Source organism: Crassostrea angulata, chromosome 8 (genome assembly GCF_025612915.1).
Source record: "Crassostrea angulata isolate pt1a10 chromosome 8, ASM2561291v2, whole genome shotgun sequence".
NCBI classification, from domain to species: Eukaryota; Metazoa; Mollusca; class Bivalvia; order Ostreida; family Ostreidae; genus Magallana; species Magallana angulata.
The window spans coordinates 23988463-24048028 of NC_069118.1; the positions used below are offsets into that span (position 1 = coordinate 23988463).

Below are 59566 nucleotides of genomic sequence, written 5' to 3' on the forward strand. Positions count from 1 at the left end.
TTATTCAAACTTGCATGGCTTATTTAACTATGTCAATGAACCAAAGAGCTTTAGATAACTCGACTCTGCTTTTAATATCCAGATGCTAAGACATAATTTAGAGTTTTTTACATTTTAAATTGTGTAAGGGTCTTAGAGCTTGTTACAAACATGTAATAAAATTAAAAAAAAAAATTTACACTTATTTACCAAAATTTTCAGGTTTATTCAGATTTTATTATGATTTGGTGTCAGTATTACAACTTAAGGTGGTATGGGACATAAGTCAATATTAATGTCAATTAAAGTACATTATAATTAAAATTCTTTTTGCGGTTTAGAATTTTCAAATATTACGATTTTTTCCCCAAAAAATAGCTTTTAAAAATATTTGGAGAGTTAAAAATTGTAAAACCTCCAGCGGGATTCAAACTCATGACTTACATATTCGTAGTAAAACCTCTAACTCACTGCGCTACGCTGTTAGATGACAATAAGGGAAAAGAAACTACTTATATACATGTAATTACACTTGGTTTTGTTGTTTATTTCGCTAAACAATACGTCACAACATTGAAGTGTCCCATACCACCTAAAGCTATTTGGAGAATAATTGCTGACCAAAGAGCTTGAAAGAAAGTTGCACTTTACTAGATCGGAAATTAAGTCCATCGAATTTATTTTGTATAGCTTTGTAATGATGATTCCCTCATATTTACCTCATGGCGTCACTTCCGCTGAAGCCTCGTTATCGCCTAATTCTATTTTCTCTTGATTGGATTTCTCAAAGCAGGTAAGAAAGACCACTTTGAAGCGGCGTAACTCCGTTATTTTTGCATCGATTTCAATGCAGGTTTTTGGGCATTAAATTCTGGTAAATAAAATCTATGACAGAGGTTTTACATCGGCTTGGCTGCAGCTAGGTTTTCCTTTTGTTTAGATATTAAATCTTAAAAATATTCTTTGTTCAAAGCTTACAATGAATACATATATAAATCAAAACCTTTGTCCTTACAAACTTGTTCTTTTATTATAACTAATACACTGTACATAAAACTCAGCTGAGCATTGCCATAACTTTAAAATACCATTATCATCTTAAGAACTGAGATTCTGATTTGAAAAAAATTAAAAAAAAACATGGTGTTTAAATCTTGTTTATTTACTACTCATAGATAGAACTACCATTCACAAATTAACAAATTAACTACAATACAAGCAATAATTAATATGGTTACCGTTCAGACGCTCTATGATACAGACATGAGGTGTATATATATATATATATATATATATATATATATATATATATATATATATATATATATATATATATATATATCTATATATATATATCTATCTATATATATATATCTATATATATATATCTATATATATTCAAATGTGATTTATTGGTACACAAAAACAGAATTATACAGTGTCAGCTATCTTTTGAAACGTTATACACAACGTATAATCGATAACATAACGTGTCATTACACAGCATTCTAAAAGTTCCGAAAGCAAGACACGTAAGTAAAGATTGATAAAAATAATATAATATGTACAATCTGGTAATCTTCGAGATTGATAAGCGTTAACAGTTGCGATTGGACACAATGACGAGTTTTAAAATGCAAATCCTTGTAATGGAATTTCCTGACATCGAAATTGAACTTCCCAATATGTTAAAGAGAGGGCATTATAGTAGCAACTAGTTAGGCGAAACTGTTTACAGGAAAGACAATACGTCAAACAGCATAACAATATAAAGCTTATAAAGCTTACTAAACCACCAGCAATAACTCCGATTCCTTCTCAACTTCTGTAATTAAAAGCATTGGTCATTAAATGTAATTATAATCATAGCATTTTAGCTATTTATTATTCCCTTTCAACGTACAAATCACATTTGCCATATTGGCACAGTTATTAAGAATTATTACAAATCTTGTAAAAACATTGTCATAAAAATTATAACCTATTTGAACTAATAAATTAAGAAAATCACAACAGCAATAATACGGATTCCGAACAATCCGGACAACTCGTAATTCTAAACTTGAAACAATTTAAAAAACCATAACATTTCTTTTTAGGTCACCTGAGTCACTCAAGTGACCTATTGCAATTGGTCTTCGTCCGTCGTCGTGCGTTAACAATTTTACATTTTTAACTTCATCTTGAAAACTACCGGGCCATTCGTTACCATTTTTGGTGTGAAGCATTTCTATGTAAGAAGAATCTAAATTGTGAAATGCATGGCTCTACCCCCCTGGGGTGCCACGGGCGGGTCCAAATATGCAGAATAAAGCCAAATTTTCAAAAATCTTCTTCTCTACTCCCACACATGCGAGGAAAAAACAGGTTGCATAGTTATGATGCTCATGAAGCCCTCTACCAAAATTGTGAAATTAATGGCCCCTGGGTCAGGGGTTCTAGCTCAAGGGTGGGGCCAATATGGCCATATAGTCAAAATCTATTAAATCTTAGAAAATCTTCTTCTCTACTCCCATATACATTTGTTAAAAACTAAATGCATGATTATGATGTCAATGAAGCCCTCTACCAAAATTGTGAAATTCATGACACCTGGGTCAGGAGTTCAGGCTCTAGTGTGGGGCCAATATGGCCATATATAGTTAAAATGTATTAAATCTTAGAAAATCATCTTCTCTACTCCCATGTATATTAATATTTTATTAAAAACTAAATGCATAATTACGATGTCTATGAAGTTCTCTACCAAAATTGTGAAATTCATGACCCCTGTGTCAGGGGTTCGGGCCTTAGGGTGGGGCCAATATGGTCATATAGTAAACATGTATTGAATCTTAAAAAATCTTCTTCTTTACTCCAACACATGTGGGCAAAAACTGAATACATGGTTATGATGTCCACTAACTCCTCTACCAAAATTGTGAAATTCATGGCCCCTGGGTCAGGGGTTCAGGACTTAGGGGGGGGGGGGGGCAATATAGTGTTAATGCATATGTTTAAAAATCTTCTCTATTCTCACACATCTGTATGAAAAACTGACTTTATAATTATGTTTACCAGGAAGTCCTCTACTAAAAATTTAAATTTCATGTCCCCTGGAGTATGGGTTTTGACTCTAGGGCAGGGCCAAAATTGATGTATAGGTGTTAATGCATATAATGTTTAAAAATTATCTTCTTTACTCCCACACACCTAAAAGGAAAACTGAATTCATGATTTTGTAGACCAGATCTTTAAGTTTTTCACCAAAATTATAAGTTTCATAGTTCTTTTTGATAGATTTCAGGCAGAGAGGTGGTCGTTATTACAGATTTATAATTTTTCTACTCCAGAATAAAAACTAATTAAATACATATATGAGACTCCTCGACAATTTGACGAGATTAACAAAAGCCTTTTGGCTTGTTTCTCAATCTTCTGTGTATGTACTGTTATTATAATTTGTATGATGAAATTCACTAAATAAATATTGTTTAAACTAAGTTTGTGTATGGGTTATATGCTACTCAGGTGACCGTTAAGGCCAATTAGACTCTTGTTAAAGACCACAACTAATAATTAGAACTACATGTATAAACACTAAAAAGACGGGTCTACATGCATGGTTGCTATACTATACAGATAATGTCCGGAAGACGAAGTCTCATGAACAATTAGCATCATCTACAACCAGGTTCATCATGCTTGTCTACCTTATCTGGGGTTCTCTGAGAAGTGATCAACCCAACGGGATGTTGCTGCTGAAACTGGTTTATATTTAAAAACTTCTCCAACCATTGGGTATTTGTCCTACTAGTATTTCGTACGGACATATACAACCAATCGAAAATATGTTTGGAAATTCCGTACAGCCATCCTAATTTCCGAAATAAAAAAACACATTTAAATCATGAATAACATTTTATTCATATACAATAATTAAATAGCACGGACACATATTTATAAGTCAAAATATGCCAATAGCATAAATACACTTATAGTGATATTTTACACTAAATGGGTTTTCGAATTAAGCGCCCCTTGAAGTAGTGCACGTAATAATTAAAAACGGAATTTTGCTACGAAGACATAGTTAATCAATGGAAGTGACAAATAAAGTGACAAATAAAGGCAGTCACCAATTATGGTGAGGCAAAACTACGGAAAAAATAGTTGTCAGCATCGAAATACAATTATAAAACATGGTATTTTTTCTGGAACTGGAGTAAAACTGGTATTGCTGCACATTCCAATTTTGGGAAATTAAAGCAAAATCATTGTCAAAGATGTATCTCTTCAACCGGTTATGAACAAAATCGCCAGACTTGTAGATGGAAATCTTAAGTGATGTTTAACCTAAATAAAGGAGCATGGTCACGAATTTTTTTTTTAAAAATTGACAATTTTTTTTTCTTCGATTTTTAAGTTTTCAATGCTTCAGATAGGCATCTCTAATATTTAACCAGAATTTTAGTGTATGTCGTCTAGTCATAAGCAAGATACTGCGCTCCCAATTTTTGTTTATACATAAACAAAGTTCAGGTCATGGTTTTGTCAACATAACAAAGTATTTTAAAATTAGTTTAAGTACAAGGTCGTCTGAATGACCAACATAAAAAAAATAAATAAATAAAAATCTTTACAAAAATATATCATTTTAGATAAATTTAAACAAATATTTGAATCAATCATTGTTTAAAAAGGAAGATACAAATAAAGTTTAATTGAGTTTACAAATTAAAGTTCGTTGAATACAAGTAAAATTATTTATTTCAAAGAAGGAATTGCTATAAAAAATGCTATATTTTAAAAAGATATTTAAATGCCTACCTTCATGCATCAACAAGTTTGCAGTTAAGTATGTAAAAACCTACAGCATTTGATGAAGAACTGATGAACCATAACCATTACGTAGGATTAGATTGAAATGAAATTTGAAATGCAAATATTAAAGGCAAACTACAATCAGGAAGTAGATCAAATCTTTTTCGAAGAAACGTTTTAAATAATACCTCCACCGTTAGGCACATCTCGCACATTACTTTCTTTTTATCTTTGTATATAAAATGATCCGAAATGGTCATATGAATAAAAAGTTAATAGGCAAGTTTCATTGAAGCAAACAATCAATCCCCTACATCTTGCAAATTGACACTCAGCTGCACATATTTTAAAATTATAAACAGAGTACTCTCATGTACGTCAACCATGGATGTCTTGTAGTGTGTACTGATACAATGTAACCACTAAATAAGTGCAAATCATCTTAAGTTTATACGTCAATATCGAGGAAACACACCTTATTCAAATCTAACACCCGATCCCTCTTTAAAAAAAAAAATTCAATGTGTATGATTAGTAACTACCCAATGGCATAAAGAGAATTCGGAAAGAGGTAACAATTGGAAACGATCCAAGAGGCCTCGAACTCATGCTTTCCATATCAGTAGATTAAAAATCAAATGTCTTCTTTTATTTAAGAATCAGTTTTAAAAAAAATCAAATTATGAAGTTTAAACTTAAATACGATTATGTAATAAAGTAATTAACGAACACATAAATTGTGTATAAGCATAAGCATAATTTGATTTTTGCTTCATGCTAACTTAATTTTAGTTAATGTTGGCATCAATTGTCGTGGATTTAGGAAAAATCACAGTTCGAATGGTACTTAAGAAGGCTATATCTACCTCCTTAAGATAAGAAGTTATATCTATATACCCAGATTTAAAATATAAAATATAAAAGTTTAAGGCAGATCTAATTTTGTTGTTGTTGACCATTCAGTCTTCTGAAATCAGTAGCCAATGATTCGTTAAATACAATGTGGTTTTACTTAAGTTAACTTGAATTTCTATGAACATTTGATTTCGTTGATCAACACGACAACAAGGTCCTCGAAATTTGGTATTCAATTTGGTATTCAACGAAAATCGAAAAAAAACAGAGACATATATACTTCCCTGGTAAAACCAGAGAAATGTACCAGATGAATGGTTATTCGACATAGTAAAGCCTAAAATCATGTTTATTCATGATTTGACCAATTGTATCAAGCAATGTCCAAATTCTGGAGAGAAAAAAACCCCACCCAGCATTGGTTTTTAAGTGCGTATGTATATTTATTTATTAGAAGTTGAAAATTTCTTTTGAATGAGTTTGATTGTTAGCTCTGTTAAAAGCCGTTGGTTGGCAGATTTTTTTTTTACTGCCAATGAACTTAAAATCACATACCTGAAACAAAATGGGGTGTAAATTATACGATGCCATATTGGTGTGATGTATGGAATGATTCTTCGAAAAAGAGTTTCACTTTTACTTCTTGTCCGAGAATTTATTTCATTTATTTTTTTTTTCTATATTCTTTATTCATTTTCTATTGAACTTAATGAATTGTTAAATAAATGGGTACACTGTTGGATATTTTAAAACTCATATTTGCCCCTTCATATATAAAACTGTTTTATCGTCACACAAACGCATATTTGAATATGGATGAACCTGTAAAGTTTTAAACTGTTGAATATCTTGTCTCCAGTGTATAAATCTTGAACATTATGATTTGTTATATTTTCTAAAAGCATAACTAATTCTCATTATTAATGTTTTTTAAATCATATTTTGTTAACAATTATCATGCATGTACCAGCACTCTTAAACCTACAGGAAAAATTATATATAAATTTTGCTCAGCTTTCGCGTATTACTGATAGAAATGAATACATCCATTTGAACTTGCTTGGTCTAACCATTCAGTATAGAATTTCAACGACTAATATTGGGTAAATCGCCAGTGATGGAATGTTGCGATTATTTAAATTGTTTTTCTTGATGAGAATGTTTTCAACGCAGCCCTTGAAAATAAGCAATTTGATACAACTTTCTGCATTGAACAAGGATAAAAATTATGTACACACTGCTTTTAAGTTGTCTGATTAAATTAGAAGTGCGGAGATGATGGTTATGATGTCCACTAACTCCTCTACCAAAATTGTGAAATTCATGGCCCCTGGGTCAGGGGTTCAGGACTTAGGGGGGGGGGCAATATAGTGTTAATGCATATGTTTAAAAATCTTCTCTATTCTCACACATCTGTATGAAAAACTGACTTTATAATTATGTTTACCAGGAAGTCCTCTACTAAAAATTTAAATTTCATGTCCCCTGGAGTATGGGTTTTGACTCTAGGGCAGGGCCAAAATTGATGTATAGGTGTTAATGCATATAATGTTTAAAAATTATCTTCTTTACTCCCACACACCTAAAAGGAAAACTGAATTCATGATTTTGTAGACCAGATCTTTAAGTTTTTCACCAAAATTATAAGTTTCATAGTTCTTTTTGATAGATTTCAGGCAGAGAGGTGGTCGTTATTACAGATTTATAATTTTTCTACTCCAGAATAAAAACTAATTAAATACATATATGAGACTCCTCGACAATTTGACGAGATTAACAAAAGCCTTTTGGCTTGTTTCTCAATCTTCTGTGTATGTACTGTTATTATAATTTGTATGATGAAATTCACTAAATAAATATTGTTTAAACTAAGTTTGTGTATGGGTTATATGCTACTCAGGTGACCGTTAAGGCCAATTAGACTCTTGTTAAAGACCACAACTAATAATTAGAACTACATGTATAAACACTAAAAAGACGGGTCTACATGCATGGTTGCTATACTATACAGATAATGTCCGGAAGACGAAGTCTCATGAACAATTAGCATCATCTACAACCAGGTTCATCATGCTTGTCTACCTTATCTGGGGTTCTCTGAGAAGTGATCAACCCAACGGGATGTTGCTGCTGAAACTGGTTTATATTTAAAAACTTCTCCAACCATTGGGTATTTGTCCTACTAGTATTTCGTACGGACATATACAACCAATCGAAAATATGTTTGGAAATTCCGTACAGCCATCCTAATTTCCGAAATAAAAAAACACATTTAAATCATGAATAACATTTTATTCATATACAATAATTAAATAGCACGGACACATATTTATAAGTCAAAATATGCCAATAGCATAAATACACTTATAGTGATATTTTACACTAAATGGGTTTTCGAATTAAGCGCCCTTTGAAGTAGTGCACGTAATAATTAAAAACGGAATTTTGCTACGAAGACATAGTTAATCAATGGAAGTGACAAATAAAGTGACAAATAAAGGCAGTCACCAATTATGGTGAGGCAAAACTACGGAAAAAATAGTTGTCAGCATCGAAATACAATTATAAAACATGGTATTTTTTCTGGAACTGGAGTAAAACTGGTATTGCTGCACATTCCAATTTTGGGAAATTAAAGCAAAATCATTGTCAAAGATGTATCTCTTCAACCGGTTATGAACAAAATCGCCAGACTTGTAGATGGAAATCTTAAGTGATGTTTAACCTAAATAAAGGAGCATGGTCACGAATTTTTTTTTTAAAAATTGACAATTTTTTTTTCTTCGATTTTTAAGTTTTCAATGCTTCAGATAGGCATCTCTAATATTTAACCAGAATTTTAGTGTATGTCGTCTAGTCATAAGCAAGATACTGCGCTCCCAATTTTTGTTTATACATAAACAAAGTTCAGGTCATGGTTTTGTCAACATAACAAAGTATTTTAAAATTAGTTTAAGTACAAGGTCGTCTGAATGACCAACATAAAAAAAATAAATAAATAAAAATCTTTACAAAAATATATCATTTTAGATAAATTTAAACAAATATTTGAATCAATCATTGTTTAAAAAGGAAGATACAAATAAAGTTTAATTGAGTTTACAAATTAAAGTTCGTTGAATACAAGTAAAATTATTTATTTCAAAGAAGGAATTGCTATAAAAAATGCTATATTTTAAAAAGATATTTAAATGCCTACCTTCATGCATCAACAAGTTTGCAGTTAAGTATGTAAAAACCTACAGCATTTGATGAAGAACTGATGAACCATAACCATTACGTAGGATTAGATTGAAATGAAATTTGAAATGCAAATATTAAAGGCAAACTACAATCAGGAAGTAGATCAAATCTTTTTCGAAGAAACGTTTTAAATAATACCTCCACCGTTAGGCACATCTCGCACATTACTTTCTTTTTATCTTTGTATATAAAATGATCCGAAATGGTCATATGAATAAAAAGTTAATAGGCAAGTTTCATTGAAGCAAACAATCAATCCCCTACATCTTGCAAATTGACACTCAGCTGCACATATTTTAAAATTATAAACAGAGTACTCTCATGTACGTCAACCATGGATGTCTTGTAGTGTGTACTGATACAATGTAACCACTAAATAAGTGCAAATCATCTTAAGTTTATACGTCAATATCGAGGAAACACACCTTATTCAAATCTAACACCCGATCCCTCTTTAAAAAAAAAAATTCAATGTGTATGATTAGTAACTACCCAATGGCATAAAGAGAATTCGGAAAGAGGTAACAATTGGAAACGATCCAAGAGGCCTCGAACTCATGCTTTCCATATCAGTAAATTAAAAATCAAATGTCTTCTTTTATCTAAGAATCAGTTTTAAAAAAAATCAAATTATGAAGTTTTAACTTAAATACGATTATGTAATAAAGTAATTAACGAACACATAAATTGTGTATAAGCATAAGCATAATTTGATTTTTGCTTCATGCTAACTTTTAGTTAATGTTGGCATCAATTGTCGTGGATTTAGGAAAAATCACAGTTCGAATGGTACTTAAGAAGGCTATATCTACCTCCTTAAGATAAGAAGTTATATCTATATACCCAGATTTAAAATATAAAATATAAAAGTTTAAGGCAGATCTAATTTTGTTGTTGTTGACCATTCAGTCTTCTGAAATCAGTAGCCAATGATTCGTTAAATACAATGTGGTTTTACTTAAGTTAACTTGAATTTCTATGAACATTTGATTTCGTTGATCAACACGACAACAAGGTCCTCGAAATTTGGTATTCAATTTGGTATTCAACGAAAATCGAAAAAAAACAGAGACATATATACTTCCCTGGTAAAACCAGAGAAATGTACCAGATGAATGGTTATTCGACATAGTAAAGCCTAAAATCATGTTTATTCATGATTTGACCAATTGTATCAAGCAATGTCCAAATTCTGGAGAGAAAAAAACCCCACCCAGCATTGGTTTTTAAGTGCGTATGTATATTTATTTATTAGAAGTTGAAAATTTCTTTTGAATGAGTTTGATTGTTAGCTCTGTTAAAAGCCGTTGGTTGGCAGATTTTTTTTTTACTGCCAATGAACTTAAAATCACATACCTGAAACAAAATGGGGTGTAAATTATACGATGCCATATTGGTGTGATGTATGGAATGATTCTTCGAAAAAGAGTTTCACTTTTACTTCTTGTCCGAGAATTTATTTCATTTATTTTTTTTTTTCTATATTCTTTATTCATTTTCTATTGAACTTAATGAATTGTTAAATAAATGGGTACACTGTTGGATATTTTAAAACTCATATTTGCCCCTTCATATATAAAACTGTTTTATCGTCACACAAACGCATATTTGAATATGGATGAACCTGTAAAGTTTTAAACTGTTGAATATCTTGTCTCCAGTGTATAAATCTTGAACATTATGATTTGTTATATTTTCTAAAAGCATAACTAATTCTCATTATTAATGTTTTTTAAATCATATTTTGTTAACAATTATCATGCATGTACCAGCACTCTTAAACCTACAGGAAAAATTATATATAAATTTTGCTCAGCTTTCGCGTATTACTGATAGAAATGAATACATCCATTTGAACTTGCTTGGTCTAACCATTCAGTATAGAATTTCAACGACTAATATTGGGTAAATCGCCAGTGATGGAATGTTGCGATTATTTAAATTGTTTTTCTTGATGAGAATGTTTTCAACGCAGCCCTTGAAAATAAGCAATTTGATACAACTTTCTGCATTGAACAAGGATAAAAATTATGTACACACTGCTTTTAAGTTGTCTGATTAAATTAGAAGTGCGGAGATTCAATTGTCACAATTTGTACCCATCTTTAAAGAGAAATCGGTGTGAAAAAGAAATACATGTATATATGTATAAGAGAGTGTCGCTTCTCATTAAAAAATAAATCTAATGAAAATCGGTTCTGCTACGTCATCAATATAATTACATTTCGTTATACGAATTGCATAGAATAGAAGCAATGACAAATCTGGGAACAAAATCAGTTATATGTACCTGTTTTGAAAAATATTGTTGAACTCAATTTTAGAAAATCTACTTCCTATATCTTAGTGTGCTCATGCTGTTTTCTCCTTCGTTGCACCTTCCCGACAAACCTCTGGAAATGCTTAGAAAAACGTTTGTTTTGACTTCCTCCTTCGGTTACCTTGGATGCGAGATTTTTAAAACATAAACCTGTATATAAGCAATAAATCCAGGTATCCTGATCTAACTTACAAGTCTACGTTTTATAGAGATAGATGCAAAATGGATATTAAAGTACTGAAAACGTTCATGTTTTTCTGTTTGAGTAAGTTTTTAATACCATCTCTCTCTCTCTCTCTCTCTCTCTCTCTCTCTCTCTCTCTCTCAAATGATAGATATTAAAAGTAAATATCAAAAAGCTTTTTCAATTTTTTTTAAAATAAACGTTGACCGTTTGAATAAAATTCTCAAAGATTCTAAAATACCAAATATTAACTAAGAAATTATTTTAATTTTCACATTATACTCTTTTTTCCAACATTTTGTGTTTCGTTGAAACATCACTACAACTAATTTTCATTCAAAATCAAAGTTCAAGATGTTTTGCGGGGATATTTTATTATTCGTTGAACTGAAACATTTAGAATATCTATTAAATTAATTGTTCTACAACAATTTTCTATAGCATCTGTATAAATGATGTTAATAAGGTTGTTAAATACATATAGTCATGTTGATTGTGTGTGAACATGAACCCTATATATTACATTTATAAATATGAAACAAATTCAACTGATGAATTGTTCATCAAGGCAATAATGATACTCTCTTATTTACATGTAATTTAATGTTATTTCTTTTTTTAAAATATGAAAACGCACAGAAAATAGACAATTTCTACAAACAAAATAAAGAAAAACTCCTGGGCATAGGAACTTTTCAGATAATTTTGTTTATAGTTTTTTTAAAATGTAATTTTGCTCTTTTTTTTTAAGTTGGACTATGCATCGGCAGGTATACCACTACAACACCAGCCCCGGATTCAACGCTGTAAGTTGTGTAGTAAATTAATCCAACTTGGATAGTTTAATCAACTAATAATTATTCGGTCAGCAAAGTGGATCGAAAACCCTTATATTGCCTAGCGATAATGTTAAATGTGCCAATATAATCATTTTCATGAGAAAAACACTTGTATCTACATTGTAAGCTTGACTATTCTTTTAATCTTTGCTTTCCATAAAGCCTTCTTTTGCATGGCCAACTTTACGCGTAATACATGTATATATATTTTTTTTAAATTCAAAATGTGTCTTAATCAACAAAATGTGATCTATATAATGTTCTTCGTTAATTACAGGAGCGGCGGCATGATTGCTGGCATTGGGACCGGTGTGTTTATGACCATCGTTTTCTGCGTTGTTTGTTTTTGTTGCTGTTTCGGGGCTACACCAGTGCACGTGGCAAGTTAGCACCACCACCACCAAAAAAAACAACAACAAAAAAACAACAACAACAAAAACGGACAAATCGGTCATTATATCTGTTCCTCACCATCTTGGAAACTTCCATTGTGATATTAAACTATTGCTGACGCCATTGGCGATTGCTAATGTACTTTGCCTCTTATGAAGTTTAAATACACAATCATTATGTATTTACTAGTAATTTTAATGTTTTAAAGTTAATTTATTGTATATGAATGTCAAAGTGATGCTCATCTCAGGATGATACTTAATTTAACAGTATTTTTAAGATTTCACGCAATTTACATTTGTTGATTTTGATTCGTTATATTCATATTACAAGTACAATGTAAGAATTGTCTTTTTAGCTATCCTGTCTTGTATGAACATATGCGTATACATGTATAATTATAAACTAAAATCATTTTGAAATGCGAGGTGTTGTTTTACATTATAGCTAATGTTGAATCTATATAGTTATATTTAAAACAGGATACTTTTTTTACAATTTAAAAAAAATCATTATCTTAGGAATTCTTCAATATTTTTTCTCAAATAAGTTTTCTCTACCCCAACAGTGCGCCGATAAAGATATCTTAAGAAATAATTTGTATTGAAACGTGTGATGAGAAAGGGCCAAATCAGAAGTAAAATATTGGTTTGGACGATTGATATTTATTAGAGAGGTTGAGATTTCAAACGTGTAGAGGTTATTATTAGCTACATGTACTTATTGTGAAAACCAAGTGATATGTTATTTGTTAGAAAATATCGTAAATTTCGTTTGGTGAATTGGCGAATAAAATTCGTTGGATTTGGAGAGAGAGAGAGAGAGAGAGAGAGAGAGAGAGAGAGAGAGAGAGAGAGAGAGAGAGAGAGAGAGGGTGGCAAGTGAATTTTTACATATCGATTTTTTTTTTCAAAATAAAAGTTATATTCTGGAATCAAAACAAGACTGCTTAACGTTATGCGTTTTCAATTTAAAAAAAAATGCGGGAAGAAAACCAATTTTCCCCATAAAAAAAATTAAACCATAAATTCGGAACTGAATCATAGTACAGCTGATATCGTGACAAGCAGTGGAATTTTATGTACAATACAACACTGCAGCAGTGTTTGGTTTTTTTTTCTTGGTATTCTTTTCTTTCTGAATTTCACAGGATGAAATATCTTTGAATACCCCCACCCCCTTAACTTCCTCGCTTCTTTCCGGAAAAATGCAATTTTATCGGAAACCATCTGTCCAGGGAACTTACTAAAGACCTGAAATACTAATGACCTGAAAGACCTGAAATTTTATATAAATGATACTTTTATAAGATTTTAGTCAAATGAAATTATTTTGTGGGGGTTTAAATCATATTCCCTGGTATAAGTTTGTTTAAAAAAATATCATAATGATCAGTTATTCAAGCAGAAATATGAAAGACCTGAAAATTTGAATTGACCTGAAAATTTCAAATGACCTGAAATTTTATATAATTGATATAAATGATACTTTTATAATATTTTGGTCAAATGAAATTACTTTGTGGGGGTTTACATCATATTTCCAGATTTCCAATTGCGTTGAAAAATATCATAATGAGCTGTTATTTACGCAGAAATATGAAATATTAAATAGCACCATTATCGGTTATTTACGCAGAAGTGCGATCCCCATCTAAAGCTGGAATTGAAGCGTACAACCCAAGACAGATCGCTCGTACGTGCACATGCTGGTAAAGAATAGGACATCATGCACTGTGTACAACCAAAGACAGAGTAGGACCCTTTATATTTTTAAAAAAATGTTTAGTGTTGTGAACTACCCCGGAAAGGCCTAACTTCAGGCATTTGTGACATGGGCTGCTAGATGACCTACGTGGTGTACAACTACATCATCACAAAATTTCAGGTCAGCCCAAATTTTCAGGTCAATTCAAATATTCAGGTTTTTCATATTCCTGTGTAAATAATATATCTTAACACTTATATACCTGGAAATATAATAAAAACTCACAAATAGACATTAAAACTGATACTGAACATATAGAAATGTGTCAATTATTTATAATTTCAGGTCAGCCCAGATTTTCATGCAGGTCTTTCGTATTCCTGCGTAAATAATTGATCAGAATGATATATTTTAACACTTATATACCTGGAAATATGATTAAAAACTTACAAATAGATATTAATATTGACACAGAACATAGAAATGTATCAATTATATAAAATTTCAGGTCATTTGAAATTTACAGGTCAATTCAAATTTTCAGGTCTTTCATATTTCTGCGTGAATAACTGGTCATTATGATATTTTTAAAACAAAATTATACCTGGAAATATGATTTAAACCCCCACAAGTAATTTTATTTGATAAAAATCTTAGAAAAGTATCATTTATATAAAATTTCAGGTCTTTTATATAAAAGTTCAGGTCTTTCAGGTCATTAGTCCCCTGTATATTGTAAACAGACAACATGGCGTCTAGCGAAAAGATAAGAAGGACCGACAAGATTTTAGACGAAAGAAAATATGACAAGGGAAAGTTGGTGCATGCAATTTTGACGTTGTGCTATGACATGGACACAAAATCACCCGTTCTACTTGCTCCCCTAAAAATTAATGTCTGTAATGCCGCTACATCGAAGGGCACGACGTTCTCAAAGGCATTTTGTGACACGGAGCAGTACGATGAATGTTATATGTTCGGGGACATATTCCTGGACGGTGTCGAAGTCTTAAGAAATTACATTGAAAACAAGTCGTTACCGAATGGCAGGCAATGGTTGTTTGTATTTCAGAAGCTACTAGATTTCCTAAATGGTAGTAAGTACACGTACAGTAAATGCTATCACGGGGTTAGGACACAATCTGAGCAGTCTGTGCCCCAAAAATTCGTATATATAGTATAATAGGGGATACCATGCACAGCTTGTGGGTAAACCCTGTGGATGCTATCAGATGTTAGATACCTAGATACATGTGTATTGAACACCCCTCCCCCATTCACCCAGTGATAGGGATTTAACAAAAAAAAACCCAGATACTGATATGACAATGGCACGTCCTATCACATGGTCTCTGTGTACCAAACTCAAATATCATGCGCAAATCTAAAATACTTTTCATGGGGGGGGGGGGGGGTTCCAGTGATATATATTTACCAGGAGGGTCTCTGGTAAATGCTCTCTCATATATATACTTTCATTTCATATATATACTGTAGATTCCTTGTTTTACATGAGTACTTAATTCCGCGATTCAACCATTCAACATCAAAATCCCGAGAATGTAAAATCATGAAAGTGATGAACGCCAGATTTGTATCATAGCGAGCGCACAGCGCCAGAGCGAAGCGAGCAGTACCGGCAAGGTGTGTGTAAATAGAAAATTCGGACTAGTTGCACATTCATTCAACGGAGATTTTTGGCGTCAGTAAATCGGACCAGTAATGCATTGTTTTAATCGTCCCAGTAGTTCCCTGTAATCATGACATTTTTTATCACTTCACACTCACATGAGAATCAGCAAAACAATACAAAACAATAACAATGTATACGAAATACAGTTACCTCTCAAGTTCACCTCAGTACACTCTCAATCAAAAATAATCGAGTGACGTCACAAAGGTTTACACATTGATCCGATAAATTTTTCGGCGTCAGTAAATTTTGACCCACAATTCATAGTACCAATGGTTTCCAACCTCACGTTCTCGCGAGAATCAAAGTAAAACTTTTGAGAAGCATATAAGATGTGTAATTTAAAGAATATCATGCTTTTTAAATAAATAAAACAGCATACTGCGCGTACTTTTATTTCTCAGGGGAGTTTTAAAGAGTCACACGACACTTAACCAATGTCAGCTTTGACGTCTCAATAAGCACTGATAAGGGGAAATTACTCTAATTGAAGTTATTGTAAATCTGCTGAAATGACCAAAATCCTCTCAAAATCTTGCAAAGACTAAGCTAAAGAACAGCTGATGTTCTTTTTTAAAATATGATAAGCAAATATTTTTAAGGGTAAATTAAAAAAAAAATTAAACATTAATTTTTTTTTTTTAAATGGAGGGGGCAAATCCATGATAAGTCGATTGTCTATGTGTAAATTAAAAAAAAAATGAAATACTATTTTTTTAACAAGGGGGGAGGGGGGGGGGGTGAGCTCTATGCTGAGTCAAGTTTTCTATGTAAGTTTAGAAAAAATGTCTACTGCAAAAAAAGGGGGATGAACTGACGTTACAATCACTTTAAAAGAGGAGATACAGAGCAATGAATATTTACATGTATATATCAAAATCTTTATTATTCAACAACATTGTATCTGAGATTTAACTACTGTTCTACTTATAAATAAATAAATTATAACAAATCTTATAAACTATAAATAATGAAAATTTACTGAAAAATAGGTATGTTTTATTTTTTGGCATTCAAATTTTACGTTGTTAATTTTATTTTTATTGATTTATTATAACTCATTGTTTGATCACATGCTGTGCTCGCCCAAACGGTCGCACCGTAAAACATATTATAGTTTCATTAAGTAAAATGGTTTCAAAAAATATAAGGGAGATTTTAAATCCACGAGGTGTGCTTCTTGTGATATTGGATATTAATTCCTCATGTTTTTAATATTAGAAATCTACAGTGTTCTAATATTTTATTTGGGGGGGGGGGGGGGAGGAAAAGTGTGTTTTAAAACTTTTTCTGACACCATGCTGAATGTAGTATGTGCTTTAAAACTTTTTTGTATTGCTGTTGATGTTAAATGAAAACTGAAAAGATCTTTAAAAGTAGTCCTTTGATATACAATTGCAGATAGGAGTATCAACCTCCCTGATAGACAGGGCTTTGAGTCCTTGTCAGAAACTGAACGAACAGTGATCGTGGCCAATCATTTACTTGGCAAACTTGGAACTTCTTCTTGCTTCATGATTGACAAGAACTTTGGTGAAAGAAAACAAGAGAACTGCTTTTGTGGTGAACAGTCTTGCAAGATGACCGGAGAATATGGAGACACAACTATAGGTAAGGGAAAATATATGGCAGGGTTTTTAAAAAATATATGTTCAGACACACTTAATACTGGAAAGTCCTCTGAACATACTGAATAAAGTTCGGGGGACCTGTGCCAGGTTTTAATATTTATAACCTAACAAAAACAATCTTGGAAACTGGGTGGTGATCAAATTATCCATCAGATCTACACCTGAACGCAAATCTAGTATGTGTGTACACGCTGCGACTGATGGACTGATGCGTTGAGTGACGACTAGGGATCACGAGTTGCATTTTATGAAGCAAGCATTTTCATTGGCTGTTTAAGTACCAGCCAACTCTTACCTGCTTATGTGTTATTCATAATTCATGCACAAACTGCTAGCTGTGTCATTTAACTCTGTATCTGGACTGCAAAAGTACACACCAATTATAAAGTGTCATCACTCAATGCAATGGTCGTAGTGTATACTTTCATGCTGGATTTGTGATAAAACTTTTGATCTGATTTGCTTAGCTCTAAGTTGCTATTTAGTAATAAAAAATTCCACAAATTTTAGCTCTTAAAGTTTGTGGAGTATTTTCTTATATCTTTGTACAGAACTTGTCTTCTAAAGAAGAGAAATTCTAAGAATGGCCATGGCCAGTCAGCTCGCTTACATGTAGCCCTACCCTACAAACCATATGTTTTTCTTGTTCTTTGTATCATGAGAATTTAACAAAATAGATTAGGATTGTCCCGAGGGTCATGCCTGACTCTGAACTGTCCTGTATGTGATACTATGTCAAATCCATATTGATTAATTTTCATTCATAGGTATTAAAAGATGGAAGCGGTAAACTTTTGTCTATATACCATTCAGTATAATACTTTCATGTTAAATACCGAAATCTGATTGGTTTAGACACAGTTGATAATCCATTCTATTACCCTCAGCATTAGCAACATACTTGGCAATGGGTAACATAACGAAATGCTACATGCGCGTAAATGATGCGCGTACTGTTCGCTGTATAATTCAAGTCATTCCTATTGAAAAGCAGTTAAGTTTTCTCTAAAATAATGAATGTCATTATACCATAACATGTACTTTCAGTGACTGTTAGGGCCCATGGACCATATCTGTGTTGTAACAGTAGATGTAAGAAATGTAGTTTGGAATAAATCATGTAAGTACATGTAATAAATTGTTGCATTTCTTTATTTTTCAAGGAAATGTGGAGGTATGGCATGGGAACTTGGACGTTATCATCAACACTGATTTAGCACTTGTGGAACCTCTTGATGAAGATTCAGAGAATGGTTCTGATGGAAACTCTGCTGTTGAAAATTGTCTCCAAAGGAACCACCAAATCATTGCACAAACAATAGTGTTCTCTTTCTTTCAAAAGAAAAGACATCAAGAAAGGAACAATTTTCTAACACCATGCATTGGTATTGGAAGTTCAGAACTTATAGTCATGTTGTATGATTCTGAGCATGACGTTTTGCTGGAGAGCTCAAGTGTTCCTCTGTTCAACAATGACTCTTCATTGGAATTTTCTTTGCAAGCTATTCTTGTGTGTTGGCTAACAGTGAACTACAAGTACTTTTGTAGCGGTTTATGTGAGGAATACCAACAGCACAAGAGCAATTTTTTTGTCCATGCCAAGGAAAAAATCCAAATTTATGAGGATGAACTATCATTAGGAAACGTCGGCAATTCTCGACTTAATGAACAGAAACTACTTCAGCGTCCTTCTAATGTGATTCGTAGTAAGGATCTACGTGATGCTACAAGTGGCCTTTACTTGTGTTTGGCAAGAGTGTCTCAGTCTGATTGTTCAGATAAAAGAAACTGTGGATTAGCTAATTAGGGAAAAAATCCAATTTATTTTTTTTTAGGGGGGGGGGGAGGGGGATATTCCAATTCATGGATCAGTGAATAGATATTAAACCTGCCTGTTTTGCAATTGTTGCTACAGCATTCCAAGCTGGAAAAAAATTTGCTGAGCACCCAATATCAGCAGTTTTTCTGACGAATAAAATGCTGTTAATACATGTAGATCTATAAGATTTTGACTGTCATGACAACTAAAGAATTCTGAAATAAAAGATGACAAAAAATACAGTGTTGTTTATACTATTTCTTAAACTTCAGGGATTTTTAGCAAGCTAATAAGCTAGGATACAAAATGTGGAGAAGATTTTAACTTACCTGAACAGTGATGATGTAGTTCGATGTGAACTGTTAAATAGGAAAATGGCTTCAAAAACCTATATCTAATATTTCTGTTAAATGTTTTGTTGATTTTTTTTTTCATTATAAACAAGAAAAAAAGATATTATCTCGATCTTTTTTATGTTTCCAAACTCTTGTATTTTAATTACGGTATTACATAGACACTAAAGGGAATTTACTGAAATGTATCCAGCACTTGAGAAAAATTTCTCGATATGCCAATTTAATCCTGTCGATGAATTTGTCGATATAACCCAGATATGGATATTTAAGTAGGGAAAAGTTATCGCTCTTAGTTCACCCATTGATTGGTTACTTCTCAGCAGCGCTGCGTGGGTTGTCACTCTTTTTCCAGGCCACAATTACATTATACACAGTTCCATTAAATGTACAAGCAACTTATTGGAAATTTTTTAATAAAGCTATAGATCTTTCAACAATTTGCTTGTTTATTTGTAAGTATAATAATATCTTGGAGATAAAGGGAGATACACCGCACTATGTGAGGATCTGACTCATTTAATTATAAGACATTTTAGATATGCCAGACGCACACACTTGGATATGAACATGTATAAGTATTACTTTTTACAAAATAAGAAACCACACCCACAAACTCTTGAGGACAGGACTGACCTCACCCTAAACCCAAAGTTTTGACAGGTTGTGTAATTATATATTAAAACAACGTACGATGTGTAAAATGTTTCGGACTCGGGGTATGAATTAGATTATTCTAATTTATATTATATTAGAAATATATCATAAAAGGATAATGTGTAGGTTCTGTTCTCAAGAACCCGTGATTACATTGTGCAATTCCTATTTTGATATAAAATATTAAAAATATATTTGCTCCCCTATATTTTTAGCTCACCTGAGCTGAAAGCTCAAGTGAGCTATTCTGATCACATTTTGTCCGTCGTCCGTCCGTCTGTCCGTCTGACCGTCTGTAAACTTTTTACATTTTGAACTTCTTTTCTAAAACCGCTTATCCAATTTCAACCAAATTTGGCACAAAGCATCCTTATGGGAGGGCAAATATAAATTGCAGAAATAAAAGTCCGATCTGTATTCAAAGCGGAGAAAACCTTGAAACTGTAGAAAAAGGGGGGTGCATTTTTAAAAATCTTCTTCTCAAGAACTACCGAGGCAAATTCAACGTAGTTTAGCATAAATTATCCTTATGGGAAGGAAAATATAAATTGCAAAAATTAAGGGGTAATTCTGTTTCAAATCTGAGTTATTACGAAAATAATAATAAAGGAAAGGCGTGTTTCAATCAGTTTAATAGCTTCGAGTTCGGCATCCGGTAAAATGGGTAGGCAAGACTCGGCCTGGGCAAAAAAAGATTGGCAGTTATTAATCTGCCAATCTCATTAAAATTTCAGGATATTTGATGGACTAGTATATTTGTATTCGCTGTAAATATTGCTGCAAAATAATGCGTATTTGGAATTGACGATTGCCGATCTGCCCCGGCTTTTATTTTGCCACGGCCCGGGTTTGCATACCCATTTTACCAAGACTCGTATTCCATACTTCTAAAACGAGGTTCTTTGTTTAAAGCAGCCATTACATTTTACGAAAAAGGGTCGATCTGACTATGATGAATTTGCTTGTTGTGCAACAGTTCGCGTATGAAGGGAAATTTTGAAACATGCAAAATATATTGGTGCCGATTTTGTGAAGTAAATTGAGGCTAAATATTTCAATGCGTTGACAGTTTTCACACATGACGTTGATGTTAGCTTGTTCTAATTTTCGTTTCGTTTTCATTATTTATGCTTTGTAACCTGGAAACTATCGTCTGTATTTCGTGATTTTTACGTATCAAATCAAACAGAGACTTCGGTAAATCAAACAGTTAACTGTTTACCTGCGCAAATTAAGCAAAATCTGATGTAGGAGTACTGAAATACAATTCATTCTATCGGTAATTCGGCATTATCTTTTGCGTAATGGTAGATTAATGCAATAGGTTTTGTTGAGATGCTCGGCATTTTCTCGAGTTAATTAAGTTTAAATAGAGTTTGATATCGCTGACGGAAATATGTAGGTATATACATGTATATATATGATTCATTTCGAAAAAATAAACTGCCAGTGTGTTCTTTATTTGTTATACATATATTGCATGTTTCTTGTGTTAAATTGTTTACAATTTCTATTTACTAACCATATTTGAGTGTTAAGCTTCGAATTATGAGCAAGATACAGAGATTTGCTCACAATTCTATGTTTGTACACAGATCTTAAAAACTAAAGATTAAAAAAGTAAAAAATTTGTCAATATTTATTAAGAAAGTTTTCAAAGTCTGTTCTTCCAGAAACCAACTTTAGCAACTTATTGTATTGTAAACTTAACCTTTTTAGCTCACCTGAGGGTGGGGCCACAATGGGGGGTCGAAGTTTAACAAATGAATATATAGAGTAAATCTTTAAAAATCTTCTTTTCAGAAACTAATCAGCCAGGAAAGCTGAAACTTGTGCGAAAGCATCATCAGGTAATGTAGATTCAAATTTGTGAAAATCATGACCCCCGGGGGTAGGGTGGGGCCACAAAGGGATATCGAAGTTTTACAAATGAATATATAGAGTAAATCTTTAAAAATCTTCTTCTCAGACACTAATCGGCCAGGAAAGCTGACACTTGTTTGGAAGCATTCTCAGGTAGTGTAGATTCAAAGTTGTGAAAATCATGACCCCCGGAGGTAGGGTGGGGCCACAATGGGGGATTGAAGTTTTACATAGGAATATATAGAGTAAATCTTTAAAAATCTTCTTCTCGGAAACTAATCAGCCGGCGAAGCTGAAACTTGTATGGAAGCATCCTCAGGTAGTGTAGATTCAAAGTTGTGAAAATAATAACCCCTGGGGATAGGTTGGGGCCACAAGGGGGGGGGGGGGGGCGAAGTTTAACATATGATTATATAGAGTAAATCTTTAAAAATCTTCTTCTCAGAAACTAATTAGCCAGGAAAGCTGAAACTTGTGTGAAAGCATCCTCAGGTAGTGTACATTCAAATTTGTGAAAATCATGACCCCTGGGGGTAGGTTTGGGCCACAATGGGAGGTCAATGTTTTACATAGGAAAAAACAGAGTAAATCTTTAAAAATCTTTCTTCAGAAACTAATCAGCCAAGAAAGCTTGAACTTGAGTGAAAGCATCCTCAGGTAGTGTAGATTCAAAGTTGTGAAAATCATGATCCCCAGGGGTAGGGTGGGGCCACAATGGGGAGTCAAAGTTTAACAAAGGAATATATAGGGTAAATCTTTAAAAATCTTCTCAGAAACTTATCAGCCAGATGATTCTTTATAATTGTTAAAACTTTGGCCCCAGGACAATTCTTTGGCCTCACGAGAAGGTTCAGAGTTTGATGTACGTTTATATCCCATATATAAACTATTGTTAAGGATCTTTTAGAGAACTGAAATACTCAACATATGATATGACTATAAAATCATCCTGTTAGAAAAGGGACTAATGCTTATAAACATAAGAATATCCAGGGGAAAATGGATTTTATTTATACAGGATCTACATGTATTATTGTACATTGTCTAGATAGATTGTATTATGACAACATTAAGCTGATTTTATCATACCTATTGTTCCTCAGGTGAGCGATGTGGCCCATGGGCCTCTTGTTTTTTTTTTTTTTGAGACGGGAGAGGTCAATACGGTTTTAAACCACGGTGTTGCATACTTTTATAAATAATATGTATTGGGGACCAGTACACATCTACAAGTATACGATGCATCGATGTCTTTCAAAGTTCAGAATAACACTGATAATGTGGACTTAACTAGACTTCCATTTGATGATGTTATGTGCAAGTCTTGATTTAATCAGTCACATTCTTGCTTACTTTTAACTCTACATTGAAAAAAGGGTCTTGAAATTGGTTGTTCATATGTTAATTTTACGGATTAACGCCAATTGCTTTTTTTTTGTCGTTCGTACCACTTATATCCTATATACGACGTAAAATACCGATAAACTGAAATCGGTTGTCAAGGCCGTTTTCGTGGGAGGCAGCAAATGCAGATGTGCATACATTGCAAATGTGTTAGTTCGTCTCTTCACCTTAATATCTCATGCATATACGACTTAGTTTTCTCGTAAGTACGACTTCTTCACTTGTCAGTTTGACTTATTATCTCGTTATTAAGACCTAAATCTAATAATATTTATAATCATGTGCAGCATAGTGCGCCTTTTAAGCAACTTGCTATGTCGTTCATGTGAAATATATCCTATTTTTGTTCTTTTAGATTCGAACCCATAACTTTATTATTTGTTGCAAGATCACTGACTGTAGTTTTTGTTACGCAATGTACCTTGTTTGGTTGCGTTATCATTAGTACCCTTTACTGAAGAACAAATAAAATACCAATGTAACAACTATGTTTGTTAATTAAATACAAGCAGATTTTATGTACTTTACTCATTTCGTTACATGTAAAAAATAGTAACAAGAAAAGAGCATGTACCGGTAATGTAAAAATACAAAATACAGAAAATTTCTGATGATGTACAATGAAAGTTATGATACAAGTGAAGTTTTGGACAGGAATATGTACAATAATTATATTATATATAGCACTGATTTTTAATTACATACTTTACATGGATGTCACAGTTTAAAAAAACGAATTGGGTCAAAAAATAATAAATACATGCATGGACATCATAATCATCTATACTTCGACATGGCAATTCCATCCTGAGGCTTCCTAGTATAAAATTGTTTGAAACTGTCGCATGTTTTGTTTCACAGTACATGTAGTATAGTTATGTACGTATACATAAGTCTTTCAAGGTCGACCGAATAATTTGAAAATATGAAAAACATCATATGATTCCTTATTACTCTTTCAAATGTCAACACTTCATGTTAGCTTTGAGAGTTAACATTGTCGTTCTTGTGGAACTTCTTGATTCATGAAAATTGCCCAAATCCACTATGATAGGGCAAATTGACAAACTAAACAGCATTGAGTAAATTCGGAAGTAATCCGGAAAAATGAAAACAAGTCATTTCTAGTGGAATATTGCTTTGATCACATAATATTAAAGAAATGAAATCATCTTGAGTTCATTTGCATGTGTGCTTATCCAAAAGCGTTTCACATGTTTTACATTTTACATAACAACACCAAATGAATTTGCATTCACATCGTTCCACTAATCGCACTACTTGAGTATTATAGCCACGCCCACAGCACAAAAGGTCACAGCTGTCTGACCCGGATGACGTCTTGTTACATTCGCGTCCCTTTGTTCCCAGAATTCCCCTCTTTCTATTTGCTCTACAGTAATTTGGGGATCTATGAACGTAAACCAGTTCCGTATAAGAAATAGGCACGCGTCGCTTTGTTTTCTCGGCTCTTTTCAATGTTCGTAGCGACCTCCTGGCTATTCGGATAGGGGCTTCATATTTTTGCTTCAGCGTCTCTCCGATAGTCCGAAAGTCGGAAAGTGATTTCCAACAAGTCTGTACTGCGCATGATCCAGAAACACCATGACAACGACATCTGAATTTCATGAGCTCTGCAACAATCTATAAAAAAGAAAAAGAATTGAACTAAATACAATGGACTGAAATGCATGAACAATACATGCCAATGCACAACAAATCATATAATATTGAATTGAATAAGTAAACATAAAATGGACTAGTGAGCATGCACGCAAATAACTTTTTTACTATTATTTGCGCATATGACGATTATCTATGATTTTTTTTTTTATGTATTCTTTTCAAAGGAGTATAGTCGAGGTTCCGCAATATTGGCCCGACATATCGACACCAGTTGCAAAGGAAAATTTCCTATTTGTCTGGATCAGCAAACAACAATAATTGTGCGTTGTCTGCAATATGTGCGTGTTGCATACTCCCTGTGGATCATAAATTCTACAATATCTTGTGTCGAGCCAGACAACAAAGTTTCCTCCGGCCGGCAACCCTTTGGAGTACACACAACAGACGCTAGCTTACAACAATCTCGTTTTGTTCAATAATTAAACACGTTTTTTTATGGAGATATTTTCATTTGATCACGTGCTTACTCCGCCATATTGCAGACCATAAACTGGAACGTACAAACAATGTCCAAATCTTTATTCCTTTTCGGCACCAATATATTTTTATAACTTATTAAAGCGACTTGAAAGGAATGGTTGTCGCGTCTAGAAATTTCTATTATGATAGAGTGAAAGTTATTTGAATGTAGCGCCAATATGTCAATTGGTCATGAAGAAAGTCGAGCACTGGGCAGACTCAATAAGGGTACTTTATACCTTAATGGTTGCAATATCTGAGATAGCAGTATGCCGAATAAAGGATCAAACACATTTAATCTTTGCTAGACTCATTCATTATGGATGCTGGACTCTCGACAAATTAGCCGTCAGATCGACCATACATTTTATAAATGATATTGTATCATGATTTTTTTTACCATACTATACATGTTTATCATTTTCGAAAGAAAAAAAACCACAAGTATGTTAGGTTTAAATATGTTCTTGAATGTATGATTATCTATATACAGAACTCTTGAATAAGAAAAAAGTGTACATTCGAACTTTAATATTTTCCCTCCGAAGTCCCCAATTTCTAAGGCTTTATAAGTTTAACGGATTTTAAAATCATCACAGTGAATGCATGGACAATTTATGACTGTTTATGATTCTTTTGAATAGAAATATTTTTCCTTTCATGTTTTCAATATTTACAAACGGTATTCCAGCGGAGCCGTATAAAAATGTGCTCTGCATGTGTTATTGTGGCTGATATTGTACTTTACTGATAACATTTTTGATTTATATATTCAATCATTATATAGATATCCAAATGTCCTTTATTCAAGAAAAGTAGAGTTGAGAGATACACAGCATGACACAGCTAATGTTTATGGGCAACATCATTTTGAATATGATTACCTTAATATCGACAAAATCTATTCAAAAAGATATTACAGAACTAGTTGCTCAAACAGAAATATAAGATCGGTAGCATTTTAATTTCGTTTGACAGTTAAGAAAAATATATTCCGCAATATTTTTTATCACAAACATATAAAAATTTACTTTTTATTGAATGACATAGTTGTAATATTTTTCTAGTGTGTGACAAAATCAGGGAATTACCACGTGGTAAAGAAGACCTAACAATATGTTAATCAGCATAAAACATTTTAAATGTGAAAAAAGGACGCTATTCAAGACGCAATAAATAACGCCATTATCAGTCTAACCTTTGGTCCGAAAGTCTATTGGTTACATTGATGGTCAGAGATTTTAGTCCAATAATTTGTTTGCTGATAAAATCTACAGAATCTTCAAACATCATTTTAAAATGTATCTTGATAGCAATCGGTTCAATTTAATCTAACACTAGTGTCTTGTTCTTTTCCGTTTGTTTTTGTATTCATACGGGTAACACACACGACAGCAAGTAAAGGTGCTTGCGTTTCCTCTGATCATTTGTATGAATGAGTACGTGATGAATGCGACTAGACTAGCGTATGAAGACGATGAATTGGGAGTTGTGTATAGAGTCATGGCCGCGGTTGTTTTGATTGATGCGATATCTTATTTATTTCCTTCATTTTCCCCCCACAAGCAATGGTTTGGTTGAAAGTGAGAGTGTTTGAAAGAAACAAACTAAAAAAAAAATATAAAAAATAAAATTAAGAAAAGAAACCAAAAACAAAAGAACTCCGGGAGACTGTATGGTAATAGCTATTTTAAGACTAGTTTTTAACCTCTTGGATAAACGAGTCCCTCGATTTGATATACACTTTAAGAAAGTATATATATTTGAAAACTAATTAGAAACGTTTGGGTGTTTTCCTCTCCAAATTGAGAATCGATGCGTTATTTAAATGTTGTGGTTGGTCTTATTGGCGGTTGGCATCCTAATACTCAGATGGCGTTTTTAAGTCCTCTTTCTTTTAACGGGTCTATCAAAATGTTATAGAACCATTTTAACAAGACCTTGGACTTTCGGTTGGACGTACATGTAGCTATCTTTTTTTGCGTCAAAACAAGTTAAAAATGACGCGGTTTCAAGCGAAATACGCACCGATTGCATAGTCTTAGCTCAAAAACCAGACAAATCTTGTTGATTTCAAAGAGCCATGGCTGAGCGGCCAGCAGTGAAATAGACAGGGCTACGTCACATTGCTGTTTGACACAACTACCCAAAGTCCAAGCTCTTGTTAAAATGGTTCTAATACGTTCTGTTACATGACAAGTTTACGTATGTTGACTGAATCTAACGTTACAACTCAAATATTCAGAAAATTATAAATAATCAATCTGCTATGTAATTGTTTTGTTTATAAAAAGAAATAGTGCTATATATGCTTTAAAGGAAAATAATAGTTCTGTATCTTAGACACCAAATAGTTGGAATATTATTAAAATATATAGCATCAAATATCAAATGTTGTATAACTTGAAAAAGTATCATATTAAATTCGGAAATATCAAAAAATATATAATTATATAATCTCGAAAGATGAACAGAAACAAATTAGGAATTGTAACTCTCTTTTGTAATTTGTCAGCATCATTGGTCGCAAGCTCCTTATTTACCAGATGTGAATAAGATATCAGTTTCTGACACGGGGGATAATTATGTGTATCGAATTGACCCAAGAACGGTAGCAAGAGGGGTGTCAGGTGTTCTTTAAAGAGATGTTAAGGAACAATCGGAGGGTACCATTAGAATCTTTGTCACCGGGGCTTTTTATCTGTTCCTTGGGACGGACTCCGAGGTATCAGGTCCTCGTTTAATTTCGCGGTTTTATTGTCCTCTTGTTCCATGTTTATTTATTGCCCTGGTTTATTTTTTCTCATGTGCAAGAAAGGGTTAACATTTGCACTAAATGAAATTTGGTAAATATCGGTATTCAATCCCCCAAAAGAAAAGTGATATCATAGGGTTTTTTTTCTTTTTATGAATAGCAATGCTAGTGTTTGTTATACTTACCTTCAGAATAATTTGTTCTGACATATTATTTTTGTTGCTTTAAAAAGTTTACTTATTTCTAGTTTTACAAAATTAAATTTGATTTTATAATGGACAGTTTCATTTTTCACATATAAAAGCATGTATTAGAGTTCAACTACACAGATATAGTAAATATGAAATTCTTTGTTTTTGTGATCCTACGTTTAAAGCAAAAAAATTTCAACACCAGATATCACATACTTTTTATACCCCCTTCAGATTTTTCCTGTTTGTAATCTATTTTGTTTTGATAACGTAAACATTCATGATATTGTTTTTAATGTCCCTTTTGACAATGTTCATGTACAATTATAATACGGCAAAATTTGAATTTATAAATAGGTAACCTAAAATTTGCCTTTTTTAAATATTTTTAGCAAATATTAAGAATCCAACTAACCCAATATTATTTTTTGAATTTTTTGAATACAGATCAGTTGGTTCTGGCATTCTGAGATCTAAACTGGAAAAGGGGATGGTTATTGTAAGGTTAAAGACCTTACATGCAAAGTCCCCAATTGGCATATCCTGTTGATAGGCCAATACCAACATCATGCATTATATATCGTAATTCTATCATAATTGGCTAAAAGTGATACATATAAGAAAACCAGTTAGGATGTGCAGATCCCGTATGGGTAGCGCGGGTCCTAAGGGGTGATTATATTTGCCAAGGGGATTTCCTATGGTAAGTTATTACATTAGAATTTTTCAAGGGGTCCGACCCCACTCCCTTAAGATATGCTTGGGAAAAAACAGACGAGGAAAACTCTTCTATATTTACCTTTCTTCCAACCTCGTTGTTGTGAAGATTCATCCTGTTCCGGATGTTTTCGGATTTTTCCGATCGAGTCGACTCCGATGCGTCCACGAATTGTCGACTGAATTCAATTCCATATTTGACATTGTCACTACACCCACCCCACTTCCAGCCTTCTACCGTATGTTCACCTTCACGCGCACTGACGTCACACGTGCACGTGGTTAAATTTCCCGCCGTGCATGCTTGTGTCACTGAATGAACGACACCGGCACTTAAGATTGAGTATATAAATGCTGTCTCTCTTGTTCCTAAAAAAAGAAGAAAACGAATTAAACACACTCAAATAAATGCCATAGTACCATATCCATCTAGTTTATTGCCACGTGGTTTAACACATCGCTAACCGTTTCTTGTTCAACCCTTTATTCATCCAAATAAAGCATATGAAATCTGTATATTTCCATGATGATTTAATAAATGGTTTTATAACTTGGTAGTTTAACAAATGTAAACCATGAAAATAAATATGATTCGTACTAGTATGATAATATTTCACGTTTATGTAATATTTGACAAACGTGAAATGCACATGAACGTTCTACAATTTTATGAATAACAAGCATATGTAATAATATTTTCTTTTTTTAAATTTCAATTCATTACATGTACTTAGCATCTAAATTAGTGGCTCGATTGCCTGCTTAATAAGATAGATCACATATTACAATGTAATCTGAGTACGTTTCTTCTTAAGATGGAATCTATGAAAGATATGCATGTGTTAAGTGTTTATCTCATGCAATTTTGAAGAAAACTGATTTTGAGAAGGCACTTAACCTACCAATTCACGCTCGTGCACCTTGGCGCAACCCTGATTTGATTAATGGAATTCCGGAAACATTTTTGCCTGTAATTTCAGAAGTTTTGAAACGCATCACATATTTCAATATTTACTTTACAATAAATAACAACTGCATTAAACCGCTTGCACTCTTACGACCAAATGCACGTGTGAAATACGAGCGCTGACTGAAAGCTAAATCTGATCGTTATCAAGATAAATTAAGATCACACCAGATAAAGATTCCGCATTCACAAAAGATTTACTTATTCTTTTAAACCAAGATGTTCTCGTAAAAAAAATGGTTCGTAAATATATGCCAAAATAAAATTTCATATTTTACAGTAAAAATAAAGTAACTGTAGCATTCCATACAAAAAGCAGAGCATTGGTAATCCATAATCTCTGCTTAACTGAATACAAACTATGCGAACCTTAGCGTCTGACACCTTAATTTATGTTAATCTCCCCTTATCCCCTGAACATGTCATGTATTAACTTTTTACCCCCTTTCAATGCGAGGCTTCGACGCCACATCCGCGCAAAAATGCAGTAGTTTACAAGTTGGGTAAACCATGATAATTCCGAATTGATAAACAAATAAAATTAACATTTTTGATTTCAAAGTTTTCAACTTTAGTCGTTGGGTAGAGAATCCATGCTAAACACTACGAGAAGCAAATATTTGCATAAACTGACTAAATCGTTTGAGAAATTATACCGCGATATAGAGAAAACGAATACTGTGGAATCAGAAAATTTGAGAGGTCGATAATTTTTTTTTATTTAACGGGTACATATTTATATAGAATCTATACCCCATTTACATGCTGTATACAATATAAATGTTACTCTATATTCAGATCAATGGTCTTCTGAAAACTAGATTGTTCTTTTTTGATTCACAGAAACTAACCAGCAACAGTTGTCATATTGTAAATTTACAGTATGACAACTTTTTATATATATATATATATATATATATATATATATATATATATATATATATATATATATATATATATATATATATATATATATATATATATATATATATATATAATATTGATTCAAAGTAAAATGAACCAAAATAATTATTTTGAACAAACATTCTAAACGTAATACAACCTCTTTATGCGTATTTTGCAATATATATTCTTATGGAAAATTGTTTAATTTTCCATGTGACCGTGTTTCAACATGTAGTTGAGTGTTGTATTATCTATACATTTATTTATACATCCATGTACTGTTGTATTCCTCAATTAACACATAACTTTAAGTTGGGAGGATCGAGAATCGTGTCTTCGTCAAATTTCATAAAATTTAAACAGCTAAGCTTAGCGTATATTGATGAGAGTCAGACAGTTCGTATTGCAGACTGCATCATTAGTACAATGTTTTATTATGCTCTCATGAAATTGCAGCCTAAATGCATTCCGATACACGATAAAAGATAGTGTACAAGATAACTATCGGCAAAATGGCTGTTATGATGCCTAAAGTAGTGCGTTCATCGTAAAAAAAACTTCAAAAACTTAACACCACTAACACCAAAATTACAATCACTTTAAAAGTTCAAAGGGTTCAAAATACGAAGACATGTGAATATTAGAAAAACAAATACACGTATCATCGAACCAATATTTTTTCTTTGAAATAAAAGTCCCAAACAACTTCTAATAATAAACTTAACCGAAGTTTTTTTACACACTTTTTACCCAGACCTACAAATAAAAAAATAATACGGTTAATGATTAGGAGGGCTCCTTAAAGACTGCCCTTTATTGCAAAAAACAGAACCAACTTATAAAGCCTTTGTCGGGCTTCAAGACTTTGTTTTTTCCCGCAAGTTTTGGATAAAATTACAAGCTTTTACGGATATTGTTTACATAGAGTAAATTGGTTTTAACACAAATCGTCTTCTCTCTGTACGTAACTATTTCTGGGATGTCGTATGCTCTTTCATAAACATAACAGTTTTCTGGATGACATGGCTGTCAAAAGGCTTCAGAGGATCGAAAAGGATTCGATGGATTGGCACAAAAAATATGAAAAGGGTCGTTAATGGAAAGTAAGATGAAACAACGAAAATCCCAATCTCTTTTTGTAATGGGTTTGCAACATGTAAAATTACTTTGTCGATAGCCATATATAAAATAGGATTAGAAAAGTCGTTTGACTTATATAGTGAAACGGGGTATTATCATGAGCATTGGGATACGGTGGGTGCATGGGAGAGGGGTAGTTTTAAGATTTAAGTTTATATATTTACTGCGTATATGTACATGTATCTTTGTGTAATTCAATATTGATGGACGGAATGCTTAATTGAAATATACTTCCTCTCTCCGCAATATCATTTTAATAATAAAGCGATAAAAAGTCTATTATGTAAGCGTTCCCTTTGTTATTGTTAGTGCAATTGCATAAACATTCTTCTATCTGTTTTAAATTGATAGTAAACGGGATTTTTTTTGTCATGGCACATTAATTTGGAATTTGTGTTGAATTAATGTTGCCTAATTTAAATCTAAAATGTAGAAAAAAAATGAAAATCTGTTGAATTTAAAAAAGCCGTAGTGAGCCGGAATTCGATCTCTATGTAATATCTTGGAGAAAAATTCGTACATGTACATATAAATTATATATCAAATATATCAATAAAGAATAAACATTCATATCTACTAATCCCTAATATCTCGTGAGATATCCAGAAGATAAACGTGATCCGCACCATTGTTCTACTTGTTTACATCAATAGAATTCTGAGATCCGCTCGCTATGATAGGCGTGTGAACTTGCGAAGTTTGTTTGCTGCCTGATAGTGCCTCTGCTTAAGTTTCGGGGTGGTCCACTCTTTGAGGGCTTTGTCCTTAATCCACCCTAGCCGGATATCTGTGTATATCAGCAAGCTGGTGATTTATATCCAAACCAGGTTCTTTCTGATCTTTTTGGGTAATTATCAATGTCAGGCCAAAGAGACACAGTTTTCGGTAACGGTATCGGTAGCATTATCTTTTTTATTATCTAAACCATTAAAAGATACTGTTTACAAATTACTTGTCAGAGATTAAAAGATATGCACTTTAATTCATATATGTGGATGATACATACTAAATCAGGCATTCTTAACTATTTCTTATCTATAATATTTCAGTTTCAAGTTGTCAAATCTTGAATTACTTCTGTTTCTTTTTATGCCGATTTGTATTTGGTCTGGACAATCCCCCACCCCCCCCCCCCTCTCTCTCTCTCTCTCTCTCTCTCTCTCTCTCTCTCTCTCTCTCTCTCTCTCTCTCTCTCTCTCTCTCTCTCTCTCTCCCCTTATCTCTACTCTTATAAATTTCATGAGATCATTATGTAATTTGTTCATGTTTAATCCACAGGCAGAAAATAGAACTGATTTTCCTTCATGTAAATCAAATAACCGCTCCTTCTTTCCGTCTCAACTTTTTTTCTGTCTGAATAGCTAGAAGATGAAAATCAAATTACATGTCAAACGCTAACTTAGGTCGTGTAATTGGTACCACGTGCTTTGAAGGCTACAGAGAGGATAGTTTTTGTTCGAATCATAAGTAGAAGAGAGTTATGAAAGTTATGTCTAATACAAAAACAAAATCTGCAAGATGAAATAAAAAAGAAAACGTTATCAAACTGCATCAAATTGATACCTGCTGCGCTAAATGTATAGAAATTAGATGAACTCAACATGTTCAGTCTTTTTTATGTTTTAAAAAATAGATGGATGTGCATCAACAAATATTTAAAGTTCATAACATGAAAAAAAAAAAACCCAGAGGAGAACAGTTAGCAATAGGGTTGTTGGTCATTATCGAACAAAGAACTTTTTTCATTTTTTGATCGCGACTCATTAACGAAGGGTATTTTTGAAGGTAAAAAATACACAGAGTTTTTTATACACAGGCACCGCCCATTTTGATGAGATAAACGTTGCGATAAGTTATATGAACAAATCCAATTCATCATTTTTAGGAGAATATTGCCTATATTAGATTGCTGAATTGATCAAATGATTTCTACATTCCGATTGAAAAATAGGAATTTTTGTGGTCCATTAAGATCGCTGTCTTTTGTCGTTAAATGTTGAAGAAGTTCTTTGATATGAGAGAGAGAGAGAGAGAGAGAGAGAGAGAGAGAGAGAGAGAGAGAGAGAGAGAGAGAGAGAGAGAGAGAGAGATTTTTAAGAAAGAAAACGATTTTGGAGAAGTCTGCATCCCCCCTCCACTTTTATACATGAGGGATTCTACGTGCATGGGTAATTGAAGATTTCTTTAGGCATTAGAAAGAAAGAAAGAAAGAAAGAACGAAAGAAAGAAAGAAAATGAACGAAAGAAAGTAAGAATAAAGAGAGAGAAAGAAGATATTAAGTTATAATATTCTTTTACAGCTACCTTACTGAAAAACAACAGAGGAGTTTGTTTCTTTTATCTAAATATCTTGTTGACGTTACGCAATAAACGCCAGGATATTCTAGTCCACATAATGATTATTGTGCAAATCAAAAGACAGTTGAAAGTAATAGGTTCACCTTTCTTCTTGTCTACTCAGAAGAGTGAAAAGCTGAGATAAATTAGAGGCCCAAGATTTAGATTGTTACAACAAATGTTCCCCCACCCTATCACTTCAAAATCTCTTTTAACGGAGAAAGAAAAAAAGTAAGACCAAAATGAAAGAGCCATCGTTAACGATATTAACTTCATCTTTGGCAAATATAAAACAATTTTTTTTCTGTTTCATTTTTACTGGCAGAAATTTTTGAGGCGTTTTAATCTGTCGTACAGCAACTTTCATAATTTTTAAAAAGACATATTTAAAAAAAAAAAAACCCGAATAATAGCTTGAAAATATCATATACATTTATATATCTAGTATATTAAAACAGAAAAAACCTAAAAGCTATGGATTAAGTTTCAAAAGCAATTTTTATAAATGCTATAAAAGCAAGAATCATACAGATATAGATACATGTACAATACCATTAGGAATTGCAGGATTTTGTATTTTGCAAATAGAACCATTTTAACAAAACCTTGGACTTTCAGTGGGATGTGCAAGTAGCTATCTATTTCTTGCGCCGAAACAATTTAAAAATGACGCGATTCCAGGCTAAATATGCACCGATTGCGTAGTCTTAGCTCAAAAGCCAGACAAATCTTGTTGATTTCAATGAGCCATAACTGAGTGGCTAGCAATGATATAGACAGGTCTACGTCACATTGCTCTTTGACACAACTACACAAAGTCCAAGCTCTTGTTAAAATGGTTCTAAATCTAAAACCTTTAATTCTTTACCCCCCCCCCCCCCCCCCCCCGCGCAGTTCTTAAACTTTCTCTCCGTCTTAAAGGCAAGAATCCTCACTCGACCTTATTCTATTTCATGCCTCACTGTTCGGGAAATTAATACGTTTTATGACGGTATTTGCGAAGCAGAGCTGAATAGACTTTTATTACGGGGGATTACCAGTTGTAATGTTCACACTCTAATGAGAAACAGATCGGTCCGAGAATCGTTTAACTTTTATATCTACACCAAAGGCAGGCCGACTCATTACCGTGTTCAATTTACCGCATACACATTTTAATGTCATTCACAGGTATGTATTTTTGGATAGAAGTCAAAGGAGGCCATCTCATTACAAAATGTGTGAATGGAAAGATACAAAAAAAAAATTATACGATTCCCAAGAACTTAGGTAGCATCATGATGTTTCACAAGTGTCTTTGGTTCGTAGAATATTTTTTATGATAATGAACAGAAATTGATGATGATGATGAATGTATTAATTACAAATAACATTTTGATCGCCCAGTAAGTGGAGAGTTTGGGGATATTGGTGGCCGCACCCCCCCCCTTTTTTTTCCTATCTATTATTATTATACTTCACAAAGTATGATTTTCTGGCGGTTCCCCTACCCCCCCCCACCCCCCCCCCGCCCCCTCCACCTGCCTCATATGATTTTCTGGGTTTTTTTTTTAACCCGCTTCCCTTCCGTCTGCCATAGTGCCATTCGAACTCCTCCTCAAATAATTACGTTCATAATCACTATCATTCTTAATCTAGGAGAAGCCGAAGGATGATGACATGGATTATAAATCCTAATGGCTATATGTATGTACAGTAGTTTTTTCTGGCAATTGTTTGAATTTATCACAAAATAATACTCTCTCTCTCTCTATGATCTGTGGTTAACTTTCTCTTGTATTCCCAAAGAATAAAAAATTAACTTTCACAATTCACTAATAATTATTGCACATCAACTAAACAAATGGCGAGCAATAAGTCAATCTCACCTACCCCGTCTGAGATTCATAGTGGTTGTTAAGGAACTAGTCGATATTGGGGGAAACTTTTTGGAATTCTGTTTATACATTTAACACTCTATGTGCGATTATTCGGCTACAAACTTTGTCAAACAGGGACAAACTCGTAGGAAATCGAATTCCAAAAACACTGGCAATGTCTGCCGATTAAGATATCAATAAATTTACGTTTTCATTCTGTTTTCATTTTCTACTTTAAAATCTTGGTGATAATGTTACACGGTGATAAAAGGTAACAGTTTTACGATGTTTTGCGAGTTCCTTGTACACAATCGCGTCGTGCTGTATTACGTCTGCTATCAGGAGCTACGAGAGATTAATTCCCGCCAAAGGACGCAGGTCGTCTGCTAGAAGCGAGTGTCGCAGGGTTGCCCGTCTCGTAAATTTACTTGATTATATTGAAGCGAGTCCTATTTACATAACAACTGATCCTTATATTCAACGAACTAGATAAATGAATTCCTTCAGCTTTCAATAAATAAAAAAAATGTCCTACCCGAAACAAATACCCAAGGTGAATTATTTTCAACAGCGGAGGGATATGGCGACAAAGAGATGCCGAAAAGATGATCGAGCGATGACACAGGTCAATGAGTTCAAATTTATTCACACCTGATTAATTTATGCAAATTAGCTATTGATGATGGATAGGGTGGAAGAAAGTTTGTGATTGAAATGCATAATATTAATCACGCTTGTTTAAATTCCAAGTGACGAGGTGGAATTCAAATTTTGATTCTCGCCAAGTTGATCCTCGTTTTATATTTCAGACTTCTTTTGGGTGTTTTATTTTCTAAACATAAATTCCAAAACTTTATATCTTAATTTCCCGCAAGGAAATATTAAGTCAATAAAAATATTATCTGGGTATATCACGTGTATTTAGCTGTAAGCCGTGCAAGTTGAGAATAGGTATCTCATATTGCACAGGCTTGTGAATGACATCTCTATCTATTCATTTATTTGATATAACGAAGGAAAAATAGAGGGAGTAGTACCTGCATAGATCTATCTTTGTTGAGATTTTAAAGCCATTGGTAAAAATTCTATTGAAGATAATGAAAAACCAACTGCTCAACAAATTCCTCTGCAACAATTGTACACTTTATGAATCAACAAACTCGGGCTTTGTCAAAAGAAAAATAAATTGAGAAATTGCTTTAATGGTCAATTTTCCGGGCTATGTATCACAATGGCATGCAAATGTATTATGCATTTCCTACATGGCGCAGGAAGCCAATATTTGGTTGACACAAACAATGAGCAGGTATTCACACTATTGGCCCGACCATCTACAATATTCCCATTGTTACACAGAAGTTGTGATGTGGGCGACAGGTGCGCAAAAGGGGGTGAGGGATAGAGAGAAAAGAAAGAGAGAAAGACAAGCCACGGTATTAGCATTTATTGTCCCTTTCAGCCGACCCCCTATTCAATACAACAACATTTAATGTCCGAAATATTTCACATCAAAGATAGTCAACATGGGCGCTCGAGAGCCGATGTTTGTTTAAGATGTCAGTGGAAGAAAAAAAAAGTGGCTAAATATGTTTTAATGGAAAGTTGAGAAAGTTTAAATAGCTGGAATAGTTTGTGTATTCGCAAGCAAATAAAAGTTTCTTTTATCCATGGCACTTGCGAATTTTCTTCTCTTTTGACTCTGACAGTTAGTATGTAAGTTTCTTGCTATGTTTCCCCACCCACGGAGAGAAAGCGTGGGAAATGATATCAATAATTATGGACCAATATATAATTGCGTATATAAATGTACATTCATGTTAATTTGTTTTACCAGTATTTTTAAGAGCCCTTTATATGTCTGTATATCATTCTTTTAGCCAAAATGTCATCATTTAAATTCACTTGTACTTGATAAAATCAGCATTTTAAAGTGATGTTCTCTGTCATATCCATAAATGAACATTCAGATTTCTTATCTTCTTTTACCCCCCCCCCCCCCAAAAAAAAAAAAAAAAAAACTCAACAAAATTTCATTTGCCCAGCAATGTTTTCTTCATTTTACACAAGTATTAATGCATATATAATTAAATTAATATGAATTAAAAAAATAACAATACATACCTTTTTTAAGAACATGTCCGAAAACAGAATAGTTTGAACTGAGAGTACAATTCCATCGTTCACTACTGAATTGCGCCTGGCATTCGTAGATGGCCTTTTTCGCGCCTTCTCTGACCCCCCGAAGCGCCTGGGGATTCTGTAGACACAGGGATTTCTGCTGGTCAACCAGACCAGGGAAGTTATTGCAGATATTGTCTCTGGGAGCTGTGATGGACGAGACCCCAAGATACCTGCAGCAGAACAGATAGATTGTTCTTGTGTTTCTTTTTTAACTTGAATATTTTCACGTTAATCCATCGCCATAAAATTTCAGATAAATAGACAGGATTTTGATAGGAAGCAAAGGCGTTTGTGGTAATGTGTTCGAAGAAAAAATAAGCAAGCAATAAATCAATTTTTGAATTTAGAAAAAATGCAGGTAATTTAATTTTTTTTCTATCGTCAAAAATGTTTTAATTATTGATGATATGATCAACTTCTTGTACTTACCCAATTCTGCAGCGGTATATTTGTTTGTTTGTCTGTGTATGTGGTAATGCGATTTTTTTAACAAATCAAAATATATTTAAGAAAAAAATTAAATTTCAAACGGACCATATTTTTGCAAAAGTAATTTTACAAAAAAGAAAAAAAAAACAACTCCGGAAAGCTGAATAGATGTTGATGACGAAAACTTGAACATAATTGCCATCAATTTCATCTGCCCGTAGACCATCCCTCAGAATAGAATTATTTATTGCTGTCATTTTTATCATTTTACACCCCTAGACCGTGAAATCAAACACAATTGCGTTTTTGTTATATAAGAAAAAGTTCTAATACACATGTCTGTTTAATAAAAAGTGAAAGTAACTAGGATTGTCAATAGGGGAGAAAGATGCATAAATTTAAAGGAGAATGAAAATCTAATTTTTGTACTTTTTAAGGCACTGAAACGAGAAAATTTGTCTAAAACTCTGCCCGTATAATACGTAAAGGTTTTCGATCATTTCGTATACAAGAAAGGGAATTAGCCGTGTCTAAATATGCGTATATATAAAGTTTCTTGTCACCTATTATACGCCACCATCTAAAACACTTGATACTATGACATATTTCAGCTGATAAATAAAGAGGTGAACGCGAACATTGGGGTAGCTAAATTACTGTATTAGGTAACCCCACACATAAAAAAAGAAGTTTAGATAAACTTTTCCATTAGACAAAGAGACTAGGCAATCAGAAAATAAATACGCACTGTGCTGAAAAATTTATAAAGAAAACTACACAGCAGAAGTGCAAACAAACGCTGTACAATGATCTGGGCGCATATTTGCATATTTTCCTTTTACTTCATTCCTAAATTGAATCTTTCTCGCGTTCACGATGTCAAGAAAAGATACAAATTAGTCCTCAAGTGGCAATTATTGGCACCCGAGGATGTGACTTAAAATATATTAAGCCCTCACACGTTTTGTTCGTTTACCCGTAAATTGTCAAATTTATCAACTTGAAACTATTCATGTTAACGATAAATGTTTCTCTGTTTTGTCAGTAGCCCAAGGCCTGGGTGGGACGTTTTGATGGCCATCCTGAAAAATATACACTCGAGGCAAACAAACAGGGTACTCAGGGGAAAGAGCTACCCTACACGCGCTCACATGCTTTGGATTTTTTTTAGACCCATTCCCCCGTGCTTTTCGTCCAAAGCCTTGCAAATATTACGTTAAAACTCCATGGAATACAGCGTTTTCTTCTATGTAATCCATCTTTCATGTTTACTTTAGTTTCAATGATCAATCAAATAAGTCTATCAATTATGATTATTGATTGTTTGTGCGTCAGCTCCCAAATGAACAATCGTCTCACAAATGATTTTTACATTTTTTGTTTCAAAAAAGGCAGATTTAAATATGAACCAAACTAAAATTCGACTTTCTTGACTTTTTTTCTTTGAAAGTAAGAACTAAATGCGCTGATTTTGGATAAAATTCAGCAATTGGTTGGAGAAGAAAACAATTGAATGAAAAAGAAAACCAACTTACATCCAATTTCCGAAAGTATGAGATGGTGAAATTAATATCCAGATAAAAAGACAGAACCTTGCAAAGCATAAAAATGGCTCGACTGAATTCCTTTTCATTGTCATCACGGAAATGAAATCCTATGCTTAAAACAAATCACATCCGTGGGCACTTCGTATCGATACATTGGAGAGGGTTTACTGTGTCAATGGTGCCGCGGATACACCACTACACCTTGGTCGTTATTTAGTATGCATGGAGGGATTTACCAAACTCTATAGTTAGAGATACGCTGCAATGTTACAGGTGACGCGATTGGCTATTGTGTAGGTCACGTGACAATGCGGCTGACTGTTTAAAGAATAGGTAAACCAAAATTTGCTTTAAACTGTTAAAATGATGTATTTCATTTATGGGTGTATACATAATGTGGTTTTGCCCACACAGGCGGGTTTTATTTTTGTTTCTTTTAGTATTTTGTAAACAAACGTGTAAATGTTTGAACGTTAGAATCAACATATCACTTTCGCGTAAACGCTCTCAGCTTGTAAATGTAGTTTCAAAACAAACATTTCTCATTATGTTTCAGTACAGTTGGCGGTATATTCTTCCTATTTTGCTGTAAAATGAAAACAAACTTTTACGACGGTTGTGTTTAAAAGCAGTTCATTTCGTGCAAGTCTGTGAGAGTTTCGGGGGGTAGTTCATGATCAGGCATAGCCTGGACGATAACACTTATCAGCGTTTCCTTTCATCTCGATATTGTTTTACGACGCAGGTGCGAAGTTTTTGCGTGCGATATTATCGTATAAGGTGCTATAGTCGTAGAATCATTAAGAACGGTGACCAAATGCGATTGATGTGCGATACATGTATTTGTTTAGACATTTGTTTACAAATACACAGTCAAGCATTTTTAAAAGTTTCTGGATGAATAGCAATTGCTGCCGCGGAATGCAAACGAAACCTTTTCAGTCTTCGGATAATATTGTTGAAGACATTAGTAAAAAAAAACCATTGCTAGGGATATTATTTTGAAATTGAAACAATGGAAAATTTAAAGATATTTCAAAATAAATCAAATTCCTATGAAGCATATTATTGCAATTGTTAAAGTTTATCTTTGAATTGAATATCAATATTAACACATGTTTAGTTTATGATAAAAATGAACGACAAATGTTTTTATCATCATTCACATGACAGCTTAATTTCTTATTTCTTTCTTTTTTACAGAATTGAATAATGAATACAAACTAACATGGAAAAAAAACAAATTATGCAACATAATGAAAACAAAATACATGTTAAACTTGGTATAGATATTTATTAGGCCGTTCGAAAATCTTAATTCTGAACTGAGCCTTATTATTATACTAAGTACTGAATCAATATTACACGTGCTATACATTGTACATGCACATGTTGCAAATTGAAAAAAAAAATGAATGATTGAAATTGGGATTAAAAATTATATCTAACAATTGAACATATTAACTTCCACAAGGCATGGAAATACCCGTGTCATTTTGTTCAGAAATTAATAAAAACAAGATGAAATTAATTACTGAAACAAACTGTTAACACGTCATGCTATAAACAACCAAACGCGTGACCAGAGGCAATTCGGGCGGGCCAATTAGCAGCTTATCGTGTTTTGAATGTGTTCGATGAGACAGATATGATCGATCAATTGGCGGTCAGAAAGTGGAGTCGTAAATCTCCTGTGATCTTCTTTACGAGTGTGGTTTTATAGAACACACACGACGCGGCCCCGGCGACAGTGCTCACGGTGGGTATAAAATCTTGGAGTATCTTGTCGCATAATTATCACATTTACGCCACTGGCCAACCATATATTTTCATCCGGTATTAACTGTTGTATTATTACTCTTTAAGGTATAAAGGTTTTATAGATTTTGTTACACCACGTGTTCGATTGTGATAAAGCCTTGTTCTAAATACTCTTCTCCACAGCAGTGATCATGTAAGTGGAGACTTTTCAAAATTATCCTGTTAGTTTAAAATACATATAGGTTCATATATGTTCAAGCACTCCTACCACCATGGATCTCTCTCTCTCTCTCTCTCTCTCTCTCTCTCTCTCTCTCTCTCTCTCTCTCTCTCTCTCTGTGGAATCTAACATCATCTAGTGTGTCACTAAACGTTTACAGATACTAGTCAGTTAAATTACCTTCACGGTATACGTATAGTCACACTATTTCAAATGTGGTGTGTAACAAAGAGTCTGTAAAAACAAGCGTTTAAAACTCTTCTCCTAAAGAATTTGTGTTTAAACAATGGGTAACCAGTTCTAGTACCTGTAGCGTTTCAATTCTTAAAATTATTATTTTGCAAATTATACAAATAACTTTCAATGATAGAAAATTAATCCGTAAATATTAGCACACTTCCATTGTGTAAAAAGGAGTTTTTATTTAATTTCCTGATAAGCCATAATCATATATTAACATGTATGAGTAAATAGTTCACTTAGTCTACATGCATGTAACTTGTAACCATTCCTGTTTTAACCTTCAATCTTCATAAATTCAAATAATAAGGACAAATCCTGTTTCTTACCTTATCCATAAATTGTATATCCTAGTATTCAAACGAATCCATCATAAATTTCCCCATAATGGGGATTCAATAAAAATAATCAAAACCTATAAAAATTCAGTTGTAAAAAGTTCGATCGGTGTTTGCTGCATTATTTTTATATTGCTCCAATATATTAAAGTATTGCACATGAAATAGAATTAAATCAATTTATACACTGTAGTTACATGTACATGTACACGAACTTACTTCTGTCACACAAACGCAATTGCGAGCAAAATTTAAAATGCCTTAATTTGTAGTGTATTTCTATTCAATAAATTAATCTAATCATCAGGAGCATGTTTTCTTACTTGTTTGTTTTTATTATTTTTTTTATTAAAAATATTATCGCCAAATTTAACACAAATTTGACAAGGAAAAGAACGTACCATTTATCAAATATCCTGAAAGGTATTCTGTTAAATGATAAATGTAGTTTTGTTTTAGTTTATTTTAAACTATTGCGTACGTACAAAGTCATTTCTATGATAGAGGGTGTTAAACACTATTCGCGTAAATTAATAATGAGAAAAAAATGCGATGAAAGTTAATGATAAAAAGATAAATAGAGAAAGATAGATAAATTACTTGATTTTTTCATATCTCTCGATCTTTACATGTAAAGATGTGCTTTATTCACCGAAACGATCAAAGTAATGTTTATTTAACAAGCCTCCCGACGTTTATCAATTCAATCTAGTATGTGTTTTAAGAGTATACCTGATTTCATTCAATTTCAACACACTGCCCTGTCTCAAAAAAACTCATCAATTACCTGAAAATCAAGGTAGATTGATACACCTGATCATATCACCTGTCCAGGCTTTCTGCCTGGCTGCTCATCTTTTGGTTAAAAACCCATTCAGGATCTCATTAATTTTTCCGGAACAAAATCAATTTTCGTTTATGTTTTTGTATATGTAAACAATGCTTGACTTTTATATACGAATGGAAGAAGCTAGCGTTTAAATCTCGTTAGATCGACTCGTTGAACATGTGATGAATTTGTTATTGCCCCCCCCCCCGTTTTACAAACACTGCAATTAGAGTTATGCCTCTTGTGTCTGTAACATAGAAATATCATTGGCGAATATAAATGTATTTGCACATGTCAGAATTGACAAGGTAAAAGGAATTTTGAGACAATAATTTAAGTTACTTTTCCTCTCAATCACTTGCGTATCTTATCCACCTATTTTCATCATAAACAAATATACATGTTGGCGTTTATTTACTTCCTTATTTTGATGAATGGACGATTTAATTAAACACTAAACCAAATTAACCACACATTAAACAGGTAAGACCATTTCCACCTGTTGAATGAATGATTGATTACCTGGAAACCAAAATTCACTGCCCGTTACACGTGAACATGCGCATGTAGTTCATGCATATAGCCTATATATACATAATATTTCAGTAAGTCAGGCTGTTTTAATTGATATCGCGGCGGTTTCTTCGTCAACGTTGAAAGATTACTAGTTTATCTCCATCTTATTTTTCCGTCCTAATCAACCCGCACTACTGCACCAGCGTGGCAACGCACATAAAAAAAACTACATTCTAAATTTGGGGTCAAATCAACGCACTTTGAAAACATTTTTCAAAGTCCTTTAATGCTTTAAGTTAAAGCACTTTGAAAAAAAAAATCTATAAAGTGCGTTATGAAGGTAAATCAACATTTCTAATTAGTTTATAGTATGATATTTTGGTAACACTAGTGAATCTAATGTACCGTCTTTGAGAACGAGGGTGGAGGTTTGGATTAGCAAAAGGTATACAGTAAAACTCGTTTAGTACGAACACGGATATTGCGAATTCATGGATATAGCGAAGTCATCTTGGATTCCCAGCTATGTAAATTTAATAAATTTCTTATACGGTTATAACGAATTACGGATATAACGAAATAATTTCTTAGGTCCCAGTGACTTCGTCATAACCGAGTTTTGCTGTAGTTCAATTACCAGATTGAGTACAACATTTCATTGATTTCAGGAAGTAGGTTCTCGACCCATCATATTTTCTTCCAAAACATATGATATTCAGCAACTTGGAGTAAACGTATAAGAACGGAAAAAGAAAATCTGTTGTACATTAAGTACAGTGATATTGAAAAAACGAGCTGGCTAATCAATATGGTATGTTAACTATTTGCAAGTGTTTCAATATAAACTCTTTTCAAATTCTAATCAAATAAATCACTTCATTATAAAAAAAAGTAACATTGCCAAACAATGAATTATTATAAACTTTAAAATAAGCATAGATTAAAGTTTTGGATTTTTTTTCTCGCACTGATGTTTAAAAGGTTATATTGTTTATGATAAACATCACTAACGTATCCTTTTTCACATCATGTTTGTTTGTAAGCGCATGGAATTGAAGCCAATTGAAATATGTTATACATTGATCTCCATCATCAATATATATACATGTAACTCATTTTCGTTTCTGGCATAGCCCAATGTATCAGATAAGAAATAAATTTGTTCCATACATGAAAACGGTAGGAAGATAATTGCTAATAAGCAATGCAGTTTATGTCATATTTGGATAATTTAAATCTCCTGAGTTGTCCTTTATGTGTATATTATCAAACTACATAAGCTAATTTATGAGAGAAAAAATATTCTAACCGAGAAACAAGTTAGTTGAGAATGCATTTGGGTATTTTTTTAAAGATATCTCCCACTGAGCTTAACAAGAATTAAACAATTATTTGTTATATATAAAAAGTATCAATCATTTCGACCAAAGCCAGAACAGTTTTTTACAATGTGTGTTAATATTGACGATATCAACGCACTTTGGAAAAAAATATTTTTTCAAAGTACATTTTTTTTTCAGAGTACGTTAATTTGGTACCAAAATTAACGCACTTTGAAAAAAAAAAAATCAAAGTGCGTTGTAACATATCAACAATACAGAAAGATTCTATCAATTTAGCAGAGAAGCTGTCCATTCTGATCCTAAATATGGATACAACGGTTGTTTCTAAAACATCTGATGTTAGGTGTGTCAACCATGACTATATGACATGGTACTAGTTGGTTTTGAAAGTTTGTCATTGATTACTGAGGGATGCACTGCATGAGTGTATCTCCATCTGAATTTTTCGGTACGACTAACCACCACCCCTGCATCAGTCTCACTGTCAGATAGTAGGTGTCATGGTTCCTGTTCTCAGTCATGCATTTGATTTAAAGCATTTGACATCATCAGGCAATCTAATAGTTCACACTGTATTAGGCAGCATAAGACATTTCTTAATCTCCAGTCAGTATAATGGCAGTATCCATCCTCGGGCCCATTCATTATGTAGCTCTTTCATTGAGAAAGTGTCTTTGAAAATGATTAAAAAGCGCCGCATACTCAATTGTAAAATACAAAGATGGCAAATGAAATGTCTGAGGTAACTCTGCAGCTTCTCACGGTCCAATGAAATCTGAATGAATGATAGTAGGGATGTAAACTTTTATTTTTAACGTGAAAATTAGACGTAAAGACAATCCTATAATCAGAAGCTTTAATCATTGCATCTGACAACTGATTCAAATTTACGAAACATAAATAATTCAAATGATGCATATCAATTTTGGAATTAAATATGTGTTCAATATTTCAACAGAAAGTTACGCGATATTTGTTTAAAATGTCCAATTCAGCATACTTTACATGTTTTTTTTACCTGTTTTTGAAAAAGGCTACTTGTCTGTAGAACACCAATTTTTTGTTTAAAAAATCATTAAGCAGCCTACAATTTTATTTGTTTTGGAGACCATACATTAATTGTATATTTGTAACTAATCTAACTGATTTACATTTAACAAGACAATGTATATACATCGGCGGATCATCTTTTGCCCAAAGTTTTTTCTTTCCTTTCTCTTTGATCATGGTAATATGGAGAATGGTACGATTAAGAACCTTAGTAAATGGAAGTAGAACTATATATACTATTTCTAATGATGATCTTTCGAAATTTTAGCGATGGAAAACATGGACATTTTTAAAAAGGAATTTCACTGTATAAGCTGAGTACTGATAAGAAATTATTCACTCTGTGATTTTTTTCTAATTAAGCTACTGTATACATGATTATATTCGCCCCGTGTAATTTTAGCCCATCATCACTAGCAAACAGTTTCAATTCGTTTTGAATTCGCCAAGACACAGTTGATGCAATCAGTTTGCAGCAGTTTTAGTTAGAGTTACTTCCCGTGCATCATGCGAAATCTTCAGGAGTATTGAGATTTTTAATTTGGTTGAATCATTAATTTCCTTTGACATAACAAACTTTAATGAAAATGCATTTCGCTTTTTTCTCAAGGTACATCCATCCCACAGTAAATAATCCGGAATTTGTTTTTTAAGCTCTCTTTACACTGATAAAATAATTTTGAAGCTTTGATAAAATTACATCGCATTGAAATTGAGTATGTTAATTTTTCCTTAGTTTGATTTTAACGTAGAGTATTTGCCTTTTTTCCCAGGAAATCAGCGGAATTCCAAATGCTGCAATACGGAAATATTGACAAACTTAATTCTACAAGCATATAAAAATGCATGAAATACTTATATATAGAGAGATTTAAGTCACTTTATTTCAAATATGAAACAAACAAAAAAAAAAAAAACAATAAAAAAAACTTAATATATCATAGTTACTGAGTAAAAAAAAACACAACAGAAAAAACTGTTTTGAAGTCACCCAAAATATCAAAGGGACGTATTCTATTTTAAATAAAATAATACGTAAATTACCAAAAGAATCAATATAACAAGCCTAGGTACATGTACATCGTGTATATTAAAAATGTAACAAAAATTTCAGTCTTAAATGATTAAGATCATTGTTCTAAAATGAAGTCTTAAAGTCTCTATTTCAAATAGTTAATTTTCTTAACAGTGCCTTTGTATTGCTCACAGGCAAACAGCATGTCGCTATTGTCAACACACAAACCGTAAGGATTCTTTAGATCACAGTTATCAATGTAACGGAGAAATTGTCCATCCTGATCCAGAATGTGGATACAATGGTTGTCACCGTCTGCTGTCAGGATATGACTCTGACTATCTGATGTAATACCAAATGGTTTAAATGGCTCGTCCGTGGTAGTAAAGGGTTGACCAATGTATCTCCATTTGAATTTCCCGTCTTGATTAACCACCACTACAGCACCGGCCGCCTTGTCAGCTACACAGATGTCATGGTTTCTGTTTTCAGTGATGTATTTGATTTGAGAATTTCCTGAGTACAGAGGGTTACCTTCATCATCAAACTGAATGGTTTGTTTCTCTGTAGATCCCGAGTAACGGACAACTTTTGACCGATCAATACTGAACATGGTAACCAGGAGATCACCAGTAGATGTGACACACAGTTTAATAGGTGTCCATCCCTGTAATATAACCATCTCCTCTGGTTGTCCATTCTTTACCTGGTAAACTTTCCCTGATGACCCATCACAGTACAATAAATATGCATTTCTGTCTACAGCTATATCGTTTGGTATTTTATCCGATTTAGGTTTCATTGTTTCGAGAAGTGAAATTTTGACGTTAAAGCATTTAATATTATTGGCAAATCCACTCGTTATTATCGTGTGTTCATTTAGACAGGTTACACTGCGTAGATTAACACCTCCGGTCTGTATTGTTGCAACAAGTTCTGGTTCATCCAGTAGTTTTCTGACGAAATTGTTTTGTGACAACACGTCCCATTTTGTGTCAGTTGATAAAGGTGTGATCTCTCGAAAGAAATTATAGAATTGCTCACGATCTATAGGTTTTTGAATGAGTTCTGGGAGGCATACGTTTATCCTTGGTGGAAGCTTGCTAAACTCTCCGATTTCCCAACTGTACTCAATAACTGTAGAAACTTCAGTAGAATTTTCGATCGCCTTTAATGCCAGTAATGTTTGCTTTATGAGAGGCTGTGTCTTTTTGATTTCATCCAAATATTTCTGTAAAATGTCGTTGTGTTTCAGTTTTATCTCAATAATGTGAGTTTTCATTTTGTTTATAACGATGTCGATTTCTTTGTGCCATTGCTCCCCTTTTTCTGATATTTCTGATGTAAGTTTCTCATATTCTCTGCTCAGGTTGGCAAGTTGATTTTCCAAGTCAAGTACACTTTCTTCATAGGAAGGAGAAATTGATTTTTCCATCTCTTCCAAATCATTTTTAACCATTTCCTTCTTTATCTTAAAAACTACCAAAACTTCTTCAAAGTCATGCCCTTTGTGTTGGTTAGACGTCATGCATGAAGAACAAACAAACTTTTTGCAATCTTTGCACTGCAGTTCACATATTTTGTGTGGATGTTTTTCACATTTCGGATAAATCAAGGTTGATTTTCGATGTCTAAAAGAGACTACTTTATGATTGTCATAGTCATCTGAAATATGTTCACCTATACAAAGCTTGCATAGGCTGACGTGACAAATGTCACAATAGCTCTGTACTATTGCTGTTTTACAGGCGTCACATCGTTTTACATCCTGGAGACTGTCCTCAGGATCCATAATTCTTCTACAAAATTTAAAGATCAAATACTTAATTGATTTTAAAATAAGGTAAATATTGTAAATCATAATTACCTTCGTATAATTTTTATGCAAACTGGAATGTGATTACTCTGTAATCAATTTATACTGGTAACTTTTTAATTAGTATAAAACGTACATTGGCATAATGTAGCTACATGTATGAATTATTTTTTTTTCATTTTAAAGTATTCTTGTATGTCATGAAACTGGTCAGTCAATTTTCATTTTGTGCGAATCATAAGTCTATTTTGGAAGTCTATGTCAAAGTCGGAATTATAGCGACCCTTGCTGATATACATATTTCCGGACCGACCAGCCTGTCATTGCTAAGTACATGTACATGTATATCATTAGTATGTGAGACTTTGCTTACTTCAATATACGTATGCCATGTGTGTTTGTCTCTTGATTGACAACAAGAGTAAAGACCACTTTTTTATTATTTAATTATTCTTGAAACCTTATTTGATTAACATTTAGTTGAAATTGATTTTTTTCGAAGACTGACAAGTATGTTTGCTTTCTCTTTGATTTGAATGACATCAAAAATGAAAGTTAACAGTTTTTTTTTCTAAAGAACAAGATGAATTGTAAAAAGATTCTGCTGAAGCAGTTACATACAGTATGTCATGTATATTTAAAAAGAGTACATACCGTAGTTAAAAGAAAGTACATATCCTGGGAAATTTTTCTTCTCAGCAGAAGACTCTGCACCCCAACATGTCTGATCTCTAACGGAATGTGATCACGTGACGGAATTTTCGATATTTTGGAACTTAGCTTAATTGTTCTAAACTGTTAACAGAGCCAAGATTAAATGATACAGACTTTATATATATCGACATTTAAAGGACATGGTCACGATTTGAGCTGATAGTTTTTAGGTTTTTTTTTTAATTCATATGTACACAATGCTCTATTGCGATAATTATGTTCCTCATGATATAGCAAAATTTGAGTGTTTGTCGTGATACAAAGGTCACAAATCTTTCGTAAGCAAACTAAGTTCGAACAATATTTTTTTTACAGTCAAGAAGTAATGATGCGGTAATACTAGTACGAGGTTAATTTTTGCTGATTTCCAAGTATTTTAGTTTGCTTGATCTACCATGCTTTTGTCGTTAGCTTATCTAATTAAGGTGGAAGGCTACATCGTCACAATATGTCTGACATCCGTTTCAAACGCCATTTTGTTCCGGATTGATAGCATTATATCGTGGTACAAAATAGCTATACACCGTTCAATTGAACTCTTCTAAAGAGGGAGATGAGACAAGAATAAAATCACCAAAACGCTTAGAAAATATGTCAATTCCCTTCGTGATTAAAGCTTTCAACTAACATTGATTATCAGCTGTTATGTACAGAAAACGTGAAATCGAAATAATGTACTGTTTCCCTGCTATTGGCAATACATATTTGTCATGCCATCTGCAACAGACGATCATAAATATGTGACGGATTATCGATAAAGGTGAGCAGATATAATATTTTCACTTGAACCATATATGCATGATTAATTTAAAACTAAAGTTCCGTAGTACCATCTCATCATGTTAATTGATCCCAACTTCCCAAATTTAAAACATTTGCAGTATAAGACTTGCATTGAAAGTTTGACATTTAACTAATGTATTTTAATTAAAATAGATAGAGCTAGGTAGCAATAGCAGTGGAAGCCCAGATTTGCAAGCCAAATGAGGGAACGACAGAATCTTGAAAAAGAGCATGTTTTTAATTACCACACATACATGTGTATCACTATGGACATCTAATGTATGTATAAAATATGCATATGGCTGTTTATAATTTGTATTGTATATAAAAAAAAAAGTAAAAGGCAATGTAACTACTAACATTTTGTTTTTGTTTTAAACAGTTAAATAAAGATATAATGCATTCATAAAAAATATATTTTTTCAGATTCAAACATTATTATAAGCACTACTAGCATTATTCCTACATTTTAGCATATAATTGTACCTTTTTAAAAATTTTCTTCGTGATTTTAATTAGAAAATGGGTCCCAAGATATTTGAGACCAAGTAAAATCAAGAAAGACAACTCTTAAACAGGATCTTCAAACCAAGATTTTTACAATAAATAAGTATTTTTTTTTAAATTTTTCAATTTCATTCAATTTCTTTTTTTCATCTCATTAACCAACAGATATTGTTTCTAGTTTCAGATTTTTGTGGGATTTCATCCAGCAGTTTGCCTTAAAATAATTTTAAAATAATTTGTTTCATATTTAAATGGATTCCAATAAAATTCATACAAACTTCAATCATGATTATTTTGTTTTTCATTTTCAAACTTTATAACATTTCACTTTCATAAGAGTTTAAAAACAGAAATGTTTAAAAATTTGACATATAAAGGGTTATCTGGAAACAGATTGATATTCTAAAAATTCTCTAAAAAATAGAGTATTGTACTTTGAGGTCTATAATTGTTGAATACCATGCCTATTATTAGTAACAAATGCATGCAACAAAAATCGCCTACAAAAAGAGAGATTTAAGCAAGTCTTTAAAGTAGTATTAACCATATTAACAGTAGTTGGAAGAGGAGATAAAACTACTACATTATACGTGCATTAAAACAAATTTAATACAATCAGCAGTTATTTAGCAAAGCGATCACCAAAATTAACAGAAAAAAACAATGTTATGTGATTTTGACTCTTTCATGAAACCAAAGATTTTTTGAAAAATAATGTTTTCCATTGTGCATGAATATAATGCAACATAGGCCTACGGGATACCCGTTTTTAAATGTACTTGTATAATTATAGAAAACGCGTCGTGTTCTCATTTTTTATTTAGACCATATATTGATTTCGACTAGTGCAGAGTTAGGCCATTTAAATCCTTGATGTATAATCCTTGGACATGGCTGTGTTTAGATTTCAGTGCAATGCATCAGTGGTCACATATCGAAACATTTCCGATTGCTGCAATCAGACACTTTACCCGCGAACAATGGAAACGTGATTCTGGAAAAATGTGGGTTATTTCAGGTCAGAGTTATTTCGAAAGAATGAATTTTAGGAGGTAAATTGTTTTCCCAGGAAGACTGAAAATGGAGTATCATATCCGATGGATTTTAAGTACTTTGTTTATTATTTGTAAGTATAAAAGTATTTGTTCACCATAGTATGCACCGGTACCCGATCGCATAAGTAATGAAAATGAAAACAAACATGGCTGAGGTTAATAAACTTTCAGGTTTATCGTAGGTCCTTACTTAGAACTTAAGGGCTTTAAATAGATGTGTATGGAACAATGTAGAGAAACAAATTCAAATGTCATTATTTTTAGCAAAAATTATGACTTTTAATACAATTAAAGCCAGTTTTAACACTTGTAATTAGACAATATTCAAGACAGTTTATGTTCGTATTAATTACAATGATGGATATTGTTATTTTACACTGAAATAATGTATACATCCTGATTTACATCATTATTTACAAAACACTGATACAAAAAGTTTATTTTTTCTTACCAAATGTTTTCAAGTTGTCACTTCTGCTGTTACAAGAAGAATATAATAGTTTTGTTTTTTACCTCAATCGTTTTGCGTTCTATAGCGCTGATGTACTTTCATAAATAATCTATCATACCCCACAAGGTATAGTTTTTAATTTCCAGTTATTTTCAGGTGGTATTATTTGTAGGTTGAATGAACACGTCTACCTTTAAAATATATACATTATTTTCCTTGAACAAAAGAGCTTAAAATATATGAATTATTAAAGATATACAGAAAATTGATAAATCAAAGCTGTTTTTATAAAAAAGGGCCGTTTTAATATGTTTTGAGATATCGTCCTTTTCTAACATTCTTTTCTTGGATTCTCTCGCTTGCTCTAAATATACAACATGCTAATAAAATGAAGATATAGTAGATATTATCTTCTTGCAAGTTAGGCAAAATTTATGTACACTGTATGACAATTATTTTGACCTTTGTGATTTCAGGTTACTTTATACTGGGCAATGAAGCAGCATATAGATCCCGAAGAACAACATCCTACAGCATGTAAGAATAGCGTTTCTTGTCATACTAACAATATTTTCTCGGTTTGCCTGACTATTTTATCTATAATGAATCTCGTGACAACCCTTAGGGATCTCTAGCATATCTAAAAAATATACTCGACATACGACTGATAGCAAGGTCGAATTTAAGAGTTTTTTTCCAATCAGAAAATTTCACAATTATGCTCAGTCATATTATAAGTTGCACTTTTTAGCTTCGATAACGTACACATTAATTGATACATGTATGTGCATGAATACCGTTTTATGTTGACACTGAGGATTATTATTTTTCTTCGTCTTTAACCGGCAAAATCGTATACTTGTTAAGCATTTTAAAACAATACAAACTATGTCGGGTAGCCTTCGTAGGCTATCGCACTGCCATCGTTGTTCATATGGCCATTGAAGAACATCTTAGTTCTTACAACACTTAAGGCGTCTGACCAGTTACTGTTAAACTCTAATCAGTTAATGGCATGCAGTGTCCCTCAAATAAATTCATGTATAGTGTACATACATATGAGAATGCAATGCAAATGATTAAGTTGATATTAAAATGTAGGATATAGTACAATAAAGAAATAAAAACATTAACAACAAAAGTTATGTATGGTGATATATAACTAATGGAAAAATGGAATGTTCCAAATAAGTATGTTGCTTATGGTTTCCAGTTTGCTGTGGTTTTATAAAATTTATTAGTATTTCGTAAAAGCCTTCTTAGTTCTTTTACGTTTGCATTCACTTATTTTGTTTTATTTAAGGGAACCCTGGATGATTGCAATGATCGTAGTGAGCTGTCTGTCAATAATAGCTGTACCTGTGGTAATAATGATCTGTATTAAGTGTGGCTGCTGCAAAGTCCAGCAACGGGCACCTCATACACGAAGTACGTGATATATCGGCTTTCATTACAATTGTAAAGTTATTTCTAAAATCTAAGAAACACACTCCAAGGCCTTCATATATTAATATAGAAACATAATCATTGATAGTATTTTTTATCATATCATTTTAGTTATTCAAAATGGTGGACAACAGATGTATCCTCCCCCTCCTCCTTATGGATACAGTAACCCAGCCGACAATTCAGGAAATCTTGGGAACCAGTTTAATTATGCAGGGACTCAGGGGTTTTCTCAACCCATGCAAAACAACTATGGCTCTCCAATGGGAACATATAATACAGACGGAAAGTATTAATATGCTTGCATGTTAATACAAAAGTGGTGTAAAGTCAATGTCAAATTTTAAATGATGAAAAGGTTTTGTTTTTGTTTTGTTGTATTTTGTATGTATATTTTTAACACTGATGCCACAGTGATTTGTTTCCTCGCATATTGTCTTTGTTCAACCTTCTTTATTTTTAAAGTGGTTTATTGTTTATATTCTTTAATCAATCTAATTATATTCATGTATTTTCAATGGTTTTGTATGGCGAAATAAAACAAAATAAGGATAGCATTTTAGTTACTATGTATGATTACAATTACATGTAATTCTATTAAGGATAGTATTGCCCAGCGTCAAAAGTATATATCTTTTAAGAATGTTCTAGTTGAAGTAAGAAGACAGTTCACCACACACAATCCCACTATCTTAAACGCCCCCGTTGTAACACATTTTCCGAAGAATTTACCTTTACATGATCTATTAAATCTTTGAATTTAGTTAAAACAACGAAGGTTGAAAAATGCTATTTGATTATTTCTAGAGATGAATAATGAACTCTTTGCTTAATTAAGCAATTATATACTTTCTTGACAGCGTTCTATCATATTGAATAGATCAAGTTTGTCTAAAAAGGCACGATTATTTGGCACAAGCTTACATTTTACACGCAATGAGCTGATAGAAGGAATAGTTGGTCACAGAAATATTTGGACCATTTCTTTATTTTCTGAATGTACTGCATATCTTACTTAGTTGAGAAAAATCCAATAAACAATAATACACATACATTGTACTATCTAAACGCATTAGACGGTACAAATAGAAGATAAGAATTGTAACGCATAATAGTATCACTTGATACAACTTCCTGCATAAGAATGTTGAAATTTGATATAACCTAGCTATGTGCATTTTACCGATCAGATGTGGCGATGTGAAATATGCGCCTTCTCAAATGTACTTTGAGACTCGGAGGAAAATGATGTAAGGTAAGACAAATGATCAAATTTTAAGTGAATAAATATTGAGACATATGAGTGTATAATTATATAATTATGAACGATTTTCAAAATGGCATTAAACTGTTCTTCATTATTGAAGTATACTTTTTAGACGATACGCATCTAATGTTTGCTTAATTGATTTTTTTCATGACATCTGAAACGGATGTTCAAACATTTTTGAACATGTACTTAGAAAACCAAAATACATTTATAGTGCTTAGACTGAATTTTAATCGCTTGAGTATTTTCCCGTTTCAAAGTTATTGTAAACGGTTCATTTCTTATATTTGCAAACAAGATAAAGAGATTTACACCACAAATAAAAACCTATATTTATTTAAGATAATTTTCTTACTAAAATATTATTTCTTTATTGTTTCAAGTGTTTGTCATGCGTTGGATTCGAAAAATTGTTTCATTGTTTTAAATTTACATGACAGAATATGCACAGCCCGTTTGCTACATAAAAGATTGCAAAATTAACGTTTGGTCTAAAACACATTGATGTAATCAAGTGGACAGCAATAAATTCAACAAAGCAAATGTGATAAATTGTTTTGCTGGTGATTGTTGAATTAAAAGCAGGTCGAATTTTAAAAGATTGGATTATGTTCTCTTTAAAATGCATACGGAAGTTTTTTTTCAAATATTTCCCGATTTCAACCTTTTATTTCAATCCCTATTTGATTGTATTTTTCGTAAAAACACACTTCGCCAAATGTTAGTACGTTTCGTGTGGTGTGTTAAAACTGTTTTTTGTTTTATAACACACATTATTTTCTTTGTTCCTTATTTGCTTCTAAATCTAGAAGATTTACAATGCGAAAAAGACATTGTTTTGTGATGTGTTCATGTTGATTAGTCGGGAGGGTAATCAGGGTATGAGCCAGACAGACAGACAGACAGACAGACAGACAGACAGACATTCTTTATTTCCTATAAGTTAGAGATTAAATCATATGTGGTAAACGTAATAAGAAGTCTAGCCAGATAAACTAAACCTGTTAACATAAAATTACATGTAATTGATACAGTATTCAGTATTAGTATTGCTTTCTTATATTAAGACTGTAGTTTATTTGTTGAAATCCATACGCAAACTATTTTGAGTATTTATTTCATTTGATTTTTATTTTTATGAATAAAAGGTTGGATTGATATAAACAAATGCATCTATTTTCTGACGCATTAAAGGATCAATTAAATTGCCTAACCGCTATGCATTAATGTAAATACAGCCTACTCCGGATATATTGAAATTCAGGGGACCATGCAAATTATTTCAATATATCCGTATTTCAATATAAGCGAAATTGACTGACATGAAGCCGCCATTTTTGAAAGTTCAATCCCGATGTAAGCATAGAAAACTAAACCCGAACAAATTATTTGGTCATCATTCATCTATTACAATGAACAGATTACATGGAACATTAGTCCTTGAAAGTTTGTTTAAAATAATATCCGAAAGTTTTGTAAGTTTCATTTTGTTACTATCTTAAACCTCATCATAATCTCCGATCGCATTCTTTTTACGTTTTAGAGTAAAATCACCAGACTCAATTGCGAACGCTTCAAATATTGCTGAACGCCTCTTGTATACCATCGTAAGTGTACACGCGATAATCTCAAAATCCTTAGCTATTTCGAATTTTGGCTTTGTTCTTTCATCAATAGCCATACCTAGTTTGTATTTAGCGTCCTGAGATAAGGTATTTCCGTGGGGTTTCCATATTTCGTCTAGCCTCAATACATCCGTATTCGTAAAAACAAAAAATTCAACAGTGAATACATTTCACTTTTTAATAGAAGTATAAAAACACACATGATGAGAACTAATAATTAATTCACACCAATGTATATCAACCGGTCAGTCTGGCATTATTACAGTCACCAACCGTGACGACAGCCGCCAGGGAGTACTTCAATATAACCTTTATAAAAACAACTATAATTATCACATTTGAGGAAAGATCAGTGGCTTCAATATAAGCGTTATTTCAAAATAGCCGATTTCATTATATCCGTTAAATCAATGCAAAGAATATGAGAGGCAACAACTTGGGATTTATTTCTATTTCAAATTAAGCGGAATTTCAAAATAAGCGATTTCAATATAAGTGGAGTAAGTTGTATACATAAAAATGATTTAAAATACTTTTTTTTTTCAACCAATAATTATAACTACATGTAACAATAATATACCAACCTATACGCGCTCTAGAAGTTTCGGTTGCAAATTAAAGATGAGCCCTTTAATATGTTATCCTTTAAAAAGACAGGACACATTTTCATGTGAATATTTCCTGAAATAAAATGAAACAGGAAATTAAATATAAAAGCGACAAAACATTTACCTAACAAGGAATGTTGAAATTTAATAAAACATTTTCAGTTTATATACAACTGTTCTTATATAATAAAGTCCATAAAGTTTCGTTTTTCTTTTCACTGAAGATTTCAATACGTCATTGTGACTTATTCATGTAAAATATAAATTATAAAAAAGATATAAAGTGTACATTTTCTCGTTTCACGTGAAACGGCATACTTTTTTATTGTTACAAAATAGCACACCAGTTGAAAAGTTATGAACAACACAAGGTCGTATTACAAACCTCTTTAAAATTACACCAATGTTCTGAAATTGCTTACATATAGTTGAGTACACAAATTGTTAACCAGAGATAGCGGTGAGCATATCCTTGTAATGCAAGTGCGTACTGTATGATTTGTTTTTAGAAAGTGACATGGTTTGTTATTTTTTTAGACACCTAAACCCCTTCTTTAATTTATTTATAACAAAATCAATACTGGATAGACATACTTTTTTCTTATATTTTTAAACTATTACCTTAGGTAAAGAAAAAAGTATGTGTAGGTTTCATATTTGTTATTTAAAAAAAAAACACACAAAGAGGGGGAGGGGGCTTCCATATAGTGTCATAATTTTTTCGAAAACAAAACAAACTGAAATATTCCGTTTAGAATAATATTTTAAATCTTAATGACTTGACAAATATCAATTTTAATGCAATTTATTCAATGGGCATATACATATACACTTTTGATAGTAATTACAAAATAATAGCATATTTTACATTGCAATACTAACGATACAAGATCATACAATTAGCTGACTCTATTTAACGATTCTTTTAATGATTTTGCATCTCTATCACCAGCATCTGTGTAACGTCAGCCTGTAGGTCCTAAATATGCGGCTCTATTATCAATGGAACTGATAAAAACCCTCCTTATGTTTAAGGAGATAAATATTTTTCCACGATCATCA

General features: G+C 32.6%; 4 protein-coding genes and 1 long non-coding RNA gene across 5 annotated transcripts; 3 read left to right on the forward strand and 2 right to left on the reverse strand.

The window, feature by feature from the left end:
- The first annotated feature begins 11361 nt into the window (after window positions 1-11361).
- Window positions 11362-13039, forward strand: LOC128161167 (uncharacterized). Its single transcript, XR_008240338.1, has 3 exons — window positions 11362-11465; window positions 12136-12190; window positions 12501-13039. It is a non-coding gene; the product is annotated as an uncharacterized LOC128161167 (long non-coding RNA).
- Window positions 13040-15063: 2024 nt separating this feature from the next.
- LOC128159828 (uncharacterized) lies at window positions 15064-19479 on the forward strand. Its single transcript, XM_052823022.1, has 3 exons — window positions 15064-15420; window positions 17418-17627; window positions 18811-19479. Exons 1-3 carry the CDS (start codon window positions 15072-15074, stop codon window positions 19452-19454), a joined length of 1203 nt encoding a protein of 400 aa, XP_052678982.1. The 5' UTR covers window positions 15064-15071; the 3' UTR covers window positions 19455-19479.
- A 4741-nt stretch (window positions 19480-24220) lies between these two features.
- On the reverse strand, window positions 24221-41143 carry LOC128161620 (protein Wnt-16-like). Its single transcript, XM_052824933.1, has 4 exons — window positions 40906-41143; window positions 38882-39111; window positions 29634-29920; window positions 24221-25387 (listed from the first exon to the last, which is right to left on the reverse strand). Exons 1-4 carry the CDS (start codon window positions 41007-41009, stop codon window positions 24923-24925), a joined length of 1086 nt encoding a protein of 361 aa, XP_052680893.1. The 5' UTR covers window positions 41010-41143; the 3' UTR covers window positions 24221-24922.
- A 7141-nt stretch (window positions 41144-48284) lies between these two features.
- On the reverse strand, window positions 48285-50817 carry LOC128157828 (uncharacterized). Its single transcript, XM_052820475.1, has 2 exons — window positions 50700-50817; window positions 48285-50028 (listed from the first exon to the last, which is right to left on the reverse strand). Exon 2 carries the CDS (start codon window positions 50019-50021, stop codon window positions 48375-48377), a length of 1647 nt encoding a protein of 548 aa, XP_052676435.1. The 5' UTR covers window positions 50022-50028; window positions 50700-50817; the 3' UTR covers window positions 48285-48374.
- A 2110-nt stretch (window positions 50818-52927) lies between these two features.
- LOC128157830 (uncharacterized) lies at window positions 52928-55310 on the forward strand. The gene is made up of 4 exons (XM_052820476.1): window positions 52928-53175; window positions 54032-54092; window positions 54859-54983; window positions 55113-55310. The coding sequence occupies exons 1-4, from the start codon at window positions 53130-53132 to the stop codon at window positions 55295-55297; spliced, it is 417 nt and encodes a 138-aa protein (XP_052676436.1). The 5' UTR covers window positions 52928-53129; the 3' UTR covers window positions 55298-55310.
- Window positions 55311-59566: the final 4256 nt, after the last annotated feature.

Coding starts and splice junctions, on each gene's coding strand:
- LOC128159828 (XM_052823022.1), top strand. CDS start 15,072: ATGGCGTCTAGCGAAAAGATAAGAAGGACCGACAAGATTTTAGACGAA. Junction 15,421..17,417: donor ACTAGATTTCCTAAATGGTA/GTAAGTACACGT, acceptor ATACAATTGCAG/ATAGGAGTATCAACCTCCCT. Junction 17,628..18,810: donor ATATGGAGACACAACTATAG/GTAAGGGAAAAT, acceptor TTATTTTTCAAG/GAAATGTGGAGGTATGGCAT.
- LOC128161620 (XM_052824933.1), bottom strand. CDS start 41,009: ATGACAATGAAAAGGAATTCAGTCGAGCCATTTTTATGCTTTGCAAGG. Junction 29,921..38,881: donor CGGACATGTTCTTAAAAAAG/GTATGTATTGTT, acceptor TTCTTTTTTTAG/GAACAAGAGAGACAGCATTT. Junction 25,388..29,633: donor ACAACGAGGTTGGAAGAAAG/GTAAATATAGAA, acceptor TCTTTTTTATAG/ATTGTTGCAGAGCTCATGAA.
- LOC128157828 (XM_052820475.1), bottom strand. CDS start 50,021: ATGGATCCTGAGGACAGTCTCCAGGATGTAAAACGATGTGACGCCTGT.
- LOC128157830 (XM_052820476.1), top strand. CDS start 53,130: ATGGAGTATCATATCCGATGGATTTTAAGTACTTTGTTTATTATTT. Junction 53,176..54,031: donor AAGTACTTTGTTTATTATTT/GTAAGTATAAAA, acceptor TTGTGATTTCAG/GTTACTTTATACTGGGCAAT. Junction 54,093..54,858: donor AGAACAACATCCTACAGCAT/GTAAGAATAGCG, acceptor GTTTTATTTAAG/GGAACCCTGGATGATTGCAA.